This window comes from Quercus robur, chromosome 8, assembly GCF_932294415.1.
Source record: "Quercus robur chromosome 8, dhQueRobu3.1, whole genome shotgun sequence".
Lineage (NCBI taxonomy): Eukaryota > Viridiplantae > Streptophyta > Magnoliopsida > Fagales > Fagaceae > Quercus > Quercus robur.
Window position 1 is genome coordinate 3,790,395 of NC_065541.1, and position 72,089 is coordinate 3,862,483.

The 72,089-nt window shown below is 34.2% G+C and overlaps 2 protein-coding genes and 4 long non-coding RNA genes across 7 annotated transcripts; 3 read left to right on the top strand and 3 right to left on the bottom strand.

The window, feature by feature from the left end:
* The first annotated feature begins 16,008 nt into the window (after window positions 1-16,008).
* Window positions 16,009-16,500, top strand: LOC126695703 (uncharacterized mitochondrial protein AtMg00310-like). The gene has a single exon (XM_050392535.1). It carries the CDS (start codon window positions 16,009-16,011, stop codon window positions 16,498-16,500), a length of 492 nt encoding a protein of 163 aa, XP_050248492.1.
* Window positions 16,501-35,401: 18,901 nt separating this feature from the next.
* LOC126694242 (uncharacterized) lies at window positions 35,402-38,414 on the bottom strand. Its single transcript, XR_007645689.1, has 5 exons — window positions 38,274-38,414; window positions 38,039-38,128; window positions 37,730-37,820; window positions 37,514-37,669; window positions 35,402-36,146 (listed from the first exon to the last, which is right to left on the bottom strand). It is a non-coding gene; the product is annotated as an uncharacterized LOC126694242 (long non-coding RNA).
* Window positions 38,415-39,767: 1,353 nt separating this feature from the next.
* LOC126694243 (uncharacterized) lies at window positions 39,768-44,169 on the top strand. 2 transcript variants are annotated; one of them, XR_007645690.1, is made up of 4 exons: window positions 39,768-40,325; window positions 42,615-42,701; window positions 43,676-43,805; window positions 43,891-44,169. It is a non-coding gene; the product is annotated as an uncharacterized LOC126694243 (long non-coding RNA). The 2 variants fall into 2 exon arrangements; XR_007645691.1 differs by lacking the exon at window positions 42,615-42,701 and having other exon boundaries at window positions 39,777-40,325.
* A 556-nt stretch (window positions 44,170-44,725) lies between these two features.
* On the bottom strand, window positions 44,726-45,455 carry LOC126697936 (uncharacterized). The gene is made up of 3 exons (XR_007646312.1): window positions 45,369-45,455; window positions 44,850-44,897; window positions 44,726-44,744 (listed from the first exon to the last, which is right to left on the bottom strand). It is a non-coding gene; the product is annotated as an uncharacterized LOC126697936 (long non-coding RNA).
* Window positions 45,456-59,032: 13,577 nt separating this feature from the next.
* On the bottom strand, window positions 59,033-61,740 carry LOC126697938 (uncharacterized). Its single transcript, XR_007646313.1, has 3 exons — window positions 60,097-61,740; window positions 59,194-59,239; window positions 59,033-59,089 (listed from the first exon to the last, which is right to left on the bottom strand). It is a non-coding gene; the product is annotated as an uncharacterized LOC126697938 (long non-coding RNA).
* Window positions 61,741-66,964: 5,224 nt separating this feature from the next.
* Window positions 66,965-68,158, top strand: LOC126695704 (uncharacterized). The gene has a single exon (XM_050392536.1). The coding sequence runs from the start codon at window positions 66,965-66,967 to the stop codon at window positions 68,156-68,158; it is 1,194 nt and encodes a 397-aa protein (XP_050248493.1).
* The last annotated feature ends 3,931 nt before the right edge of the window (window positions 68,159-72,089 follow it).

Below are 72,089 nucleotides of genomic sequence, written 5' to 3' on the forward strand. Positions count from 1 at the left end.
AAGAAGTGAATGGAGTGTACCATGTGGTCTGTTGCACCACTATCCAGAATCCAATCATATGAACTAATATGAGAGGTATTTGTACTGGAAGAAAAGACTGAATGCTCAAGGGAAGGGGAAAAACAAATACCTGAGAAGGCTTGGGCTTGAACATCCATTGAAGGCTGAGTAATGATGGTGGCAACTTGATGAGCATCTGCCAAACATGCCTCTGGTGGTGCTTGAGTGCCAAAGTGGCATTGAGAGTTCAATAGACCAATCAATTGCTGATATTGAGCCTTGGTCAGAGCCACGGGTTCACTGATATGATCTTCAGCAGCAACAACATTGTTTGCAAAAGGTTGACCACCTTTGTTTTTGAACTTATATCCAGGAGGATATCCATGTAACTTGTAGCACTTGTCAACAACATGCCCCATGGCTCCACAATGAGTGCATTGTGGCCTGCCACTCTTGAACTTAACAAATGTCTTGGTATTGCCAGGTTTAGACCCAAAAGCTGCTAAAGCTGCTGAAGTATCAACCAAAGCCTTCTTCCCAGCACTTACTTTTCTCTGCTTTTCATCTTGCATTAGAAGAGAGAACACTCTGCTCAAGGTAGGCACAGGCTCCATAAGCAGAATTTGACTTCTGACAGCTGCATATGTCTCATTCAACCCCATCAAGAATGACATGGTACATTCCTCAACTTGATGACCACATGTACATGTCCTATAATTAGAGAATTCATCCCAAAGACCTTTAAACTTGGCATAATACGCATTGATTGTTAAATCCTCTTGAGTCAATGAACTAATTTCTTTTCTCAAATCAAAGATTGTAGGTCCATTTCCTTGCCCAAACCTGTTTTGCAGATCAACCCATACATCTCTGGCAGTCTTGAAATAAACTATACTTGACTGCAACTCCTTGGAAACAGAATTAAACAGCCAAGCTAGGACTGTACTATTGCATTTGTTCCATGCTGTGTAATTTGGATGATCAACAGATTGAGGCTTAGGGATAGAACCATCAATAAAGCCCAATTTAGTTTTAGCATCCAAAGAGATAAGAATCGCCCTACTCCAGATGTTATAGTTTTCTTCAGTGAGGTGTTGAACCACCAAAGAAACTCCTGGATTATCCCCACTGGATAGAAAATAGGGGCTAGACGTGTTTTCCCAAGGTTGGACAGTAGGAACAGTAGCACTAGAAGTACTCTCAGTCATACTTAACCAGAAGAAAAGACGAAAATTCAAGGTCTCAAACAACTAAAACCAAGAAATGAAAAGAAAAATCAAGAATTGATTTTTCTTTGAGAATTCTTCAGGAATCAAGATCAGGAATCAAGAATTTGGATTCTATGTGACAATCAAGATGTAATTCACAATCTAGATGAAATCACAAGAAAACAGTGAATAGAAAAAGAAACAACCCTAGGATCGGGAGAAAAAATTGAATTGAAAACCCCAAGATTGAAGATTTCAATTTCAATTATCAATGGAAGAACAAAGCAAGATTTCAACACATTAAAGAAATTGAAACCTCAGAGATGATGAACTTAATGCAAGAATCAACAGAAATACAACAAGTAAATTTCTAGTTGATCTGAAAGAAGCACTAAGAAATTGAAGAAGAACATAATTGAACTAGGAAATTCAGAATACCATACTTGAATGATCTCTGACCTAGTTCATGCTCTGATACCATGTTGAATTCCATACAAGCTTTGAATATACATCAATGGCGGAATGAAACTCAGAGAGAGAGAGAAGAATGAAGTCAAACTTGTATATATTGAATTGAATATAAATTTACAATGCTCTGCTCTATATATAGTGGAAACAGAGCGGGTAAGCTGAGTAACAAACTAACCGCCTAACCAACCAATCCAAACTGTACACGTGGAATAAGATCTAACAAACTTCTTAACCTGTATACAAAACTACAGCCGTTTATACTTGTATGCAAAACTAATCTGGTCTAAACTACTGTAGCTTAGCTCTATATTTACAAAAGCTTTACAACAGAAAATACTGATCCTATAGCAAAACTCAATATTGTGGACTGGGAAGTGTCGAATAAGGAGAGAGCAAGGCAGCAGTTGGGAAAATTTTTTGCTTCTGAAGATGGGTTGAAGATCAAAATGGGTTGTGTTATTTGAGAAAAAATTGAGAGAATTTTTTCAGAGAGAAAAGGCAAGAAAGGAAGGTGAGAGAGAATGAAAAATTGAAAACACTAGACCAAAATGATTAGACTTACTAGCCGTTATGCCAAATAAACCCAAAATAATTTTTAAAAAATAAATACTAAAAAAAATAATGATTTTCAAATATTTTTTTGATGAATAAAAAATCAGTTTTTTTTTTTTTTTTTCACCCCCTTGTTCTTTTTGCTTTCAAAATACCAATGGATGGAAGAACCATTTAAAATTTCTTTTGGAATGTAATGAATTCATTAAAGAATCTTTGTTCTTATGTTTTTAAAAAATTAAAAGGGTTGTTTTATTTGCTTGTGTGGTTTTCCTCTCAATGATATTATCATTTACCCAAAAGAAAAAAAAAATTGGGTCTCTATATCTCATATTTTGTATTGGTATTTTAAATTTTAATAATACATTTTCTTTTCTTTAAATTGAATAAATATTTCAAATTTACAATATTCAATCTGAATCATGAAATTAACTTATTTCAAATAAAGAATATTCATGATGAACAAACTCACTTAATGCTAAATTTAAGATTTGATTCATTTATAAGTTGTAAATAACATACGTACGTTCAATTAAAAATTTCACATGGCAAGTAATTCTTGTAAGTGAAATTGTTATTGCGTAGAACACTAGAACTCATGTGCATGTTAGCTAGTGATTAGGACCAAAAAAAAAAAAAAAAAAAACACAAAGCAAAATTTGAATTTAAAATAAAGTTGAGCCAAAGAAAATTGCTTTATATTTTTGTCTCAATATCTCATATTTTGTATTGGTATTTTAAATTTTTATACTATTTTGTATTTTTACGTTTTCCTCTATTTTAAGTTGTACAAGAATAACTAATAGGAAAGCCATTTTCGTGGGTTTCAGTTAGTTCATTTGGTAAAGTTTTTTATGGTTGAGTAAGAGATTTGGGGTTTAATCTCTGCATACACAAAAAACCGATTAGCATCTTGATCTGATGATAATGACAAAAAGCTATCATTAAGAGCGGACACCTTAGGTTGAAATTATCTCAAAAAAAAAATTACAAACATAAAATCATTTAATTATAATGCTATAGTTACAAATATTATGCTGAGGAAACTTTAAAAAGTTTCAGTCTAGTAAAACCATTGATATCTTTTTTTGAGAATCTAGAAATAACTAATGAAAATAATGAATTATTATATTATTTATATATTGTCTTCTAAATTTAGTTTTTTGTCACTCGTTTTTGTACTTTTTTAAAGATTTTAATTAAAAATATTTAGTGAAGTATTGACTTTTCTTTTTTCTTTTTTTATTCCTCAGAGCATTCACAACGAAAGAGTTAAAAATTTTAGCTTTTAGTACCCTATTGTACAATACACCCAAAATCAAAGATTCTATTTTAGAATACAATAGATTAAAATAATATAAAAAAAATACAATAAAATAATCTCTTCACTGCACTAACAATAAAAAATTAGGGACCATTAAAAAGTCCATGATCACGAATTTGAACTCCCTTCACCAACCTGAGGACATAAGTTAAAGGTCAAATTTATGTAGCATATGCACAACCCTAAAAGACATGACCCGTAGACTCACACCCACTCTCACATGGCACTCTCAACAATACCCCGACGTTGGAGGTTAGCTAGTGTAGGGAGAGAATTCTTGTAGGCTCTCCAAGCAAAATTTTCCACCTTGCTAGGAATATTTAATCCCCAAAGTCTTTTCCAAAACTTATTAGTATCACTATCATTAGAGCAGCTGCCACTGTCACTTTGATCTCGAAACTTTATAGCGATCTTGTAAGCACTTCTAATCGGGAACTTCCCAATTGGAGTTGTTGTCAATATCATAGCATCATTCGGAAGAGCAGTACTGATTGGTAGTCCCAAAATAATGTCTACTTTATGAGGGAAAAAAACTTGCCTCACCAATTTTGTCTTCCAACTCTTAGCCTCAGTGTCACTCAATTCATTTTCCAGCGCTTGACGCTGCAAGATATTCAGTGCCAATGGTGACATAACTTTGAAAGTTGATGTTGTGGGGAGCTATTTATCATTCCATATCCTACTTTTCTGTCCATTTCCAACTCTCCCATCATATAAATTCACAAGTAATTGGGTTTAATCCTTTAAGTGATTGATGAACGATAATGACATTCTTTGGAGTGTTTTAAATCTATGGTTCGAATTTGACATTTTCTTTGTTCACTATCTACTTGTCTCCTAAGAAAAAGAAAACCACTTTTCATGATGGGATTGAGTTCAAACTAATTAGCTTTCTTTAAGAAAGGGTAGGTTGTTTATAAATCATAATAAAATAGCATCCTAGAAGCATTTTACAAAATGGTCCTGGCAAGAGAAAAAGTAAAAGCTAAAGCAACAAAATTTTTAATAATAATAATAATAATAAAAGACAATTCAGGAGTATACTTTGTATATACTATATAGTTCAAAGTTGGCTACAAAACCACTTGGTACTACTTGGATTCAAATACAGTTTGTCAACAAAGAAATAAACCTCCACAGACAATATTTTGGATGTCCAAGGGTATATTGGTAATTTTGGGAGTGTAGGGGCTATTTGGGTCATTTTGAGTATTTAAGGGTATTTTGGTAATTTTGGAAGTCAATGGGGCATTCAACTAGTTTTAAAGTATTTGGGTCATACTAGATTAAATGGGTGGGTTACTAATTAAATGGGTTGGGCGGGTAATGGATAATTAATTTATATATAAACGGGTCATAAATGGATAAATGGGTAATTACACACCCAACCCGCCCATTTGCCATCCGTATTTGACATATATTTTTGTGTCATCATGTTTCTAAATAAGTAGGTTGTTGGCTTGAGGCAACAATTCTTTCGTTCTACTACATTGCTAAGTTTGTAGGAGATTTTTCTATTAGTGCACAATAAATTTGTAAAAGTTTTCAAGGAGAGCTGGGATATTGAGGTAAATTTTGAAACAGAGGCAAGTTTTTTGTTTTACATCTAAATGTGATTTTATTTCTGTGACATCTAGCATTGAATTGGTTCGTTTGTAGGCAATCGTGGCCAATGATCAAACAAGGGAGGAGAAATTGCAGAAAGTGCAGTCAGCCTAGCTATAGAGTATTTGGTCCTGTTTGATAGGCCAAAAACGTATTGACCCCTTGTGATTAATGAATTGATTAATTAGCCAAGTTTATTAATTAATCAAATTAACATGCAAAGCACGTGGTAGCACAAACAAATCACCAATTAAACTAAGTGCAGCGGAAATTAAATTGACATGGTGATTTGCTTTCGAATGGGGAAAACCAACACGGCAAAAACCCCACTGGATGATTTTAAGGTCACCACTCCCGAGAATCCACTATTATCAAAACAAGCGGTTACAAGTAAAGGACTCCCAATACCTTATACCAACCTATAGTTGAACCCTTATCCCAATACCCAATTGGACTTGTTCTGTAGTGACAATCTCTCTTTATAATGCACGGCTCCCAGTACGTGACTAACCAATTGTACGGATCCCAGTACGCTACTTCAATCACCAACTAGAGAAGGTTGTTAGCTGCAAAGTTCTTTAGTTCATCTAGACGATGAAGATCAAGAAGATGATTGGTCACAAAACCCTACAAACACAACAATTTCTTTACAAGAGAGATGAACTAGGGAAAATTCTGTCTCCGGTCACAATTTGCATGAACAAACTTTGCTCAACACATGTGCAACTTGACAGACATAAATCCACCTCAAAAATTCCCCAGCAACTGTATTTTTACGATAATGAATCGTTTTGAATTACAAGAAACCTTAAATAGGGTATATATAGAGAGGCTAGGTTAATCTTGAGTTTCTTGAAGTAATACATTTCAAGATTCGTTTTATGATCATGCCTTTTCCTTGTTGTGTTAATATGATATTGAGTTGATCATATTTAGTTTTTAGGGTTTCTTGTGTTTTTCTTCAGTTTTTTTTTTTAGTTAACTCAATCTAACTTGTAAAATTTAAGTTCTTGTGTTAGGACTTAGGATTCATACATGAAATTGAGAGTCTGTGTGCAAGATTTCAATCCTGCATATGCATAGTGTTGAGTACAATGTTATTAAACTCGGCCCGGCTAGTCAAACTAATAACCGGATGACTCGGCACATAAAATGGTCTGGGTTTACCTTGTTGAAATAAGAAAAAGGGGTTAGATAATTTTTTGAAAAAGGTTCTAAACTCTAGTACACAAATGTTGACTCTATGACTATGAGATTGAATAGAAATGTTACTATTTTTTTGCTTTAGGTAAAGAAAAGGTTTTCATAGGCTAGGTTACATGAGCTTTCTCCCACCTTACGTCCATTATCTCTCTTTGAATAGTTTATAGAGTAAAAAGGAAGGTATTAGAGAACAAATTCCTGAATTAAGGATTGATTAGGATGGGAAAATTACGATAGAGGACAATGATTGACAAAGCTTTGTTTTCATTAGAGCCCTGTTTTTATTTAACAACGAAATTATTGAAGAAAAGGGGAAAAGGGTTTGTCTTTTTCATTTAGAATAACAAAGCCAAACACAAATGGGGCATTATGAAGGTAAAAAAAGAAGAAGAGCAATAGGCGATCAAAAGAAAACAAACGGTGGAAACAATGATAAAAAAAAAAACTGGTGGAAACAAAGAATATATGGTCTATTATAAGCCTAAGACCAAATCTTTTGTACAAGCCTAAGACCAAATCTTTTGTACACAAAAGATTAGGTGGTGGATTCAAATAAAAATAGTGATGTTTGGATGTTTCCTTTTGTGGTATTGCTTGTATAATTCATTCAAAATGAAGCAAAGAGTGGCCTAATCTTAACCCATATATGAGTCTATTAACAACGCACTTAGAGAATAGAGGCTGGTTCCCAATAATAAGTGGTTAAGGTGATGCTTTCATACTTCTTTTGATCACTTTTATATGAATCTAGCTACAAATTGTCATTCAATTATATGCGCTAATTGATTATTAGAGGTTGAGGGAATCTTGGGAAAAAGGTTTTGTTTCCAACAAAGTGTACCTTTTCACCAATATTACACTGAAGCTAACAACATTTTTTTGAAAAAGATTATTTTTAATGGATCTATTCATAATAGAGTGACTAAATTTTAACTGTTTGTCAACTTATCGTAATCTTCCCCCTTTTCCAAGCTTGGGACTGACTAGTTTGATTGTGAACAAAATATATGACGCTAAGCACAAACACGTGGAGTTTGACACACATAGAATTGAGGATTTATAGTTGACCCTAAGAACTTGGGACTAAAAAATATAGCTTTTAGCAACTTGAAAAACAACTTTATCTATTTTAACAACTCGCTTTACAATACACCCAACATCAAAGACAATATTTTTCTAGCAACTCATTTAAAATAATATAAACAACTCAATAAGATAATAATAAACATCCACCACAAAAACCAACACAATTGCAACAACCACCTCCACCGTCACCCCACTAGCCACAACCACAAACCATAGCAGAGAAAAAAAAAAAAATCCAGCCACCAACAACGTTTCTTTTCCACTTCTCAACCCATGACCACCAACCACCAAAAAAAAAAATAAAAACCTATAATCCAACCACCACCAACCTTCCTCTTCCACTTCTCAACCACAACCAGAAACACAACACAACTTAATAGAAATCAAACAAATCGAGCCATCGATGCACATTCATCGTGACCCACGACCCAACCAGCCAAATCGACCCACGAACCAATTAAACCCATCGAGCACAATCACCCACAACCCACGAACCAATTGAACTACAAGATATTGAAGAGACCCATGGCCACACCATTGAGCACGGCCAACCTAAACCCATGAATCCGAACATGGCGACACCTCACAAATCACAAAATAGGCAACCTAAATCTATGGATCTGATCTCCACCCCGATGTCCACAATCTGATTTCATATGGGCTGGAGTCGGAACCAAGAGGAGAGAGTAGAGGAGAAGTGAGAAAGGAGAAAGAAAAGAAAAGAGAGAAAAGAAAAAATATGCGTGTGGAGTGAGAAGTGAGCGTGTGGTGAATAAAAAAAAAATTTTTGTAAATACCTTCCAGGTACAATGAGTTGCTAGAGATAGCAGCTTACTGTAGCAATCACTCAAAATTTTGTAGCTTTACCTTCTTTGCTGTAGTGTGTGTCTTTGGTGTGCTGATTGCTAAAATGACTAAATATTCATTTTAGCAACCTTATTGTGAATGCTCGAAAGGAACAATCACAAAAAGGTCTTGGTGATTTGTACTTCTAAAGACCATTGATAGGCTCCTCATCTCTTTCTCTTGCTAAGTTTTCAAGTTGAGCCTCTAAACTTGTGGAGTACCTGATAGGAAAATTCTTAATTTAAATTATACTAGCAATGTAAGGTTTAGATTATGGATTTGTACACATTTGTTTAGTTTGCAATGTAAATCTTACAATGCTAGTACAATATAAACCTATAGATTTTGATAAAGAAACTTAAATTCAGCCCATGATATTTCCCTCATTCCAAAAACTAGCCAAAATTTTGATGATGAGACTTAAATTTAAGATCTTATAGATCACAATATCATTCTAGCCTCATTACATGCACAAAGACTTTTTTTTAGTGTCATAATTTTTCATTCATCCCAATTAAAGATTTACAAGTTTTTCCACTAATATTATGCATTTAGAACTACTAATACAGCTAGAGTGTTATGAGGCTAACTCCAAAAAATGAATACCAAAAATTGAAATCATATGTTTGTGTGTGGATTTGTTCATTTTTTTAAGCTAGCCTCATGACATTCCTAGTTGTATTAGTGGTTTTAAATGAGTAATGTTAGTGGGAAAACGTGTAAAACTTAAATTGGTATGAATGAAAAACTATGACACTAACCCCCCCCCCCCAAAAAAAAAGAGTCTCATTGCACGTGCGAGCATGTGTGATGATGCTAGTATTCCATAATCGTCATCCATTTATTTGTTGCTTGTAATTTGATTATTAATTGTTTTATTTTGGAAAAATTAGTACAATTAGAAATATATATTTTAAAACATTTATTAAATTAAATGTTTTTTTAAAGGTTAGAAATTATTTTATTTTATTTCCATTGTAAGTTGTGTGATTGCTTCCTCCTTCTCAAAACTTAAATTTGATTTTTCCTTCAATTTCTCAAAACTTAAGATACTGATCCAATGGTGATCATTGGCAATCTAGTCGTCAGAGTCACCACTTTGACTTTCGTTTCCTGTGGTCTGGTCACCAGACGTCCAGAACTAGTAGCTTCAATGTTGAGCCATCGATTTTGGTGGTTTACTTGAAAATTTTTATTTGTCATCCCAAAAACCTGAAAATATTTTACATATAAAAAATATATATATATTTTTTAGACTAAACAGCAAATACATATAAAATATTTTACTTTAAAACAAACGGAGCGAAAATATATACTATATTTAAGGGAACAAAGTTTAGCTACAAAACCAGTTGTAGCCTAAGGCTACAAATTGCTCTAATAAACTGACATGTGTAAAAAATGGCATGTGCATTGCACATGAGTACTTAAGTAAACTAAACTCAACTAACCCTAGTTAATTACACCATCTATTAAAAAAATAAAAAATAATACTAAAAAAACTAAAGCCGTTATACATTAGTGCTAACTTATAAGTATAAAAAATAAACTCCTAATTACTGCATTCTCTTGGTACAATGGTCATTCTATAAGTATAAGTGTTTGTGAGGTGTGGGGGGACAAAAGCCAAGGTTCGAGTCTCTAGGACGGAGCTTCACACACATATACACTTAGATTAGGCGAGAGTAAAATTTCTATATTGTATAAAAATTTTTAAAAAAAAAAAAATCCTAAATTTTAGGTAATTTTGTTTTAAAAAAAAATTCTCCTTCACGTTTCTCATTCAAATTCAAATTTAAAATAAAATTTTCTTTTAAAAAAAATTACCAAAATATGTTTTTCTTTTATAAAGAAGGTAGTTATGGTTTTAAAAAAAAAAAAAAGTTACATACAGTTTTTTTCCCTCTTTGTGCTCTTGAACATATCTACTCCCACTTTTCCACTAACTTTATAATTAGGGGTGTCAATTCGGGTTAGCATGTCAGGTTCGTGTCATGTCGAGGTAGTGGTATTCGACTAAATGACTCAACCCTAACCCGACCCATTTAATAATCGTGTCATGATCCTTCAACACTAACCTGACCTATTAATAAGACGGGTTGACCTGACCCAACCCATTTGACACACTTAATAAACGAGTCGTGTTGGGTTGACACGAATGTAACACAACCCATTTCAACCTGCATAATATTAAATATAACATCTATTTAGAAATAATTTTTTTACATCCTAAAAAGCAATGCATACACTTCAAGTCTTCAACCCACATTCAAAATAATATAGTTCAACAAAAATATAACATTCATCTAGAAATAAGTTCTTTACACTTCAAAAGAAGTGCATACACTTCAATCCAAATTCAGAATAACAAAGTTTAACAAAAATAAAATAACATAGTTTAACAAAAATATAATATCTTTGAAACTCGTCAAATGCTAAGTTTCAATTTCCAATTATATTCCTTGTAAATTTTTATAATTACTCACTTTTCTTTCTAAATTTAAAATATATGTTGGATATAAAAGGTATTTGACAAATCTAAAATAAAATAAATATTTATTTGTTATACAAGTTAAACGGTTTGTGTTAAGTGGGTCATTTCGGGTTGACACAAATAAATTGGCATGTTAAACGTGTCTATTGCGGGTTACGCGGGTTGACCCGCTTATGACACGTTTCTTATCGTGTCGCTTTCGGGTCGACCTGTTTATGACCCAAACCCATTAAGGCCCTACCCTAACCCGAAAAAACCCGTGTTAGGTTCGTGTCGTGTTCGCGGGTTGGGTCGAATATTGACACCCCTATTTATAATCTCAATAACAAATAGTTACTTCATTCTACTGTTTCTACATGTCTCTCCACTTTTATCTTCTTTTCTCAATTACTATAATTTCTCATTCATATCCCTTAAATTTAGGCACTATCCAAAAAATTACCTCCCTCTCTTTCTCTCTCATGCATAAGCACAAGTATTTTTTTTAGTGTTCGTTCTTTTTTGTCATCTCATATTAACATCAATTTTGCTTATAATTCTCAACTTTTAGTTTAGGTACTTATTTTTACGTTTGTTTACTGTTCAATTTCTTCATTTAATTAACTATAAATTGTTTGTTTTTTCTTTCAATTTTAAGTTTGTTGGTTTGCAATTTATTCATATTTCTTTTTCTTTTTATAAATTTATAAATTTTTTTGTTTGCAATTCAATTATGTTTTTGTCAATCTCATGCAATCATTAACTTCTGCAATGATTTTCTCATGTTAAGCTTCATATATATCTCTCATTATCCTTAAATCTATATTTATAAAACGATATTTTACAATCTCGGATTATGTGATAGAATTGCCAAAGAGCTTTGAAATTTCATTTTTTTATTGGGGGGTTATTTGTGTTTTATGCTTTGGCGTTGTGATTTAATTTTTGGACTTGTTTTGTTATTGAAAATGTACTAGACCGTTTAATTTTTAACTTTTGTTATTGAGGAAGCAACCACACAACTTACAATAATAAAAAAAATTTCAAACCTTCAAAATAATTTTTTTTTTTTTTTTTTTTTAGAATCAACCTTCAAAATAAATTTAATTTGACTAATGTTCTAAAAATTAAATATATTTCTAATTGTACTAATTTTTCCAAAATGAAACAATTAACAATCAAGTTACAAGTAATAGATATAATGAATGATGATAATGGAATACTAGCCTCATCACATGTGCTTAATGCATTCAATGAGACTTTTTTATTATTTATTTTTTATTTAGTGTCATAATTTTTCATTCATCCAAATTTAAGGTTTACACATTTTCCCACTAATTTTACCTATTTAATTAGAACCAATAATACAACTAGGAATGTCATGAGACTAACTTAAAAAAAATGATCAAATCCACACACGAACACATTGTTAGGAACCCATGGGTAGAACTCACTCTCGAAAACCAGTTTGCAAGGAGAGGGTGCCCAAGAACTTATAAACACATGGTTAAGTTTATACTTAATCCATGTGGGACACAAGGACTATAACACATATGATTTCAATTTTCGGTGTTCATTTTTTGGAGTTAACCTTATAACACTCCTAGTTGTATTAGCAGTTCTAAATGCATAATATTAGTGGGAAAACGTGTCAATCTTAAATTTGGATGAATAAAAAATTATGACACTAAAATGAAAAAAAAAAAAAAAGAAAAAAAAAGCTTATTATGGCTTGAATTGAAATCATTTTTTTTTGAGCAATGTGCGCTAAACCAAATATATATATATATATATATTACAGCAGGACACGTTCACATGATTAGCACCTTGAAAGGAGAGCATGCAACATCCCCACTTGCTAATGGATTAAGATAAGGTGGAATATCTAGGGTATTGCACCTGATGCAATAGTAATACACAGTTGAGATTGAACATTTATAAAAAAAAAACTTTCAATTTCAATCATTGAATAAAAAAAGTTAAAAAGAAGTTGAAAAAGTTAAAAAGTTAAAATTAAAAAAATAAAAGTGGTAAAAATTAATGAGAGGTGATGTGGTGCAGTTACACCCGGTTGCATCGGATCCAAATCTCTTGCGAACTTGCAAGAGTGGGTACATGTTATACATTGTTCTGACAAACGCAATGTGTCTTAATAGTTATTTAATAGGAATTATATTTTTAGGTTATCATTTTGATTAATGTGTATTAATTAGAATTTTATTGCCTTTCCTCAAAAAAAAATTATTTTATTACATAAAAAAGTTAGTATTTTATTGTATCTCTTTACGCGTGACGAAGAACAACAAGCACTTGAGGTAGTGCTTCTAAAATACGGTACAAGACAAAAGATAGTTCTTTCCTATTGGGAGAGGCAGCCTAGGATTAGGATTGAGGATTCTCAAAGGAAAATTTTAAATTCATCATTTTGATAGATTGGCGCACGTTGCACAAGCATCTATGTAGTAGTGTATCAAATAGTTGTATTTTCAAGATCACTACAAAGTCTAAGAATTAGCTCAAGAAAAGGGAAGTCACTATCTTGTCGATACATAGCTTAACTCACCTTCGATTGATCGAGTTGCCTCTTGACACATTTTCAATAGAGTCTTGATTCATTAAGTTTCACTAGTCTAAATCTTTAATCAAGCCCGTTAAGTTGACTCAAAACTTGAAGTTCAAACCCTACTTGCAAAAGTATATAAGGGATCATTATAATTTATTGAAAACAAAAATCTCCCTTATACATCTAAGGTTTCTTCACCTACTTTCTCAATTCACCGGCATCTTGAAAACAAGGGTCTGTGTAGTTGGGGAGATTTTAGGGGTGATGAAAAATGGGAGAGAGAAAAGTGAAGAGAAAATCGTTTTTGTAGGTATTTGATTAGTGAGAAGAGGTAAGTGTAAATTTGTGGAGCCTGAGTGTTTTCTCCTTGACCCACCAAAATGCTATCTCCCCAACTTGGGGAGAAAATAGGGGAGTGGGAGGAGAAATGTAATTGTAGTAAAATGACAAAACTACCACTCCTTCTCATGTGCCAATTGTTTCTTTGTTGTTTTTCTTTCTCCTGGGCGTGATATAACTTTGAACTCTCTCACTTTCACTTTTTCTTTTTCTTTTTCTTTTTTTATTTTTTTATTTTTGGTATTTTTGGTTTGGTCAATACAGCATGATTTTTCTTTTTTAATAAACTTGAGTGATTGTTTTTTTTTTCCTAGTTTTTTTTTTTTTTTTTTTTTTGAGAAAAAAACTGATGGATTTTATTAATAAAATTCAACTACATCCAATTGTAAAATCGAATCAATATGAGATGGGACATCTTCCATCCATATTTGAAAATCTAATATGCATGATGCATTTTTAACCAGACTATGAGCAACTCCATTGTCGTTTCTCTTAATGTGAGAATACAACAATCCTTCTCTACGAACATGTGAAAACCTAATACAATAAAATAAACTTGCATAACATTTAACATCACGACTAAGTAAACCAAAGGATTCCAAAGACTGCGAATTTGCATTCAAAGCATTCATTGCAATCTTTGAAACTCCCTCTGGGGTGACATCTTCCAAACGCAGATCAGCATCAAACTGTAAAGCCTTCGATATAGCCAAAGTTTCAAGCTCTATGACAGTTAGGGGGAAAGGGATGATTCCGACCATGTGTGCCAAGCCTTTTCCTTGGCATTCTCAGATGATCACTCCAATCCCTGCCCTATCTTCTTCTTGAAACATTGTATCGATATAATTTGTGCCCGAACCCTCCACAATTACATCAATAATCGATATCCAAAACAACAATAATCCACCTCCCATATCCAAAACAACATCCACAGAATTTTGTTCCCAGAAAATCGCATCATCAGAGTTCACCTTCAGGATTGGCCATGGAGGAGGTTTCCAAATGGCACGGTGTAGAGGCTGATTGGACTGATCTAGTTCATTACCCTTCATTGTTGTTGTTGCGCTTTTTTCTTGTTGTGGAATATTGGCCATATTAAACACTTGTCGTTGGGATTTCTGGGAATTAAAGTTAATAGGAGCAATAATTGGTGAGCTGTCATCATTTCCTGCATTTAACTCCGTATCAATGCCCTTAGGACAACTTAAAATCCCATTAATTGTGGGAGATAATGGCAGTGAAAATTCCGGGCTACCATGATTAGTGAGATTCGTATCACTCCAACCGTTACTCATTGAATGCTTGTCCCCTCCCTACCTATAACGTTCAGCTCCGATTGGCTCACTGGTTGGCTCATGCACCGGCTTGGAAAGCTTCTCGGTTTGGTTCTACTAAGTCGGTGGCTCCTCTTCCCTTGACTGAGAAGCTTGTCCGGCTTTGTTGTTCATCTTTCTCATAGAAAAGAATCCTGGCACCGTAATAGATTTCTTCTTGGAAACCACAAATGGAGGCGCACGTAAATTGGGACCAAACTCCATAGAGATTGCCTGAGAGTCCAAAACAGTACCTTGAAATATATTTCCCAAACCCCCTGAAGAAAAACCCACAAGCCTAGTAATACACTTGGTATTCCTAGGGACCTAACACCACCTTCAGATGAAGGGACCAACCAATTCTATAGTGCAAGAGAGTTCAGAGGTACACACTGAACTCTCAGGCAGCAGAGAAACTACACTTGCCCGTTTATTTCTTTGGTCTTGAAACAGAGGAGATTCAATGGTTTGGAAAAAATTACATGTGTCCAAAATAAGAGTTTTAAAACCTTTTTTTTTTCCTAGTTGGTTGCTCACTTTTTTTAATTGGATATCATTTTTTAATAAGGGAATATGAGTAAATTTATAGAAAATAATTTTTCTTGGTTGAGGTGAGTTTTAAGTTCCAACCAATTCTTGGTTCTTAGGGGTCTCTGTGCACAAAGCCACAGTTGAGGCTAACAAAAGTAACGCTTTTAAAGAACGTAACTCCCTCTCTATTTCTCTATTCTGTTAATTCTTTATGGGCTTATTATGTTAATTCCATGAAGGATTTTTTATTTTTAATATAAATATTTTCTTCTCTCTGTCTCTGTGTGTGCTAGGTTCTTGCCTTTTTGTTGGTGGCTCACTTAAGGCTCAAGAGTCGAAAGTAATAAATATTTCAGTGATAGTTAAGTGTCTATGGACTGTTAAAAGTCCCATAAGTGTGCACTTGGGTTGGAGAGCCATCCGAAAATTAAGGGATTTGGCTATAAGCTTCATTAAATTTAAAGTAAGGGATGAGAAGACCATATTCTTATGTCATGACAATTGGCATCCCATTTGAAGTAGAAAAGCTCTTATCCAACGCAGGCAGAGAAATCCTTATAAAAGCTGTGGCACAAGCTACCCCCACATACACGATGAGCGTGTTCAAGCTCTCGGACTTCTTGTGCAAGGAGTTGAACTCAATGATGGGTAATTTCTGGTGGGGTCTAAAAGGAAGGGAAAGGAGAATGGCGTGGGTTTCTTGGGAGAAATTATGCAAGCCAAAGTCCGAGGGAGGTATGGGGTTTAGGGATCTCAAAGCTTTCAACTTAGCTCTCTTAGCAAAGCAAGGATGGAGATTGTTGGAGAACCCAAACTCTCTGGCTCATAGAGTATACAAAGCTAAGTACTTTGCAAATGAGTCATTCTTAAATGCTCAAGTGGGTAGGAGACCCTCCTACGCGTGGCGAAGTATTATGGCAGCTAAAGACATAATTATGAAGGGTGCTAGATGGTGTATTGGCAATGGTCTTAATGTACGCATCTAGGACGATAGGTGGATTCCGAGTCCTGACTCCTTTAAAATAATCAGCCCACGGCGAACCCAGGACGACAGGGTGATGGTTTCGGACCTCATTGATGCTGATAGGAGGTGCTGGGATACAGCAAAGGTCAGGAGCATTTTTCTTCCACATGAACCAGAGCTGGTGTTGGGCATCCCAATCAGCTATAGACTGCCTGATGATTCAGTCATATGGGCCTGGACCTCAAATGGAAAATTTTCAGTGAAGAGTGCATACTGGGTAGCAAAGAGTTGCCTAAAAGAGGGACCAACAAGACCTGATCCAGGCAACTGCTCGGATAATGCAAAGATGAAAGCAATTTGGAAAATGGTTTGGAGGTTGGATTTTCCAAACAAAATAAAACATTTCATGTGGAGGGCTTGCAAGAATATTCTTCCCACTAGGAATAGGCTAAAGGGGAAGGGAGTTAGTTGTGAGGACTGCTGTGCTTTGTGTGGGTGTAGTGAGACATCGGGGCATATCCTATGGGATTGCAAATTTGCCAAGGAAGTTTGGTGTGGAACAAAAATCAAACTCCCTGCTCTGCCTGAACCGGTGCCTGAGTTTTTGAATCTTGTGTGGGAGGTTATGGATTCTCGTCCAAATTTTAATTGGGTGCTTTTTGCTGTGACTGCGTGGAGCTTGTGGAATAATAGAAATACGGTGATTCATGGTGGACTAAGCAAAGGGCAGGGGGGGCTAATCAAGTCTGTGGCTGCGTATATTGAAGAGACTAAAGGAGAGAAGACATCACAGAGGAGAGCTCATCAAAGTGCTGCACAACTGTGGACTCCACTGAAGCAAGGTTGGTATAAAGTCAACACGGATGGGGCAGTATTCAGGGAGACAGGAAGCTGCGGCATTGGTGTGGTGGTCAGGAATGAAAAGGGCCAAATCATAGGAGCTCTGTGCAGAAGACTGGAGATGCCTTTGGGAGCGCTGGAGGTAGAGGCAAAAGCTGTGGAAGAAGGGGTCCAACTTGCTAGGGACCTTAGTCTGGGTCGGATAGTTATTGAATGTGATTCTTAGGTTGTGGTTAACTCATTTTGCAAGCAAGGCCCGATGCAAAGTAGCATCCAAAAAGTGATTGAAGGCACAAGACTGGGACTGCGTTGTTTTGATGCGTGGGAGGTGGCTCACACACGTAGAGACTGCAACTCAGCAGCGCATATTATGGGCCAAGTTTGTAAACGAATGTGATATATGGGTGGAAGATACCCCACTCATGATTGTTAATCAAGTGCTAAATGATGTAAGCCGTATGGCTCCCATTTCGGTTTAATGAAATTATAAGTTGAAGATCAAAAAAAACAAAAAAAAAAGAAAGAATTTGGATATAGGGTGATTCATGATGCAGCCAGCAAGCCTGAAGCAAAAGTAGAGTTTGTGTGGGAGGACAAAGTTTGGATTTGAAAGCCTGCCAGGTCAGATGACTAGGTTACCCTTTTGACGACAAGCTCTGGCTGCTACTCTTGTGCTGCCACCTATAGTGAAATTAGAGTAGAAAGAGTTGGAGTTGGATTGGTGGAAGACTCTTTGGTCTCTGCTAGCTATTCCTAGACATAGTTTCATAGGATGGTTGGCAATTAACAACTAGAGACAGGCTAGCTAAATGGGGATATACTAGTGATACTTTGTGCGTATTCCCTGGGGGCTGTATTGAGAGCAAAGACCACCTATTCTTTGTCTGCCCTTTTGCTAGAAGAATCTGGATATCCTGTTGAACTAGCGAAAGCTCTGATACCAGATTGTTGATCAAAACAGAGGACAACACGTGCTACAGATATTAAAAGAAAACTTTTAATTCAAAATGTTGACAAGTTGACAATACACTTTGCAAGACACTAGTCTATTTTGGGAACCGGCTGATTTTGATAAAATTGAAATTTTTTTATTGAAAATATGTAGAATAAAAAAATAAAATAAAAAAGTTAAAAGCTGACTTTTAGAGCAATGAACCACTTAACAGTGCAATAAGACCCACTTTACTTTTTACAAGACACACATCAACTCACATAATATCCTGGCACACACCTCACTTCTTAAGACACCAACTGACACTAGAAGGCTTTTCCTTCAAACTTTTCTTCCCACCACTCTACTCACTCTTGGTGCTTATGACACACACTCAAGTGGAACCCCTTTGTTCCTATTTATAGTTGTTGTAAGTCGGTTAAGCAACTGACATTAAATCTTCTAGGCCATTATTTTATTGACAGTAATTTCACTAAGCTTCTCTATTACAAATGGGGAATAAATACTGCAGCAATCCTCAATTAAGCCTAGACTAAGCTCTGTGCAATGTCAAAATTTTGTTGTTCAAAACTTGTAATATGCTTGACATGTGTCTTGGTTTTAACTGTTCTGCTGTCTCTATGCTGGTCATGTAATTAGCTCCCTGGTCCATCGCTATGTATAGCTAGAGTTAGTTGTATAGTTTTGTTTTGGTGTGTAAGATATTGGTCCCTTTTGTGCTGTTGGGACCATTTCCCTGTGTCTTTTTTTTTTTTGTCCAAACTTCTGTTGTTTGTGTATCGTTTGGTTTTTCTCAATGAATGTATATCGATTCACCAAAAAATAAAATAAAGATGAACCGCACTTGTTAATCCTATGGAGAAGGAGAAGGACAATGAAACTAGTCAAAAATACATAATTACTTTATTGATTTGTTCTTGTTATGTCCATCCCTTGCTTCCCAATTTGTATATGATAAGTCCAGTGACACAATATTTTTCACAACTTTATTCATAATTGCTAATATAGTTTGTTGTGAGTTGTGACTAGTGCATAACAAAAGTAGTGTCAGTGGTAGACGTAGGTGAAAGTGATGTTGCTCCAATCACAAAGCAGTTGTGAAAAACATTGTGTCCTTAGCATCATTCATTTGCGATATTTTTATATTTTATGAGATTCCTGTTAATATTGAGAAATTGTGATATTTTCCCGTGGTTCACTTACGGAAATCCATTGTTTTTTGTAATTATCTATTAATTGATTTTTTTTTTTGGTTTTGTTGAGATTAGAAAATTTGATTAGTGCTTGTGTAGGAGGTCAAGATTAAGAGCTTGATATTGAGCTCAAGTTTGAGCTAGATATTAAGCTCAAACTCGACTTTACTAATGAATCAAGTCGAGCTCAAGCTTTTAGAATTTTCAACAAGCTCAAGTTTGAAATTGTTTGTAGGCTATACGTTTTTAGACCTCTTAAAACACAAGTTGTTAAACCTAGTTATTTAGCCAAGTGATTACTTAGGTAAATTATTCAGATCTAGGTTAACACAAGTAAATCATATCATTGAAACAGTACGGAAAGATAAAGAACACAACAATATGATAACCCAGGAAAACCAAACCGGTAAAAACCTTGGGGAGGATTTAACCCAGCTATTCTCAAGGTAAAACAGATCTACTATGAAAGAATTGAAGTTTTACAATAGCGACTTAGACCACTAACATCCTATTGCTACCTCGAGTAGAAAACTTACTACCACGACCACGTGACAGCTACGAGTCCACAGACTACTTCTTTCTTGGATTCACAACGACTACAAGTACTCCCACTTGTGTTTTTCTTTAAGCTCTTTATGCAGCAACTGAAGCGATCACCAAGCTCTCAACATCAATCTTAATCTTGGTAACCCTAAGTATGTATGAAGGCAAACACCTCTAGATCTAACAAGAGATTCATACATATAGCATAAACAACAACAATAAAACATGGCTAGAGTTTTTCCTTTTATACTTAAGGCAAAACATAAAACCCTATATGTCATATGGGCTTGGGCTGAGTTGGAAAAATCTGTAGAAAAAAAATTTGCACGAGCTTCGATCAATCGAGTCTAATTTTCGATCGATCGAGCCTTGCAGATTTACACCAATAAATCCTGCAGTACACTCGATTCCAACTTTACAAATAAATACACTTTGAGCAGCCTAATTCTAGACTCTAAGTTTTGATCATAGTTTGCCAACATTACACATTAAAGTTCTAATACATTTAGATCCTAAATCCTTAGAACCTAACCTAGGCTTTGATTGAGCTGCAGTGGGGTTTGAACATGTTATTGTTATTGTCAAGCTAGGTTTAAAAATTCACTACTCAACTTGATTTGATTACAACCTTTGGACTAGTTGAAGTTCTACATATATTTCTATCTTTTTTCCTAGTGTTTTCTCAGCAAACAAATGTAGCATGACAAGGACATTATAAATTTGATGTTTTGTTCTTTGTACTAGAATATTTTCATCTTTTTTTATTGTTTATGTTTTGTTGTTTGCTTGGTAATGTATCAAGATGTTTTGTAATAAAAACGTAAAGATGTATGACTCTGAATTTGTTGTTGTTGTTGTTGTTTTTTTTTTTTTTTTTTTTTTATTGAATGGGTTATTGATGGTGAGCTTATGTATTGGGTTAATTGTGTGATTGGTTTTATTTTTGGATCTTAGAATTATGTGAATTCAGTATCTAGTCTTTCCCATTACACATGATGCTATCATAAGATGATTAAATAAGCCAAAAGATGTAAAAGAAGGAAATTCCATTGTCATGGTGTTTTTGATAATTTTTAAATAAGATTATCATAAGAAATTCTGCAATTCCAACTTAAGTTCTTTACTAACAATTCAAGAAAATTAGTAACAAAATGGGCTCGATTCCCATGCTAAAGAACAGATAAAACAAAATAAACTCTTTTCAGGTAGATCTAATAAAAGGCATTAGAAACATATGAGTACCTGATCTTTAAATTGCACCTCTTTTTCATCTTAAATAGACAAAGCAGCAACTTCAACCTGAACATAAACGTATGATAGTTATTCCCCACATAAAATAGAAGTACATGTCTAAGCTAATCTTGCAAAAGAGGATGACATCTTACATTACAATATTCACTTAATGAAGTTTTTTGTATGCTTAACGCTTAGACGGAGAGTCCCATAGATATATTTTGCTTTACTAGAAATCATTTCTTTTGGCTAAAGATGATGAAAGGAGAAAAAGAAAAAAAAAGAGACATATTGTGCCATTGCTTTGGGGAACAAGAATAGCAATCTGTAATTTCTCCGTAGATTGCTCTATTGAATTCTCTGGCTTAGTGGGAGACAAAAAATATCAAACTTGAGGAATCAATTTACAAATTTCTTAATAACTAGTTGAAGGCCGTGCGTTGCATGGTTTTGGTGATGAATTTATATAATATATATTCATTGATAAATAATAATTACTCAATTTCAAAATTAAATTCACTTAATGGAGTTTTCTTGAATGATCAGGACTTAAAAACAGAGAGCCATAGATGTATTTTGCTTTACAGGAGATCACGTCTATGAAGGGAGAAAAAGAAAAAAGGTTGAGATCCAGATTGCGCCATTGCTTTGGGGAAAAGGATTAGTGATCTGTAATTTCTGAGTCAATTGCTCTGACAATCGCAATCTGTTAACTATGATCTAAAGTATTCCATCTAACTTTAGTGGGTTAAACAGAAATGGCCTAGACCTACTTCTCTTTTCTACTTTTTAAATTTACCCACTAATTAGAGGCACCATTCATTTTCTTTTCTCCTCTGCCTTTCAATTGTTTATTCTTGAGAAACTGTGTGTAATCTTTCATCTTTCAATAATACTAGAATATTCAACAATGGACTCTTAAAAAAAAAAAAAATATATATATATATATATATATATATATTAGACAATGTGCCAATGTTAGTGACAACGCAAAACACACCCTCTAAGGCTGATCCAAGGCCCAAAGAGTCAGCCCAAAGCTTCAGTAAAGAGCCATTCCACACTGCCCATTAAGTAAGCTCATCTATTTTTCTCAAAAAAAAAAAATTAAATAAAAAAATAGTAAGGCTCATCCATGAGAAAAGCCAATTTAACCTTGAACAATTTCCTTGCCTTGGACTTCAGAAGGTGTCTCCAATAGGCAAGGCCCATCCTATCAAAAAATATATTACCAAGACCAAAATGTTATTCTTACAAAATTTGACTTACCTCCAGTACTTTTTTAACTGAAATCTTATTTTATTTTAATAAAAAACTACGACATCACTCACTAACTAAATAAAAAGTGGAGATTAAAACCCACTACCACATCATTCTATCTCAAGAAGAAACTAAATAGATATCTAGTTAAAAAAAACAGTGGAAGTAAGCCAAACCTATTTTTGCATTTAGGTAGTTTCCAGCACCCACTACTTGGCAAGGGAGGCAAGGTTTCTGGGTTTTCTAAATAAAGACCAATGCCCACCTTATTTTCTTTGGCCCAATAACTTTATCTCATCCAAATAAGTTTATTAGCTTGAAATGGATATATTTCATTATTTATATTAAATTTTATAAATTTAAAAGTGTAAGTATTTTAGTGTCATATAATTAAAATTTTCGCTAAATTGCAAACTATACCTCTAAAGTTTCGAGGTATTTGGATTTTACATTTTGAAGTTTCAGAATTTGAATTTTACTCCCTAAAATTCTATATTGCGTGGATTGTTATCCCAACACCCCCCCCCCCCCCACCCCCAAACACACACACACATCCATTTTTGTTAATGTGTCCATTGAATGCCACGTCACCTTGTTACATGTGTTTTGTTGATCCAATCACATTGTGACATGTGGATTTAAATATTACATATATTTCAATAAACTTTTAATATCTTTAAAAGACTTGAAATAAATTTTTAAAACTAAAAATTATATAAAGTAGAAACAAAAAAATCGTGTCTTAGACCATTAGGATACCCAATTTAAAGATTTTTCATAATGTCTTTATTGTCTCTTAATTCTACTTATAAAAGAAAAAATTAACTTGATCTACCCTGATAAATTTATGCTCTAATGCATACATCCACAACCCACGAGATGGTTATGTTAACTGCAAATAGCGTTGCCACACCACTAGCGGTATATATGATGACTACCTTCGTGTTAAGTGTAATTGATGCAAATTTATTGGTAGAATTCATTCTAGAAAACCAGTTTGTAGGGGAGGGTGCTCAAGAACTTATATACACATGATTATACTTGCATTTAAGCCATGTGGGATACTTCGATTGCAACAATAATCTAGTTGTAGAGTACAAATGTATTCTTTGGTTGCAGGTCCAACCCATAGATAAGCATCCAAGTTCTCATTTGGACCAAATTAAGTTGAATCCCAACTATAAGAGGTGATTTACTTGATTATCACTTTTTAGAAGTTCATAAAGGAATGAAATGGAACTATAAAATCATAAAAGAATTGAATGAATGGAATGAAATATATTTAATGGAATGAAATGGAAAAGAAATGAATGTGATGGAATCAATTGATCTTGTTTGAATGTTTTATTTAAAATAAAGGAATTGAGAGGAATGAAAAGTAAATAATTTTATATAAAGGGAAAATAATTGAATAATTTTATGACAATATTATTATTAGACCTTTATTTTAAAATAAATTGCTAAATATATAGGGATATTTTGATAATTTTAGTGAAAATTTTATTAAACTTAATTCTATTCCCTCCAATTCCTCCCAACTTTAAGGGAATAAAAATTAGAGCTTTTGAGAGAATAGAGATTAACGACGGTTTCCTCTTTCTCATTTCATTTCCTTCCACTTAAATATCCAAAACATCCAAACAAGTGAATGGAACCTGGCCAGCTTGAAAACCATTTTAATTTTAATTTTTCATAATGTCATTGGTGGTAATATTTTAATTTATCTCAGGATTGCCGCAAGCACCAATTGAATGTAAGGGCACTATAACTAGAGAACCGATCATCAGTTCGGTGCATAGAGACACAGGAAGCTCTAGTAAAACGAAAACCAAGGTTGCGACAAACAGAGAAACAAGAAAAGCAATAGACCATGAGAGGGAGTTCATTTTGGTAGTGAAAATGTGTTGAGAAGTGCGTTATTGATTAGGAACCTGAGTTTGGCACATTGGTTGTTTACGGGGAATATACATTTTTTTTTTTTTTTTAATATTTATCCATTAAAATTTTAAAACAACAGCAAACTGGGAGAAAGTTAGAATTAGTCTATTAGAGTTATTTGAGGAAATTTGTTTTAAAATACAATTCAAAATGAGGAATTTTGCTTAAAAATAAGGGTGACTCCTCTTGATGAAAAGATGGTGAATTGTCACAATTATTTCACATCTTAAATGGTTAATTAGAAAACAGTGAATTTTTTTTTTTTTTTTTTTTTTTTTGAGATGAGTGAATTTAATCATTTAGTGTGTATTTGAATACCCCTTATTTTGTTGAAAACTGAAAACAATAAAAAAATATTTTTCGAATTACTGTTCACAAGGAAAACACTGTTCACTTGCCTTCTTGCACTGTTCATGTCCCATGAGCAGTGCAAGAGGCATTGGGTTAGTAAAAAAAAGGGGGGGGGGGGGGGGGGGGGGGGCTGAAACGCAAAACACATCTGACGCAAATGCAAACCAAACAAACACTTAATGTAACATAAACATTTTAAGTTTGATTTGTTACCTTTTTCAGTCAAAAAAAAGTTTGATTTGTTAAGTAGCAAGTGGTTTGATTTGAAGTGGGAAATGACCTCAAACTCCCTTAAGCCCAGTGCAAGCACTATAAGCTTTATTATCCATTAAAATATCAGTAAACTGGGAGAAGGTTAGAGTTGGAATAATCCGAATTCAATATCTAACCTTGCCTATTACATTGATGCTATCCTAAGGTGCCTACTACATTGAGTAAGGAAGAATTTTGAATGTAACAATTAACGATACAATTAACCAAAAGATGCAAGAGAAGAAAAATTCATCATCATGACTTTTTTTTATCATTTTTAAATCAAATTATTATAAGAAATTACGCAATTCCATCTCGTGTTTTTTTGACAAGCAATTCTAAAAGAATTAGCAACAAAAAATAGGTTTGTTTCACATGCTAAGAACAAATCAAACAGAATAAATTGTTTAGCTATGAGCCCTATAGCTCAACTAATTGACACTTCCTGGTATATCTATGACATCTAGGGTTCAAATCTTCCCTCTCTTATTAAAGCCATCAAATTATCAAATAGAAGAATAATCATTTAAGGGTAATCCTGATAAAAACATAACATTACCTGGTCTTAATTTAAATTACCCTTCTGCACTTTAAATTGTGCTTGTTTTATTTCTGAAGTAGACAAAGCAGCAACTTCAATCTAACCATAAATGTTTGAAAATTATTCTCCACATAAAAAAGTATACGTATAAGCTAAGCTTGCAAAAAAGAGCATGAGAACTTACACTTTTAATGGAGTTTTTTTGTATGCCTAGAGCTTAGTAACAGAGTCCCATAGATGTATTTTGCCTTACAAGTAATCGCATCAATGGCTAAAGATGATGAAAGGAGATTATGCAGTTATTTTGGGGAAAAGGAATAGCAATCTGTAATTTCATTGTCAATTGCTCCATCAATAGCAATATATAAACAATGATCTAAACTATTCCCTCAGGGTCCTTTGTCTTATTCACTGTAGTGGGAGACAAAAAAAATGGACCTACTACATTTTTATACTCTCTAAGCATTCTCATTGGTTAATGTAAAATTCATCAAAATGAAAAATTTATGATAATATTCGTAAAAAAATGCAATAAAACACCCCAAATTTGGTGAGGCATTTTGCATATTTACAACTTGCTAATTTAAAATGAGCATTGTGTAAGTTTTTTAATCTTTTTTTTATTTTTCTCTCTCCCCTCCTATATGAATATGAGTATATGACACTCTCTCTTCTGAAAAAAAAAAAACTAATAAAGCAATTTTTTGTCAAAGAACGGATTTAGGATTAATCTTATTTGTTCTGTTAAAAGATGAATTTACCGTGAAGAGAGGTGTGTGAATTTTATTTTATTTATTTACTTTTTTTTTTTTTTTTTTTTTTTTGCTCAATAGAAATGTTGTATTTCAACTTTATGTGTAAATGAAAAGTAAAAATCATACCAACATGGTGATAATTTTAAAAATTCATGTAAACAAGCAAATATAACCTTTTCTTTTTCTGTTCTTATTCTATTTTTTTTCCCATCTCTCGAAGTGCTCCTCATACTTTACCTCGATCTAGCTTCCAAGTTTTGAAGATACTGTTTTGGGGAGAAGTTCCCCCATCCGTGCCAAAAGCTAAGAGGGTGCTTGGCAAACCACAAAGCTGGTCAGCTAAGAACAAAATAATTGGTTTTAATTATGTTTAATTTGGAAACTATAATTATTTAGTTAAAAAAAAAGTTCAAAAGAAGACTAGATATATTCACATATCAAAATTGTTGTAATTTTAATTTTTTTCAAAGATAAGCTCATATTTTCATTTTAACTTCTTTATCCTTCTTATAAATATATATATATATATATATATAAAATAAAAAATAAAAAACCTAATTGACAACTTAGGAGAAGTTACTTGTGGTTAGTGGGCTATTAGTAGAGTAATCCTCTACTAAACAAATTGTAAAAAATAAAAAATAAATAAATAAATTCTTGACCAAATAAAATTGAAGTTTAGATTGAATTTGACAACCAAAGGCAAAGTGGTTCTAACAATATTGAATGTTGTACATGAGAGTTAGAGATATATTTATATTGGGTTGTTCCAAAATCAAAATTTTAAATTTTAGTAGTTTGGCATAGGCAGTTCCACCAAACACCAAACCTTGTTTTAGATTTGGCGTTTTCCTGAAATGTATGTTAATTAGAACCGGTTCTTACTTGATTCTTGACAAAATAGATAAAATGAAATCAGTTCAATTGGTTTAGCTTATGTTAGAATTGAACCAGTTCTATTATTCTATATTTTGCCAAACATGATCTGCTTGACAAAGCATTGAGTGAGACGAGTATGAAAGGGAATTTTTTAAGTGTTTGGGTTTGTTGGGAGTAGGGATGGCCATACCCATTGGGTAATGGATATCCAACCCTACCTAATCCAAATGTTTCGCGTAATACCCGGTTCTTAATGGGTAGAGCTTAACTGGGTAGGGTTTGGATATTACCTAAATTGTTCGGATAGGGTATGGATATTATCCATACCCGACCCATAAAAAAAAAAGAAAAAAACTAAAAACTAAACCTCTCTCACCGTCACTCTCTCTCACACTCTCTCTGCCTCTCCTCAATCCTCACCGTCACTCTCTCTCTCAGAGCTCTCCAGTCTTCGCCTCTCCTCACCGTCACTCTCTCCAGTCTTCGCCTCTCCTCGCCGTCATTTCCGCCCCTACCTTCCTCCAAATCGCCGATCGCGTTTGCAACCTCCTCCACGGTATCTATCTCTCTCTCTTATAGTCTTTGTTTGGTTGCTCAGAAAATTTTGAATTCTAATTTTACTTTTTGGATGTCATATGATTGATTGAGGTGGAGCTAACATTTTGTTTGGTTGGTCATAAATGTGAGGAAACATTTTCATACCCATTGGCTTTCCCTCTTTTGCTAGTTTGGATTCAAAAGAAAATTCTTTTCTGTGGGTATTTGGGTTTGACGTTTTGGGAGGATTCTGTTGATAATTAGCTTTTGTTTCCTTTTCTAGACTGAATTTGTCAACTAGTGAGTTTTTTGTTCTTTGCATGTTGTTTACTTGTGTTGTCTTGTTGAATTTATCGTCTGGGTGTGTGTTAGATTTTGATTTTAAAGTTTGAATTCAGCTAGGTATGTGTCAAATTTGGTTTTTGATTGAATTTTATCAACTAGGTATGTGTTAGATTTGGTTTTTGATTGCATTAAGGTGTTTGATTCTATATGGGGATATGTCTATTTATAGAGAGGAGTGAATCTGTCCAAGTTTTTTCATAGATGGAGCATGTAAGACTTGGTTTTTGATTGCATTAAGGTGTTCTCAATTTCTTGTTCAATGGCTGAACCTTTCTTTAAACACTAATAGTCTATACTCTGTACACATTTGAAAAGAAATCAAACTGGACCACTTTAATGCTATTATGCAGTTTTTTTGTTGCTTTTGATAAACCACAAATTAACCTTACATTCATAGTATATTTAACAATGAAATGATTGAAGGACCCATGTATATTTAACTAATCTTTCTCTCTCTCTTTGCAGTTGCCTACATGTCTACCACATCCTTTGCCTTAGCCCCAGGCCCAAGGCCTCCAACTAGCATGACATCAGAATCACAATTGTTATTTGGAGAGGAAGTTGAGTCCATTCCGGTTGAGAATCCACAACAACAAGGCACTAAAAGAAGAAAAACTTTAGACATATGGAATCATTTTAAGAAGAAGAATATTGATGAGAAAGTTAAGGCCCAATGCAACTACTATGGAAGACTTATGGCTGGAGCTAGTACATCAGGGACAACTCATTTAAAACTGCACATAGCAAAAAGTTGTCCAAGGGCTCCAAAGGAAGCAAGTCCTCCGAGGGAAGGAACAGATATTAGGAAGCAAGTTCTTGTCAAACAACACAATAAGACAAGAAGTAAAGGGATCTCAAGCCCTAGTGTTTTTAATGAAGAGGATCAAAAGGCTTCGAGGAGGGACCTTGCGCAAATGGTCATTTTGCATGAGCACCCTCTTGTAATTGTTGATCATGTTGGGTTTCGGGATTTTGTTGGTGGTCTTCGGTCAAATTTTAAGCTAGTAGGAAGAAACACATTGAAGCGTGATATCAAAAAAATTTATAATGAAAAGAAGCAGAAGACTATGGTAGAAATTGAAAAGAACGCAAGTTGCAATCACAACGGACTTGTGGACTGCAAATAACAGTAAGAGGTCATTCATGGTAATCACAGCGCATTATATAAGTGACTCTTGGACTTTGGAAAGCCAAGTTATAAGGTTTTTTTTTTCTTTGAGTCATTTTGTTGTACCAGTTTTTAGATTCTTAGGCAAGCTTATTAACTTTCTGCTTTCTTTAGTTAATCATATTTATGTTTATTTTTTTTTAGGTTTATTCGTATGCCATCTCCACATGATAAGTATTCTCTTTCTAAAATCCTTTTGGAGTGTCTTTTTGATTGGAACATTGATTTGAAGTTATCTGCCATAACTGTAGATAATGCTAGCAACAATGATGGCATGATGAAACTTGTTTCAGATAAGCTTCAAGCTAGTTCACTTATTTTAGGTGGAAAATTGTTGCATGTGCGTTGTGTAGCACATATTCTGAATTTGGTTGTTCAAGAGGGTTTGAATGTAATTGGTGATGGTATTGAGAAGGTTCGAAGTAGTTTATATTTTTGGACACAATCACCAAAAAGAACATAAATTTTTGAAAAAATATCTTGCCAATCACATATTGCAAGTACTAAGGAATTAGTACTTGATTGTAGGACTTGTTGGAACTCTACATATTTGATGCTTTCAACTGCCTTGATTTATAAAGATGTTTTTCCACGTTTACTGTGTTGTGAGCCTCAATATTAGTCTGCTCCAACTAATAGGGATTGGGAGGTAGCACAAATTGTTTGTGAGAAGTTGGGTTACTTTCATAATGTTACTGAGTTGCTTTCTGGTACTGCCTACCCTACAGCTAATCATTATTTTCCTTTAGTCTTTCGGTTGAAGTTGGAATTAAATCAGTGGCTTTCAAGTGAAGATGATTTGGTTAAGAAAATGGCAACAAAGATGTTAGCTAAGTTTGATAAATATTGGAGTGACGTTCATGATATCATGAGTTTGGCTATTGTTTTAGATCCAAGATATAAATTGATGTTATTGACCTTTAATAAAATGTATGGTAGTAAGCCTAATGAAGAAATTGACAAGGTTAAGAACCCTCTTTTTGAGTTGTTTGCGGAATATGACTTAGAAAACATTGATAGAGGAGTCATTTATTCTCAACCTTCATCTTCTACATCTACATAAAGTGCTGCACATGAACATGATGATACAATGAGGGACTATGATTTGTTTGTTAGTAATGCGACTACTAACATAGGCCAAAGGAGTAGGGATATTATATCGGAGTTTGAACTTTATACTAGTGAGAAAGTGGCACCTAGAACTGAACAATTTGATGTTTTGGGTTGGTGGAAGCGTAATGCTAGTAAGTATCCTACCTTGCAACGCATTACAAGGGATATTTTGGCTATTCCTATGACAACAGTTGCCTTAGAGTCGGCTTTTAGCACTAGTGGGAGATTGTTGAGTCCACATCGTAGCCGTCTTCATCATGATACCTTAGAAGCATTAATGTGTGGGCAGAATTGGTTATGGAGCGAACTTAAAAGTGTATTAAAAGATGCTACCATTCAAAACGTTCTTGATGATTATGAAGAAGATGAACTGGAGGAAAGTCATGCCATGGAGCTTTCAAACTAATGGATAGGTATTATTATCCTTGATTTTGGTCTATGTTTGGAAACTGGTACTTTAGTTTAGGTAGAGTTAGAATGATATGCTAAGTAGAGAGAGGCGTAATTGTAAGATTTTCATGAAATGATTTGTGTTTGTGTATGTGAATATCAAACAATATTTAGGTATTGTGAATATTCTGTTTATGTGTTTATTGTGTTGTATCAGTGTGTGTGTTTGTGTATTCTCTGCTGCTTTTTTTTAAGAGCTCTTTCTAGTAATGAAAGTCTAAGTGGAATGCCATAATGGTAAACTTTTTGGGGTTGAATGGTATAGAAGCATCCTGAGTGGACCCATAGAAGCATCCTTCACTAGGTTTTTCATAGAAGCATCCTTCACTATGCCTTGTCTAAGAGCCTCTCTAAGTGGACCCATAGAAGCAATAAGAATTTTCTCTCTTACTCAAAAAATTCTCTCTATTTCTCTCTATTTCTTGTAGTTTCTTTGATGTTTTTTGCTTGATTTGAATACTCTGTTTAGCTTTTGATCTTTACTGAGATGGTTATGGAAGTGACATTTCTTGAAAATAGTCGAATAATTCCTTCTGTTAATCTCAATATTTATGGGAATTGCAATAGATACAAAGTATCATATTTGGCTAGATTCTACTTTCTATTTGAATTCTTAAGAAGTTCTAGAAAGATAAGAACAAAGAAGGAAAAAAAAAGAGACTCTATATTGTTAGTTAGTATTAGTTGAACTCCCCAATCCCTTACATTTCTTGATTTAGAATGTTTTGTTACTTTATTATGCCTTATAATCTATTAATAACTGCAACAACTTTACTTGCTTATCTTCCTAGCACTTGTTATACGCTTACTTTTTTCTAACCAGGGTATTTCTTTTCTTGCATGTTGAATAATATGGCATCAGCTAGGGAATTTCATTAACATAGAGCACTTGGAATAGTATAACAACAAGATTTTCTCTTGCTGAGTAGTAAAAATGACTTTGGCTTCTTCTGTAAAAGTGGTTCTAGGCTCAATTGCTTTTGCAATCTTCTGGGTATTGGCAGTTTTCCCAACTGTTCCTTTTCTACCGGTTGGGAGGACTGCAGGGTCCCTCCTGGGGGGCATGCTAATGGTCATATTTCAAGTCATAACTGTAGATCAAGCATATGATGCAATTGATCTTCAAATCCTTGGTCTTCTCTTTGGGACGATGGTTGTCACTGTATATCTTGAAAAGCCTGAAAGTGACTTTTATTACTGTTACATTGACCTTGATTTTGTAAAATTTATTTTAGGAGTTGCCGTTTGCTTGACAAACAATTGAAGAGGTAGAGGAAAATGTTGCTTCTTTATTTTTTTTTTTTTTAATCTAATAAAATTTCTATCTCTATCTCCAAAAAAAAAAAAAAAAAAAAAGGAAGAAGAAGAAGAAAGAAGCAAATACAAACTAATCAATAAATTTTTTTTATTGATTAGTTTTTTCTTTTTTAAGATTGGTTAGTTTTTATGTTATAATTTTTTGAATTTAAAAAAAATAAATAAATGGGTTTCGAGTAGGGCATGGATATCCATGGATAATATATTTAGGTAAGATTTGGGTATGGATATTAACGGGTATTGATAATCGGATATCCATGGGTAAAATTTTCGGGTTGGGTATGGGTATACCTGATCTATACCCTACCCATGGTCATCCCTAGTTGGGAGGTCATTATCTTAGATAAATTGGTTACAATATTCCTTCATGCAAGTTGCTTAAGCTTCTCTACCTGCCCCGATGCTGACTACAATAAGAGGAAAAGGGACAAATAAGAAAAAAACAAAAAGGTCGCTACAATATTGTAGAAATTGATATACTATTAAAAGGATTAGAAATTAATAATGTTATCATGATTCATGATTAGATTAGTTTAAACATTAATAATAGAAATAAGATAGGGTCCAATTAGAATAAATTGATCTTTGGGCCAAATAGAATCAATTAATGTGAACCTTATTAAATTCTCATGCTAACAAATGAATAGCTATACAAATCTCCTAACTCCTAATACTCTAGTTAATTGTTTTTAGTTCTTGTTAATGGGTGCTCTTATAACATTTGTTAATGACCATTTTAGAAAAGTTTTAATACCACTTTTATGGTAAATATAAAAAAACTGTAAAAAAAAAAAAAAAAAAATCAATTACTTTTTTTCTGTTTCCATTAAAAGTTTTTAAAAATATTTCATAAACCAATACTCTTAGAGTATTTGTTAATTTTTTCCATTATTTTTTTTTATTGGAATTGCACAAACATTGGGGACTTGCATCCCTTTCGGGATGGGATATGTCTCGCTAGAATACTATTGTGGGAGACAAGTTGTCATAAGAAAAATACAATACTTGAAGTATAACTAATTTTCTATATTGCTTTTCTCAAAAATAAAAATAAATAAAAAGTTCTATATAGAGGCACTATCAGCGACAAGGTTCAATATAAATCCTAATAGGCTGATCCAAAGCCCAAAGAGTTAACCCAAAAGTTCACGAATGAGTCATTCCTCATTGCCCATTTAATATCCCTTATTAAAAAGGGCCCATTATTGTTTAAGGCCCATCTAGAAGTTCAACCCATTAACTTTAAACACTCCCTGCCTTAGACTTCTTGAACGTATTTTTATCTTTAATAACAAAGGCCCAAAGAACATATTTGCATTTTTGTAGTCCCTAACACAACTTGGCCATGAAAGCAACGTTTCTGGGTTTAGCTAAATAAAGACCAATGCTAGGCTTATTTTCTCAGGTCTGTTAACTTTATCCCACCAACTAAGTCCATTAATTTAAAATAGATCCATTCTATTGTTCAAATTAAATATTATAAATATAAAAATATATCTGAGTGTCATGTTATCATAAATTTTAAATTTCATGTTACTCTGTAAATAGAGATAAAGAGGATATTGTTCTGTGAATTTTATTTTATTTTTTTATTATTATTATTTTTCATTGTGTACCATTGCCATTACATTTACATGTGTCCATGAATTGAAACACTTGACGTGGCTGGAATTTCTCTGTGCTTACAAATAGTATTTGAATAAAACATCTGGGGAGAATTCAAACAAGCAGTAATATGCATTACCAAAATTATTAAAAAAAAAAAAATTCTCACCTATCACAATAAATGAAACGAGAAGAGTAATAGCTTTCCAACTGTCTGGCTAATACTAATTTAACCAATGTCAAATTACATTATTTAGTCAGCTATCATGAACTGTCTGGCAATCTATCAAGCTTGGTATGTTCAAACAGTTAATCCAGTCATCATCAGCCCGTTTCAGAGATAAAAGAAGCTTATTTGCCAGCAGTGGTTTCAAAATGGCTGAACCTGAAGCTAAGTACCTAGGATTCCCTATATTCTTTAGTATAAATAAAATGCAGTTCTCTTTAAATTATTTTTTATTATTAATGTGGTAAAAAGGATTTAAGCAAGAACTTGGGTCGGGGATGCTAAGGTATTAACACAGGCCAGAAGAATTAATCTACTGGGATTAATTCTTTCATACATGCCAATGTACCCTATGACACCCTTTTCTTTTCCCAGATGACAACTATAGCTCTTCCTAAATCTATTTGCAAAGCCATTGATGCTTGTCTTAGAAATTTCATAGTGGAAAGGGGGTGTCTTTGGTTAAAGCTAAATATCTAAAGGAAGTTTGTTTTTCAAAAGCCTTTAAACCAAAATCGTGCTTTTGGCTGTGAAAAGGTATATGTAGGGGACCTCATGCAACCTGACAGGCAGTAATGGGATTTTAAAAACACACCAATCTCTTAGGAGAATTCACCTCTCCCCCTTCATTACTCAGGATAAATTGTTATGAGCCTCTCACAACTGTGGAAGTTAATCAATTAAATCTAAGCCTCCGCTAGCAGACACAGGCCCTAAACAAGCTTGAATGGAAACACTAGTGGAAGCAAAAAAAACTCATGAAAGGCTCAAATTATTGTTCTAGGGAAAAGCATGGGACATCCAACCTACCAATTTTTTTTCAGCATCAAATGGGGTTTAAAAGACACTCAAATGTCTTTTCTGTCTTCTTCTTTTCCTTTTTTTTCCTTGTCAGTGCTCCTTCACTATTATAACATGATCTTATACCATAAGGTCTTTGAATTTTGCATCCGTTAGTTCTCAGCCTATTTATAAGTAGATAAAAAATACTTTTCCTATTAGGCATTTTCAAATCAATCCAGAAGAAGAGAAATTTATGCTTTGTAGGAATCTCTTTTGATAGAATGTGGTGAATCAGAAACCAAAATCTTGTTTGAAAATGTAAACCCTGACCCTAGAGAAGCTGCCCAGCTTATAAACAAAAGCTTCAGTTAGCATATGAAAAATTAAGATGCTCACATCAGATAAAATTAACTGCTGTATTCCACCTTAATCAGTTTGGGCCAAAGTGAATTTTGATGCTGCAACCCATCATGATCTAGTTTCTGCAGTAGTGTGTTGTTGAGATTATAATGGAGATTTTATTTGAGCAGAGTTCCAAGTTTCTTGTAATAACTCTATATATTGAAGCTCAGGAAACTCTTTACAAAAACCAAGATATGTTATTTTTGAAGGCAACACTAGCAATGCAATCAACACCTCAAACTAATAACAATTTAACTAGAGCATCACCCTTTTGCATATCGTTCTCAAGAGTTTCATATGCTTCATACAGTAAAACAAAAACATTATTATAGCAATACAGTAATGAAGGCAGGTATGCAGGGGACAATCAAGTATTGATTGTGTCATACACATAATTAACTATGTGTCAACACAACATAGTTCCGACCTGCACTGTGGAGGTCCCTATTTAAATCAGTGACTCACTCCAAGCTCAGTAGCCCTCTATTTAACATGGGGATTAAAACAGTGGCATAGCGGTTTTATATTCATGTTCTCCTATTTTTTACTACTAGTCGCAAACCCGTGCGATGTACGGGAAAACTACTAAAACTCAAATCTAAAGATATATTGTGTTTCCTTTTTTTGTTTTCTTGAAGAATGTTAAATAATATAGGAGTATTTATATAAGTTCAAATCCCTATAAAAAGTTCAAATCTCTTAAATCATTACACCAATATGAGAAATTAGGGTGCTTTGTTCAACCCTAGTACAAAGTTAAAATCAACCTCTAACTTCATACCTTTAGGGCCTTGAACTTTGTGCACTAAGGTTATATTGTTATATATATATATATATAAATTGTAAGCTAAAGCTGGCTTGATATGATATTCCTTTTTGTTACAAAAAGAATCAATGGAATAAATATGACAAATTAAGAGATTCCATGCCACTGGTGAGTAGTATAATTCCTCCAGTTCGTGGCCAATCGAAAACCATCTTTCTCCTATAAATTCATAAGCTACAATAAATGAGTTGTTATACATTCTCTAAACCTTGCATATTATACTCTATTGTAAATTGGAAAGAGATATATCATTCTAGAGATTCAAGATATGATGAAATGGCAAACTACTATCAAATTAAAAGAAAAAGAATATCATATCGTCCTTCAAGCGAGAGCTTGAGTTCAATATGCTATTCAACAACTTCATATGTTTAATTATTGTCTATGATTATGTAATTTATTTTTCTGTTTTTTATTCGAATTTCATAAAATAGAGTAGTCATTGGGAGAAACCATAGTCTTGTAGAGATAGTGCAAAAAAAGAAAAAAAAATATTAAAAAAGGGAGTATTATACCTTTTTTATGCAAGGCATAGGCAAGTTTGAGTAAACATTGAGTGTATATGTCCACTTATTAAACTTGAAAAAAGGACATTGTACAAAATCAAATTGTGGAAAGAACAATACACTTACATATTTTATCAAACAATTTGTGTGGTGCATGTAACAAAAATATTTGTTAGTTACATCCACAACAAAATAATATAGCAAAAAAAATTGAGAAGGTGATTTTGGCATAATATAGGGAAAAAAAATTCAACCAAAAAGATTATTTTATTTTGATTTACATATAGGGCATCAATCAACAACAAATACAAACAAATTCAAACCAAAGACCCTTGTAGATGATGGAAATAAAGTTGAGAATAATAACTAAACTATATATATATATATATATATGTAACTAAGCTATCAAAATTTGAATTTACCACAGCAATTCAACTACAACCTAAAAACATAAAAGAAAAAGAGTAAAAAAGTTACCCACATAGACCAACACCAAGAGAGGGTACTTACACACATTTTATCAAACACTTGGTGCATATTTTTTGGAATCCCAAATGATAATATAATAGCAATGGAAAGAGAGTGCTTTTGAAGAGAGTCCAATCCCAATTTGCAAAAGCATTCGGTTAAAATGCAGCAATTGTGACACATTATTTCTTGCAAATAGTGAATGAGCTGTTATTGCTTCCTGACACTAATGTGAATGTGCTAACATGAGACCATAAAACAGCCTTTGACACAGCTGATGGAATGCCCCTCTCAGAAGAATCCTCAGAAATAAAGGACTGCTTGGTGTTGTTAGAGCAAAAGCCTAATCTAGATAAGCCCTGTAAGTAGGTTTGCTTTTACCTTATAGGATCTAATAAGTCCTAACCAATTCTTTGATGATGAAACCACCACAACAAATAGAATGCAACTAAAAATACAAATCTTATGAAATTTGCAGGTTTAGCTATGAATGATTTAGGTTAAAAAAAAAAAACAGAGAATCTCTCTCTAATAAGAGAATAAAAATCTCACCTTGCATTATATACCCTGCCTTTGGTTTTTCAGAAAGGACAGCAACTGAAAGGATCTAAACATCGATGATAGCAGAAGACACAAAAAAAAAAAAAAAAAAAAAAAAAACTTGTGATGAAAAATAAAACTTTCCTAAGAAAGTTTTAAGACAAAGGCCTACACAGAACAAAACCCACAATTAAAAAATCGAAGGTTTAGGAAAATTGTGCTACTTACGTAGATAATAAGAGTGTTCACGCCACTGTTGTGTTTAGGTGTGAAAGCAGGGTCAGAGAGATTGAAGGTTTAGGTCCTTTGGTCGTTGTTGCTGTTAGGAAAATCAAATCAACAAAGAATTCGAAATAAATAAATAAATAATAAAAAAGAGGTGGAAATTTTTTATGGGGCTTACCACCAGAACAAATAGAATGCAACTAAAAAAAAAAATCTTATGAAATTCGCAGGTTTAGCTATGAACGATTTAGGTTTTTAAAAAAAAAAAAAAAAACAGAGAATCTCTCTCTAATAAGAGAATAAAAATCTCACCTTGCGTTAAATACCCTGCCTTTGGTTTTTCAGAAACGACAGCAACTGAAAGGATCTAAACATCGATGATAGCAGAAGACACAAAAAAACCTGTGATGAAAAATAAAACTAAAACTGAATAAAACTTTCCTAAGAAACAAACAAAGGCCTACACAGAACAAAACCCACAATTAAAAAACACAGAACAAAACCCACAATTAAAAAATCGAAGGTTTGGGAAAACTGTGCTACTTACGTAGATAATAAGAGTGTTCACGCCATTGTTGTGTTTGGGTGTGAAAGCAGGGTCAGAGAGATCGAAGGTTTAGGTCCTTTGGTTGAAGAGAGTTATCGGCGTTGAAAGATCATAGAGAGAGTCTGCGTGCTGAGTTATAGGGTTTTGTTTTGGAGAGAAAAATAAAATATTGTTTTTAATTTTATTTTTTAATATTGTTTTTGGAGAGAAAAATAAAATATTGTTTTTAATTCTATTTTTTAATATTGTTTTTAATATTGTGTTGTGCTGACGTGGAAAATTGTGGTATCAGCAGAGGCTTCGGTTTTATATATATATATATAGATGAGTAGGTGCTCACCTACAAATTTCTTGTAAGAAAATCCAATTGTGCCTTATTATAATGTTATCTATACATACATACATACATACATACAAACATATATATATATATATATATATATGTGTGTGTGTGTGTGTATTCTTTGTCACACTTCCATTCATTAGCATTTACACTTTCATGGCCAAGAAGAACAAAGGAAAACATCCAAAATTTAATCATTTGGTAAATACCTCATGAAAGGAAACAACATGGATTAGAAATTTGCAAAGATACTGTTAGCTGTCAAGATGTTGACTGCATTAAGTAAATTTCAGCACAACAACATTAAATTTCACTTTTTTGGTAAGGATAAAAATAAATTCCAAGTAGGACCCTGCAGTGGCAATGACAAGCTAATTTATGAACTCATCCATTGACAAGTTTTGAGAAGAAACAAGGAAGATATAGTTTATCAGACTCCAGGATTTGGAATGTAAGATTTGGATTTCGTTGCCAAAAATCAGGTTGTAAGATAATAAGGCCTTTTGGGAGACACATTATATCTGAATCCATAGTGTTTGATACTAATTGAACTTGTGTTGAATTTATTGATTAGATGTGGACTAAAGTTTTTATCACTATGAACAGTGCATATGGCAAAATTTTATAGTTTGTTTTTTATTTAGATGAGTGATTTAAATTTTTTGAAACAAGAATCACAATTCAAGAGGTTCAAAATAAGAAGCAAAAACAGAATCAACACAGCAAACATTTACCAAATATCAAAAACAGAACCTGCAATGAACTAGGCAGCAATACAACAACAGTGAAAACAACACAAAACAGAAATGGCAGCACCACACCAAATACAACATATTAGCCTTTAGAGGTAGTAGAGGACACTCCCCAATCTGCACATATAAACCTTTTTGTTCGTAGCAGTTTTCTATTTTGTTTTTTCTTTGCATGAATAAAGAAAATGCATACATATGTTTTTTGATAGTTCATATGTCATACACTTTTACATATAGTTTACACTTTCACAAAGCATAGCAAATGTCATCTATATATATATATAAAACCGAAGCTTTTGAAACTTCCACAATTTTCCACGTCAGCTCAACATTAAAAAAAAAAAAATCATAAACCAAAAAAATAAAACACTTTTCTAAAACGCAAAAAAATACTTAAACGCAAGTTTCTCAAAAAAAAAAAAAAAAAAAAAAACTTAAACGCAAAATCACAGAGGAACCCTAAGCCTTTAACACGTTCTACCTTCCCAAGCTCTGCCGTTTCTCCACACGCAAATCGCAGCTCAACGGCTCCACCTTCTCCGGCGCCACCCTTCTCCAGTTCTATATTTGTCGGTCCCACCGTTTGATTATCTCTTCAGCCCTCAAGTATACTCATCCAAAACCTTCTTCTCTCTCCTCAGAAACCCTCTTTCTCTCCAAAAATCAAATCCTTCTCCTTCCCCCAAAATCAAAATCCAAAACTTAGGATGAGAAAGAAGGAAGAGCAATCAGATACGTCGGGAAACGATTGACCCATCGTCTTTACCTCTCAGAGCTCGCCTTACTCTCCATCTGACAAACCAAGGAAAGGAACCTGGTAACCCATCGTCTTTACCTCTCAGAGCTCGCCTTACTCTCCATCTGACAAACCAAGGAGAGGAACCTGGTACAATGATGAAGAAGCCAGAATTCTTGACGACCTGCAAGGCTGACCAGCAGTCGCACTTCAAATCCAAGGTTTTCTTTCTTCAATTATATTGGAGTGGGAAATTCTAGCTCTTTATATTATAGATTTATGTTGCTGTTGGCTAATTGTTTTATTAAATGCTTGCCCCTTTTTCCATTGTTTTTTGAAGATGTTTAATTGAATGGTACAATGAATTTTCCTCACAACCCAAGTAGAAAAGGATTATATATAGTATGGATTTGGTGTCATCGAATAGTTGTTTTAATTTCCTAATAATTAAGATCATAGGCATAGAAATAGAAATTCACACTAATTTAATAGAAATTTTGTTTTTCCATTGTATGTTTCGATTTAGACAACTTTAGTCAATTTTCCAAATTACACCATGTTTGCTTTGGTGATATAAAAACAAAGCTAAGTCTTAATTTTGGAACCTAAGAACCTATTGTTGATGACAAAAATAAATTAAAGAATTTGATGCTTGTGTTTGTGCTTTCCCTTATAAGGTTCTCAAGAGTTTGTTTGTCTAATTTACTTTGCTCAAATACAATGCGTATTTTGTAAGTTTCATTCAAGCCATAAGTGGAAATTGGTTTTAAAATTTGCAAAATTTGTATTGAATTTCTTTGTATCACCAAACTTAAAATTCATTTAAATATCTGTAATATGCCCGTTGTTTTCATAATGATGGAGGTTTTGGTTAAAGCTTGCTAAAGAGTTCTGAATTGTCTATATAAAATACTTTTGTAAAGTATGTTACCCTCTAATTATATATAGAACATTACACGAAGTTGATATGAAGGCCAAATAGATTTTGGCTAATTAGTAATAGTGTTATTTTCTACATTTTCAAGTTGAAGCTTATCATGTAAAATTATTCATGACTGTCCCTTCTTAGGCTCATACCATTATATTTTCATTAAGAAGAGAGCTGCGCTTTAATTTTTCCTAAGGTTGTTATGATTTTCATTTTCTTTTTGCTCTTGGAGAATATATTTCTGTACCTCTCTTTCTTTGTAATTATTACTATCGCATTCATCTAATTGAAAAAACATAGTTTAGCTTAAGATTGTCTAATATTCATTCTTTTGATATTTGGGTGTTAAGCATTCTTGGCCAGCTTCTTTTATATTCAATTGCCTTTGCAAACAGCTCAATATGTGTTTGTGTACTTTTATAATTCCTGGACTGCACAAGATTTACTGTAGTCAGTGAGATCATATTAACTTTAATTTCATTCTCTAATTCATTATAAACTGTGTATGTGAATGTGTCGTCATAACTTGGAAATTTTTATTGATTGTTTGACCATTGGTTGTGAGATTGATATTGAACTTGGACTTGGTTTTATCCATATGGTATATAATTTTAGAAGATAATTTCAGTTGGTTTAGAATTTTTTTTGTATTGCATAAGGAATAGGGCCTAGAAAATCTACGGCTATAGCATGAATCCTAATCTTCTTGGTGAGTGATTCTACTCTTTGTTTAACCACTTAATACTTGTGTTACTGTCCTTTGATTCATTGCTTGTGGGAATTTACTTTTTGACCTTAGTAGTTTAGTTCATCATAGTTTGCTAGAAATCCATTGATTATGTATGACCTATTACCTATTCCTTTAAAAGAAAAGGTTTGTGAAAGGGGTTTTTTTTGGCCCCTGTTTGACACTTTCTCAGTGGGTATCATGTCAAAGGTATTACAATCTGCTGGTCTTACTACCTGTGTACATTGCTATTTTGTGCTGATATCCTAAGTGCTGGTGTTGTTTGTGCGTTGTTGTTGTTATTGTACATGCTTATATGCATTATGCTTCTGGTGTACTTAGTGTTAGCTGTATTGTGATACTTGGTAGCTGTTAGCACCGTAATAGGAATTGATATAAAGTCCTAGGATGTTTTGGTAGTTATTGGCAGGTCACATTCTGTTATAGATGACCTGACTAATTAGGCATGTGCTCAATGTATTATAAAGCATGTGATAGATTAGGAGTTAGTTAATCAGTTTCAGTTGCAACTTAGTTTAAAAGGCTGCAATGATTGTAAGAAAGAATATCAGGAGAATAGTAATCTAAGTTTACTTTCTTTTGTTCTCTAATATTTCCCCCCAATTCTTAGGAGGCCAAGCAAACTTGAATCAGCCATTACAATTCACAATTCACACACTTCATCACTCCAATTGGTCAAGAACTACAGGTTCTTAACAAAATTATGGACTTAGTGAAAAATGTTAATATGGGTTGTGGTTGCTTGCTTGATGCTAATAAAGAGTTCCAGATCTATCAATATGTTAATGATGTGTCAATGAACATTTTTTACTAAATAAATTGATTTGCATACAGGTTTAGAGGAAAAGATGAGACTCAAATAGGAAGAACAGATCATCCTACACCATAAAAAAAAATGAGAAGGCAGTAAAAGGAAAAGAGGTAATAAATCATTCAATAAAGCGACCACTGACTTTTACCCATAATGCTCAAGCTTAGTTTCAAGATAGGAAATAATGCTTTAGATTTTGATTATCATTTATTTCATGGTGTGATTATGAATTTTTGTGTGATTTAAAGGTGACTTGGTGTTTTTCAATGTATTATTGGAAATGAATAGTTATTCTACAATTGTAAAGTCTCATTACATTAGATTTTTGCTGATTTGATAGGGCATTTTATGGTGGGGTTGATATTGAACATAGACTTAGTCTTAGCAATTTAATTTCACCTTTTTGTGAATGGCAGGGGTTTAAGAAGAACATTGAATTTTGATTCTTCTTTTGAGTTTTAATTTCATGTTCTCTTTAAGTATATTTAGTTCAGTTGGATTTAATGTGTCATAGGAAGGATTCTATCTAGGTTTCTAGAAAAAATAATTTCATGACAGTGGAAATAAACCGTTTTGGGAAGAACAGTGGGCCCTTTTTTATGTAAATTTTACTAAATTTTCTTGAATTTTTTGAATGATTACCTCTCTTCCACATTTAAATTAAAAAAAAAAAAAAAAAAAAAAAAAAAAAAAAAAAAACCTTAAGTTGCAAACTTGGAATTGACCATGGAAGGAGACTCATTTCTAACTCTCTTTTGATTCCTTAATATTCAGAATGTAGACTCAGTATTTCATTTGGCCTTTCTTTCCTTCTATTATTCTTCTTCTTCTTCTTTACTCCTTCATCCCTTTTATTTATGACTTAAGTTTGTCAAAAAAAAAAAAAAATTCTGTGTGAAACAATTAAATAGATCATTTACTGCACTATAATTGTCTATGTTCTTTTTTAATCACAATGATCCTCCAATCATAAGATAACTAATGTCTGTCTTATTTTATCTAAAGTCTGTAACTTCACTTTTTTATTCCATTGTACCGTTTCCTTTGTCTTGGTATTTTAAAAGTTTGTATGTTTTCATTATAGGTAAAAGTCTATGTTACAAAAAATATATAACGAAAGCAGTTGATAATGAAGAAATTAGCTTGATGAAACAAAACAACTTTACATCAGTGGGATTTGGGTCTGAATTTGATGTGGTAGCTGTTCCTAATTGGTAGATTCTCATTTTCTCATTTTTCTTTTTCTTTAATCTCCAAAATGTGCATATTTTGAAAAGTGGTACATCTTTTTTGTTCCAGGTTGATTACTTATCAGAAGGAAAAATGTTCAGGCAAAATCTTCTTAAGAGATGCAACGCAACAACCACCTCTCTCTCTCTCCCTCTCTCTATAGTGGAAAGTGATGATTTCAATAATTGTGTAAATTGGCATTGTGTTGCCTTTTCAATCCCATTGAGATGTAGCATTTTTATTTACTGGCAATGTTAGAATTTAGATACATCTTGGACATCAAGAATGATTAATGTAATGTATGAACTATATTTGAATGATTAATGTAATGTATGAATTATATTTGAATGAGTATGGAATGATGGGGTTGAGGGAGGGAGAGAGGGAGGGAGATGAAATTGGAGTGATTATATTTGGAATTTAATTTATGTGTAATTAATTGTATTGGAGTATTCTTATATTTTCTAAATTATGATCTCAAGCATTTGGTCACCATGATATCTCATCGCATGTGATAGATTTTATTGCTCTGGTATATAATTTATACCTTGATTTTTTTTTTTTTTTTTTTTTTTTTTTTTTTTTTTTTTTTTTTAATGTTAGGGAAGTTGTGTCAATTGATTGACATGTCATTATCAACAGCTTTCCCGTGCATCGCACGGGTTAGCGACTAGTTATATAGATTTTTAAGCCACATTAAAGCCATTACATGTGAGCATACGAAGCAAACACTTGGCGTACTTAAACCACTCTAATGACAACAAATACAATTCAACTAAAACATCATTCTTTAAGTAGCATGAGTTCAAGAGGTTCAAATGCTTTTATACCAAAAAGATAACAGAATTACAACAATACAATAACAAAGGCAGCAATGCAGGGTAGAAACAACTACTGATGTTCAAATCATAGGCATTTGAAGCCTGACAGTAAGAACAATAGCAATATAAATAATAAATAAAATTTAATATAAAAATGTAAAAAGGAAAATGGTATATAATATGTGAAAGGGGGAAATGCAAGCTTACCAACTGTAATTTGCAGGCAAGTAAAACTTGATAGCTCAAATGTCTTTCCTATCACAACAAAAACTTGGTAATGTGAATTATAACATTAGTAAAAGAATTTTCTACAAATTTAGAAATTTGAGTAATGTTTGTTGTCCAATTATTACTTCATTCTACTCACAATGATATTTGTAAAATTATTTATTAGTTTCAAGCTAATTGGTGCAATAGAAACAGTTTAGTTAGAAATAGTAGTAGTATAAGAAAGAGGAAAAAACAGGGAAGATTGAAAGATTACAGTAACTATTTGAGCTGTTTTCTTTAATCTAAAATTTTCGTTGTGATACCAAACAGAAACGATGTTTTTGTTCTTTCTTTGTAACGTAATATTTTATGGTTATCTTATCTCTATCAGAGCTAAAAGATACTGGGTTGAAGCTGTTTGGTAACACAAAATGGTGGCTGTAATTGTATGTGTGAGAGACTTTGGTAATTTACCATATATGTAATAGTCTAACGGAAAATTGGGTGGGGACGTACCTGTAATTTTCTGAAAGTGGTGTGGGCACTTTGGTCCTCCACGAATCACCTTTGTAGACGCTTCAACAATTCTGAATCGCCAAGCACTTCGTAGTTTTCTCCACGAGTCCTATACCAGAAAGTGACAGAGGGAATATGCTTGACTTTTCCAAAATCAGGGCCTTCATCTGGTTGCAGACTAAGAACGAATTCGGTCGGCATTTCACCAAATTGCAGATTTTTGAGGCTTTTCAGATTTGAAGATTTGAAGATTTTCAAGAAGGGGTAGGGCACCCTCATCTATTGTCAACCTATTCAATCCTCCCAAATTATAAAGCCCTAGAAGCTTCAGTTTCTGGAAGCCTTCTCCCTCAATATGTAATTGCTCACCCCCGTATCCATCGTGAAGATGAAGATGCATCAAATTAGGCAGAGCTTGAAGGACCTTTAATGGATCTTCCATTAATTTTGACCAGTTTAAATCAATTCTAACTGTGGAGTTTCAGAATCCATTCCGGAAACTTTTCTAGCCGCCCAGATAAAACTGGATGGGCGTGGTATTTGCCCCCCGCTTAGTAGTTGGAGACATGCAACTAGGTAAACCACAAGCAAATGTTGCAAGGTTTGACTGAGCAACATCGTTAAAATCCAAGCCGATTTTCCTTTCCTTAGCTAGCTTCATGATGAGTTCTTTAAGAACAAAGCATTTTTGGATTGGATGGCTTATGATGCAATGATACTTACAATAGTTCGAATTATCAACTTTTCCCATCTCTTCCGGTCGTTTACATTCTGGCAATTCAATTAATTTCAACTTGAGCAGTTGTTCTAGCATTTCAGGCATATCGACATCTAGGAAAGGGTACACCTTTTGTTCCCATTCCTTAAGTGATGAGCGAGTCTCATGCTGTTGGCCTCCCTCGGGCCTCTTCTCATTAGCCCTCTCATTTCTTGTTAAAATTTTAACTGGAGCAGGGTAGATATTCATTGAGTTTTTGATATTAATTTTTGCATTCCTATCATTTTTCCTTATTTCCCGTCTTTCTTTCCTTTCCTCAAGTACAGGAGGTTTCATATTTCCATGGCTAGAGATACTCAATTCCATGTCATGCACACGAGTTGCCAACTCTTCAAATGTTCGGGACTTTATCCCTTGAAAGATGTAAAGAAGTCTCCAATACATGCCTTGGATGCACATTTCTATAGCAGATATTTCAAAAAGTCTATCCTTGCAATCTAGACTCAAAGAACGACACCGATTGATATAATCAACGACGGGCTCATCTTTCCACTGTTTGGTATTGGTAAGCTCCATCATGCTTACCATGCGCCGTGTGCTGTAGAATCGGTTGAGAAAGTCTCTTTCAAGTTGTTCCCAACTATCAATTGACTCGGGTTCTAAGTCTGTATACCAATCAAAGGCATTCCCTTTTAGTGAACGGACAAACTGCTTTACAAAGAGGCCTCATTGAGTCCTTGCATTCTCACAGGTTTTTACAAAGTGAGCAACATGTTGCTTAGGGTTTCCTTTGCCATTAAATTGCAAGAACTTGGGAGGTTGATATCCATTTGGCATCCTTATATTATCGATGTGCTTTGTATAGGGCTTCGAATATATGAGAGAACTCGTAGAAGAACCTGCATATTGTGCTCGAATGGTGTTCGTTATCATGTCCTACAATTGTTGAACAAATATCGAGGCCATTAAGGTGGAATGTCTGTGTTGAGAAGTGCCTTCGCCTTCTTTTCCCTTATCAACCCTAGCGTTTTCTCCTTTCAAGGTAAAGTTAGGTGGGTGCTCAAGGCCAAGACTTGATTCATCTGAATCTTGTACCTCCAGCTTGTTCATTAGGGTTGCGATTTTGACGTCCTTTTCTTCAAGTGCTTTGGTGAGAAGGATGACCATTTGTTCCATTTCAGCCATCTTTTCTTCCATGGTAGAGGTGTTAGTCATCATCACTGGCATGATCTCTAGATATGATAGAGAAAATGATGAAACAGGATGAGTCAAAGGTACTTCATTCCTTAAGTTTCTCATCACGGGTGAAGAGTTGATAGAAAAGGTTTTTGTTGGGGATGATTCATTATTGATCTCCAAATCTTTCGAGATAGATGAATCCTTAGTGGTAGCTTTCCTATTTGTAAGAAAGTCTAGAGAGATGGTAGTATGAAGCTCGCCCTCTTTGGTTGGTTGGGGTCGAAGTCGATCAAGAGCTTTGGATCGACTGCAAGTGATTCGGCCGATATGATCATTAGCACTGGAAGCATCAACTACTGATTTTCGGAAATTCTTGCTAGAGGCCATTGAAGCTGGTAGCAAAATGATGTTGAATTTCTTTTCTTTTGAAGGAGAAAGAAATGATAGGCAGAGAGGTCCCACTGGGCGTGCTTGAATTTGTAGACGACTAAATTTCTTAGTTTGAAATAAATCAAACAAGTAAAATAGTTTCACAAATGTGAATTTGTATTGAATATGTGGTACAATTCTCTGTGATTACAAAAGAGTGATCCTCTAATTCGATCTTCTTGAAAGACTTGTTGATTGGAATTGTAATAATGTAATTTTGACTCGAACACAAAATATTCTTCAATTTGGCTGAAGGATGGATTGAAGACCCTTGAAACGGAATCACAATGAATCTCTGGCTATGAGCTTGTTAGAAATTCTTTGTTCTTTGTGTTCTTCGTACATTCTTCATGTTCTTGGTGTGTTCTTCGTCTTCGAAGGTTTGTGGTGGAAGTTCTTTGGTGTTTTAGAGGCTTGAATCCGCAGAGCTTTGTTGATTTATGGTTTGCTGAGGTTTCTGGAGGCTTTTGAGCTTGATTTCGGTGAACTTTGAGATCTAGGCAGATAGTTTGGATGATTCTGCTTCGAATGTTCTTCGATTTTGAGTTTCAAGTTCTTGAAGGCTTTGAGGTTTGATTCTTGCAAAACTTCTGTACTTCTGAGTGCTTCTGAATCTTCTCTGATGCTGCTTGTGCTTCAGATGGCTTGGTCCCCTCCTAAATGTCTTAGGAAGGCTTCTATTTATAGGAATTTGGGGGTGGATGAGTGACACGTGGTGGAGTCTGATTGGTTACACATGTCACTGCCTGATTGGTCCGCCTATGTCATCGCTTACACGTGCTGGATTGATTATGTCATCACTTACACGTGCGAGGCTGCTTATGTCATCACTTACACGTGCTGATGTGTGATTGGTCTTTGCATGACACTAGACAAATTTCTATTGGTTTCTGAGTAGTGATAGTAAAACCTAGCAACAATATGTGGAGCTTTGTAATTGGTTGTATTTTGTGGACTTCATAGTATGATGTGTCAGCTTGTGATAGATCAGGAATTTTCCTTCTCTACACCATGTTATCGCAACATTGTTCATGTCTCCCATCTTGGCCCTTGCATCTGCATCCTTAAGGAAGGAATGAATGCTCTGAAGCTCGTCTTTGATGTTAGCAACTTTCTTATGGATACCCTCCAACAGTGACGCTTCTTGGGATAACAACCGGACCAAATGTTGTATAACTAGCTTGACTGCACTTTCTGCCATTTCTCTACCCTTAATAGATTTGGCTACAGATGATTGAGTGGTTTTATTCTTTGAATTGTCTAAAGGAATATTGATCTACGAACAAGGGAGGAATAGAGACGGGTTTGAATAGCATGAGTGGCTGAGTCCTTGAGAGAGTATGGATGTTAAAAACATGCAGAAGGAGAAGAAGAAATGGAAAAGTGATGGTGCTATTTCTTGGAAACGTGGATTTTGAGGTCGTTGATGATGTTGATATTGGTTTTGGAAAAAAAAAAAAGAGATTGTGGGTCTTGACTTTCACGAATTGAGGGTAGAAATGCTGATGATGATTTGGAGGGACAGATTAAAGAATGTGAACTGCACTGGCTTGAAGAAGTGGGTCTGGCAATGGAGGTAAAAGATGAGTAAAGAAGAAAGAGCTAGAAAGTGGAATAGCAATCTGCAATTTCGGTATCAATGAAATGGTACAAAAGAGTCAAGAATACAGCCAATAATTAAAAAAAAAAAAAACTGCTCTTATCTTCTTTTTTTTCTTAAAAAAGGAAAAAAAAAAAAAAAGATGAAGAAGAAGAAGAAAAAGAAAGCTGAGAGACTTATTAAACTATACAAAAGAAAGCCAAGATAAAATACAAAGATAAAACTTCCAGTTGTCACGATAGTGATGAAAATCAAACAACAAATTAAGATCTGTTTTTCATTGTAGTCTTTCCAAAAAAGAAATTCCGACTAACACTTTTCATCATCAATAGTAGCAGGAACTGTTTGATTATATTGATCATTAGCAATATGATATAAACCACATGCAGTACATTATTCTTTAATAATAATAAATTAAAAAAAAAAAAGAGCAGGAAATCCTTTTTTTTTTTTTTTTGAAAGTTTATTATTCTTGTAGTTTTATAAATAGTTCAAACTTAATAGCATAATAACTTAATCAATCTATTTTCTTTGATATAAATTAATCAAACAATGCTTCTCAAGATTAGTTTACGTGGTCTAAATCAAGTATGGGTAGCCAAAATAATTCAGAACTTAATTTTTTTTTAATTCCAATTAACTCATAATCATGTGCTGGGTTTATAATTGGCCTAGATTAATTATGGAGTGACCAAATACTTTAACAATCTTATCTCTTCAACTAACATCTTGGTTAAGGTATCTTAATTATTTTATTGAATCTTCGCTGTGAACAACCATCAATTGATCTTCAAATCAATTTTTCTCCTATTAAAAAAAAAAACTTTTAAATCAAATGGCAATAGTTCAAATTCCTTTTCCAACTAATGATTGTTAAGAGAGAGAGAATAATCTGTATATTAATGTATATTTTATATGTCTAACACTGTATAATAAGAGAAATTAGAAGGTTCTCATGATGGACAAGTGATGTGGTCTACCATTCCAGTAAAAAATTTCCACTTGTTTAAAATTGTAGAATTTTAAATAAAAACTGAATGCTGACTCAACAATTTTAAATAAGTGGAAGTCTTTTACTGGAATGGTGAACCACATCACTTGTCCACCATGAGGACTATATAATTTCTCGTATAATAGACGATCTTATATAAGCATAGTATGTATGAAATACAAGTAATATGAGTATACTACAAATAAGTATACTGAGCCAAGTCCACTGGGCTAGACTTACTGACATATATAATAACATGATATTGGAAAGCCTGTTTGATTAGGCATTTGAGCTAGGCAAACACATGTTTTAATGCCAAAATGTGAAAAAAAGAGAAAAGAAAAAAAAAAAGTGTATAGCTAGGCTTTTGTTAAGAAATTATGTTTTTAAAAAATGCTCAAAACTTGGGTTTAAAAACTAAAGGAAGAAGTTGCTTTTCTTGAAATGTCAACTTTATACACAACTAATGCTTTCGCAACACATTTTACTAAAAACACACATCTGCGCAATAATCTATCCAGACAAACTTAGTATGTACGTTAATTTCCATTATGCTTCTTTTCTATTTATTTTGGTTCCCTATCTTTTACTATTTATTTATTATTGTTTTTTTTTTTTTTTTTTTTTTTTTTTTTTTTTTTTTTTTTTTTTTTTTGTGTACGCAAACTGCCAAAGTATTGCAACTAGTTGCAAAACTTCCAAGTATTGACAAACGTTTTTTTATTTTATTTTTTTATTTTTTTCTTCTCCCTTGTTTTTCCATAACTCTGTCAAAGTATGCTACAAAGAACGGTATTTTAAAAAGTACGCTAAGAACCTTGTAATTCAACTAGCGACTTTTGGTATTTCAAACAAAAATCACCACTATTCAAATCCCTCATCTTCAATTGTAACTATTGAATTTATAATAGTAATAAAATTATTTTAAAAAATTACAAAATAAAAATAGTTTCAAATAATTTGATCCTTACCAAAAGTCTGATAGCTCAATGATATATATATCATGTTCCCCTATATTAGGGGAACTACAATTCAAATCCCACACACTATTGTACTATCAGATTTTATTATATAAATATTGCTCATTGGCAATGTTATTCCAATCGAATGTATTCATGTGAGCTAGAAGTATGACCTTGATTCTGCCTTTAAATAATTTTCTTTATCCAAATTGCCTTAGTCTTTAATTTCATAGAGACGTCTATACATGGAATTTGTGCAAAATAAATTTTTTTTTTGGGAGAAGTCCATATAATCTATGACCAAACAGTTTAAGATTATTACTAACACAATTTATGGACTGTATATTAACAGTCATTGGTATGATATCTTCTTGATAAACTTTTACCCATAAATAAACCCTAAACTCCAAGACAATTTTTTTTTTTTTTTGAATCAACCCAAAGACAAACTTAAAGTTCAGAAACAAAATAGAGCCTAAAAATAGAAATCGACCCAAACAAGGTCAGTTACTCTTCATTTACGAAATCCATAAAGTTTAATAGTAATTTAAAACATGTAGAGATTATTTTTTTCAGAGGTGGACTAACTTTTTTTTTATCGCTATAAACATTGCATATGACAGATTTTTTTTTTTTTTTTTTTTTTTTTTTTTTTTTTTTTTTTTTTTTTTTTGTATCTTGTATTTTTTTTCCCCTCATGAAAAAAGAACAGATAGAAATATAGTTTCGTCTTTCACAATTTATAGAAAAGTATATCTTTCTAAAAATAATTTTTGTTTTTGGGGAAGAATTGCATAGGGGGAAAAATTAGGCACTTGCATGCCCATTCTCGATGCTATTATTATTATTATGAACACAAAAAATTTACGAAACCGTAACGAAAAAGACAATTGTAGCTAGGTGTACAACGAATTTGCCATGCCCATGCACAGCAGCAATAAGAAGATTCACTGTAGATCCTAATAGGCTAATCCAAGGCTCAAAGAGTCAGCCCAAAAGTTCACCAAAATGCTATTCCTCACTGCCCATTTAATTTCCGTTATTTAATAGGGGCTGTCATCGTTTAAGGGCTCGTCCATGAGTGCGACCCATTACCCTTGAACAATTTCTTTGCCTTGGACATTATAAGGTATTTTGATTTTTGACTCTAATAACCACGGCCCAAAGATAATTTTTGCTTTTATGCAATGTCTAGCACTACTTGGCCCTGGAAGCAAGGCTTCTGGGTTTAGCTAAATAAAGACCAATGCCCAGGCCCAATTACTTTATCTCACCCAATTAAGTTTATTAATATGAAATGGATTTATTTCATGTTCACGTTAAATATTATATATTTTAAAGTGTATTCAGCGCTATATCGTCAAAATTTTAAATAACAAACAATCAATACATTGTCAAATTCTAAAAACAAAATTGAATTTTCTGTATTTCAAGTGAAATCTGCAAGATCTTGTTAGGTGAAATTTTTTTTTCAAAGTTTGTGCCTCATTTAAACTGTTTATTAATCACATCCAACTGGTTACATGCTCTACTAGCTAGGTAATACAAAAGCTCATCCAAGCAAGCATGGTAGTTGAGTTTTCCGTTTTGTAATTGATGCACCTGTATGGATTATACATGTTATGAGAGGGTGGTCTCATAAGATACCATCTCATTGAAAACGTGATAATCACATGCACATGCAATCTTCTTTTCATTTGAACTACCCAATCAGTTACCGAATTAAAGAAGACATGTTTATTAGTTTCTTCTACAAGTCAAATTATTAACATTATCTTAGTTTGCTAGTTTGTTTGTTCTTCGGAAGAATAAAGAAAACATTCACATATAGTTTACTCTTTCATCATTTTTAGGCAAATGTCAAAGAGTAGAATTTTTAGCTAAATCAAAGCTATTACATGCGAATATATCAGAAAAATACATGACATATTTAAACCACTCTAAAGAACAAATACAATTTAACTATTTAAGTAAAACATCACCCTTTTGGGTATCTGTTGAAGCATTCAGTGAAGATGAAGCTGAAATCTCAAGTAACAAAAGCAGGGGCTGTCAAGAATTAAAGGCAGATGAAAATGGCAGTGTTTTAATTAAAAAGAAGAAGAGCAGATTGAAGAAGCGGTGTCATTAGACTAAATGTACAGCTGTCAATCATTTGTTTGTGTTGATGTAAATAGCTTACACGTGTAGGACTTTGATTAACTAGTTTGTTTTGATGGTTAGTTAGTTATTTTATTTGCTCTGCTACGTGTATATAAAGAAGGGAACAGCTTGTATTTGCTGTGAGCTTCTAGATATTTCTCAGATCAATAAATTCCCATTTCTATTTAGAAAAGCTCTCTCCTTTTTACATGGTATTAGAGCTTCCAAAGCTCATCAATGGCGTCCAACATTGCTGTAGATTTTGAAACACCACCAACAGATCCTTTGCTTTCAACGAATCCTTCAATTGCTACAGATCACATATCAAATTCGACTCCTTCAATGGATGATCAAAATACCAATCCTTCAAGCCCTTACTACCTTCCACCTTCTGACAATTCTGTGGTTCTTGTTTCACAACCACTCATTGGTCCTGAGAATTATCTGAGTTGGTCGAGAGCTGTGTTTCTCTCTTTGAGTGGTAGGAACAAATTTGGCTTTCTCGATGGCCAAGTCTCCATGCCTGATCCATCTTCATCTCTATACAATACTTGGTACATATCAAACACCACGATTCTCTCTTGGCTAGTGAATTCCTTGAGCAAAGAGCTTCAATCTAGTGTGATGTACATTCACACTACGAGGGATTTATGGATCGACATGCATGACAAGTTCTCTCAGCCAAATGCTTCAAGATTCTTTGATGTTCAGAAAGAAATTTCGAAGCTTTCACAAGGTTAGACCTCGGTGAGTTCTTATTTTACAAGATTCAAAATTTTGTGGGATGAACTTGTGAATTATCAAGCATTTCCTACTTGCACTTGCACTTGCACTTGTGGTTCTAAAAAATCTCAGTTAGATGCACAGAAAAAGGATCAAGTTTTTCGTTTTCTCATGGGGCTTAATGATAGCTATGCTAATGTTAGAAGTTGAATTCTGATAACTGAGCCTTTCCCTGGCATCAACAAAGTTTACTCCTTGATTTTGCAAGAAGAGAAACGTAGGCAGATTGGACAAGCAGATATGGTTCTTGAACCAACTGCTTTGTATGCTAATAATAGCTCAAATGCCAAGGGTTATCAAGGACAAACCTATCATGGTGGGAATCAGCAAGGGCATCAAGGTAGTAATCATGGAGGATATGGTGGAAAAGGAGGGAATTCAAAGAAAGAAAGACCTATCTGTGCTTATTGTGGAGTTGTTGGCCATATTGCAGATAAATGTTACAAGCTGCATGGTTATCCCCCAGGTTATAAGCCTAAAGGGAAATCCTCTGCCAATCAGGCTTCTAGTGCAGGAAATTTTGGAAATTTCTCTCCCAATCTTGGTAGTTTTGGGAATTTTGCTTCTCAGCCATTATCTGGTTTTCCTAATCAAGTTGAGATGATGAATTGTTCACCACAGATGATGGGTTACTCACCACAGCATTCTGGTACATAGCCACAATCTCAATTCAATGTGCCTCAATGTCCAATCACTCAATCTCAGTGTGAGCAATTGCTGTCCTTCCTTGCTTCTCAGTCTCTCAAGGAAGCTTCTAATCATCAAGTTGCTCCTGCTCATCAAGCAACTTCAGTCCTATCACCACTTGCAAATGTTGCTGCCAGTTCTAATGCTTCTTTGCCACCTCATTTCATTAATAACTTCTCAGGTAATCCCTTTTGGTTACCACCAAATCTATCTCATTCTATATTTTCAGCCCAGTATGTAGATAGACAAGCATATAAACCCCCAGACTGGATCATAGACACTGGTGCCACTGATCATATGGTGCATTCAGTCTCTTGTTTAACCACCATTACATCCACTATAAACACCTATGTCTATCTACCTAATGGAGAAAGGGCTTTAGTAACACACATTGGCACAATTCACATTTCAGAAACTTTGGTGCTTTATGGAGTTTTATGTGTCCCTTCTTTTACTTTTAACCTCATTTCAGTTAGTCAGCTTACTAAAACTTTGTTTTGTTGTCTTGTTTTTCTTGGTTCTTTTTGCTTTATCCAGGACCTAGTTCATTGGAACATGATTGGACTGGGTACAGCAACAAGAGGTCTATATATGTTGCAACACAATTCTTTTCCATCATCATTTGTGCTTGCTGTTAGCTCACCTGCTCCTTCTCAAACTTCTGCTGCAGATTTTACTACTGTAACTTCTGACTTGTGGCATTTTCGTTTAGGACATCCTTCTCATGCCAAGATGTCTTTGTTAAATAAAACTGTATCTGGTTTGACAGTAAATAAGTCACATTGTTGTGACATTTGTCATCTTGCTAAACAAAAGAGATTGTCTTTTCCTTCTAGTACTCATGTTTCAAATGCTATCTTTGATTTGATTCATTGTGATCTCTGGGGTCCCTTTTCTATTCCTACTATTGATGGATATAAATTTTTCCTTACCATTGTGGATGATTACTCTAGGTGTACTTGAGTTTATTTACTTAAATCCAAGGCAGAAACACAAGCCTTAATTCAGCAGTTTTCAATCATGGTTGAAACTCAATTTGGTGCAAAAATCAAATGTCTTAGAAGTGACAATGGCACAGAATTTTTTATGAAAGATTTTTTCAAAACTAAAGGCATACTGCATCAATTAAGTTGTGTTGATACTCATCAACAAAATGCCATTGTTGAAAGGAAGCATCAACACATTTTAAATGTTGCTAGAGCCTTAAGATTTCAATCTTCTGTTCCTTTAGAGCTGTGGGGTGACTGTGTTCTTACAGCAACCTATCTCATTAACAGATTACCTTCAAAACATTTAGGGAACAAAACTCCTTATGAGATGCTCTTCAAGCAACCTCCTTCATATAATCATCTTAAAACTTTTGGTTGCTTGTACTATATTTCTACACTTGCTCATAATAGACATAAGTTTGCACCAAGGGCTAAAAAGTGTGTCTTTCTAGGTTATCCCACTGGTGTTAAGGGTTACAAGGTTTTAGACTTGGACACTAAAACCATTTATGTTTCCAGAGACATCATCTTTTATGAATCAAATTTTCCCTTTGCTACTCTACCACATTCTACTACTCTTTCCTTAGATGCTTTTCTTGATAGTTTTGTTGTCCCTCATTGTGTACTTGATAGTTTCCCAAGTTTTATTCCCTCACATTCTGTTCCTTTGCAAAATGCCATTGACACTTCAATTGTTTCTGGGGATGTTTGTGATTCTGCAGCTGCTAATAATTCTGCAGATATTACAAACACTGCAGATTTTCATTCTGCAGAACAATTCTCTGTTCCAGATTCTCCTCTTGCACATGATACTTCTATATTGCCTTCTATTTCTGAAATTGATACTACTCCTTTAGTTGTTGCTAGGTCTTCTTCACCTTTAGGCATCAGGAAATCCACTAGACCACATAAACCACCTTCTTATCTTCAAGATTATTCTTGTAAGGCAGTAGGTTCTAAGCCATTACCTGGTCAACCTTATGACATTTTTGCTTGCCTCACTTCCTCTAACCTAAGCAAATCCTATAAGCAATTTGTCATGGCCATAGATTCCACTTCCCCAGACCCTACCTCTTTTCTTGAAGCAGTTCAATCTCCTGAATGAAGAGCTGTTATGGATAAAGAAATTGAGGCACTTGAGCTTACCAATACTTGGACTTTGACTACTCTACCACCTGGCAAAATTCCAATTGGGTGTAAGTAGGTTTATAGAACAAAGTATAAGTCAGATGGCACAATTGGCATAAAGCCAGGTTGGTAGCTAAGGGGTACACCCAGAGGGAAGGGCTTGATTATACTGATACCTTTTCCCCTGTAGCAAAATCAGTTTCTGTGAGAATGGTGTTGTCTTTGGCTGTTGTGAAAGGGTGGTTCCTCCATTAAATGGATGTGAACAATGCGTTTTTGAATGGTGATTTGGATGAAGAAGTATATATGAGTCTCCCCCCAGTTTTCACAGCAAAGGGGAGTGCGCTTTTGGTTCTAGAGGTTCTGGAACACTGGTTTGCAAGCTTAACAAAAGTCTTTATGGACTTAAGCAAGCACCACGACAGTGGTTTGCTAAGTTCTCTTATACCATCCTGAATTTTGGCTTTATCCAATCAAAGGCAGATTACTCTCTCTTTACTCATACTAAAGGCTCATCATTTACTGTTTTGCTGGTGTATGTAGATGATATTTTGCTTACAGGGAATGATCCTAAGTGCATTCATGAATTAAAAGCTTTGCTTGATGCTAAGTTTGGACTAAAAGACTTAGGTTCTCTAAAGTATTTCTTAGGACTTGAAGTTGCAAGGAGTGAAAAGGGAATCAGTCTAAACCAAAGAAAGTATGCTTTGGAGATTCTACATGATACAGGCCATTTGGGGTCTAAACCAGTTAAAACACCTATGGAGCAAAACCTACATCTGTCAAAAGATTAAGGAAAGCTACTGCCAGATGCAAATCAGTATAGAAGGTTAATAGGGAGATTATTATATCTCACCTTAACCAGACTCGACGTAACATACATTGTACACAGATTGAGTCAATTTCTAGCTGAACCAAGAGAACCTCACATGCTTGCAATCAACAGAATTCTTCAATACATAAAAGGGACACCTGGTAGAGGTTTGTTCTTTGCTAGCAATTCAGATTTACAAGTAAAAGCATTCTGCGATGCAGATTGGGCAGGCTGCCCTGATACAAGGAAGTCTTTGACAGGCAATAGTGTTTTTCTAGGTGATTCTCTAATTTCTTGGAGGTCTAAGAAACAAAGTACTGTCTCTAGATCTTCAGCTGAGGCAGAGTATAGAGCAATGGCTACCACGACATGTGAGATTGTTTAGGTTCTTCAGTTGCTAAGGGATTTGAGAGTTGATCATCCTAAGAGTGCTCAATTGTTTTGTGATAATCAAGCTGCATTGCATATTGCAACCAATCCTGTTTTCCATGAGAGAACCAAACATATTGAGGTAGATTGTCATCTTGTCAGAGACAAAATAACAGAGGGTGTGATCAAAACTTTCCATGTGTTGAGCCAATTTCAAATTGCAGACATTTTCACAAAGGCATTGGGGCTTCCAGCCTTTTCAAAGTTGGTGAATTGCTTGGGGTTGATTGACATTTATTCATCAAGTCTCAAGCCTACTGAAAGTCAAGTCTGTGAACTTACAGTTCAAGACTTGAAGGGGAGTGTTGAAGCATTCAGTGAAGATGAAGCTGAAATCTCAAGTAACAAAAGCAGGGGCTGTCAAGAATTAAAGGCAGATGAAAACGGCAGTGTTTTGATTAAAAAGAAGAAGAGCAGATTGAAGAAACGGTGTCATTAGACTAAATGTACAGCTGTCAATCATTTGCTTGTGTTGATGTAAATAGCTTACACGTGTAGGACTCTAATTAACTAGTTTGTTTTGATGGTTAGTTAGTTATTTTATTTGCTCTGCTACGTGTATATAAAGAAGGGAACAGTTTGTGTTTGTTGTGAGCTTCTAGATATTTCTCAGATCAATAAATTCCCATTTCTATTTAGAAAAGCTCTCTCCTTTTTACAGTATCATATTCTTAAGAGGTTCATATGCTTAATATAGTGAAATTAAAACATTATCGCAATGATACAATAACAAAGGCTGCTATACAGGGGATAATCAACCACTGCTGCTATGGCTGATCAACTAAAAACAAGTATATATATATATATATATATATATTCTTGATTTGGCACTTGAAAATCCCTTAAGACATCGACTTTGATGGTTGTCACCTAAAAAGTATAAAAATAGAAATATAAACAAAGTGATTTGGTATGAACTCTACCAAAAAAAAAATCATATTTATAATATGTGTAAGGGGAAAGTGGAGACTTACAAACTAACTTTGAAAGCAACTAAGCTTCATGGCTCAGATGTCCTACCTATCATAATGAACAAACTTAGTAATGTGAACCATAATGTTAATAAAAGAATTGTCAAAAAACTTATAGATTTTAAGAGTGGTTATACTTTATAGGATCACAAACTATTTCACAACTTTTTGTCATAATTCTGACATGACAGACTGTAAGTAGTTGTCTATCACTTATACATGGACCCATAATTTTTTTTCTTCACCATTCACATTGTGACATCACAATTGTGGCAAAAAAATTGTGTAATAGTTTTTGGTACTTTATTTTTTTCAAATTTTAAACTTCTCTTACAACAATGAAATTCTAAGAATTAAGTTTTATCTCACAAAAATGTTACAATAGCAATCTTAAGACAAAACGCACATTGATTCACCAGAAATAACTCACTGTTGGCAAGTATTACTTCCTTATTGATTAGTTCAAGCTAGTTATTACATCAAAAACCTTTTAGTTAGAGGCCACAGAATGAGAAAGAGAGAGGAAAAAAATTGATTGAAAATTTGAAACTTTTTTAAGTAACAATTTGGAACATTTCCTTTCATTAGAAAAGACTTTTGAATTTGGGATATCCGTGGTTTAAACCCCCCCCCCCCCCTTTACTATTTCTCAATTGAGAGAGAGAGAGAGAGAGAGAGGCATACGTAGGAAGGCATTAAGATTCATAATATGTATAAAGGCATAAAGAACAAGTCATGCACACCACAATTATCTCCCTTCTCACTCTCACCACTTGAATCGTTCATTTTGTAGTAGCAGAAGGATAAAATAAAAGAGAATTTTTTTTAAATTTATTTTTTTTATAGCAAATCTGAACCCTTGGTAACACCATAAATATAATAGTATAATGGCTTAGAGAATTATACCTATAATTTCACATAAGTGGTGGGGGCACTTTGGTTCTTCACCTCTTGAATTACCTTCGAAAACGGTCTAACAACTCTGGATCTCCGAGCTTGTAGCTTTTGTGTCGTAACCCTTGAATCTTATACCAAAAAAGAACAGAGGGAACATGTGTGACTTTCCAAAAATCAGGGCCTTCATTTGGTTGTAGATTAAGAACAAATTCAGTCAGCATGTCATAAAATATCAGATATTTGAGGCATTTTAGATGGTGGATGCTACAGGGCACCTCCTTCAGCTGTGGGCAAGGTCCAATTAAATTTGTTTCAAGAAGAGGCAAGGCACCTTCATCTATCATCAACCTATTAAATCCTTCCAAATTTTGAAGGCCTAGCCACTCGAGTTTCTGAAAGCCTTCTCCCTCTATATGTAATTGCTCACCTATGTATCCATCGTAAATTCGAAGAATCATCAAATTGGGCAAGGCTTTCAAGACCAGTAATGGATCATCCATTAATTTTGACCAGAATAAACAAATTCGAACTATAGTCTTGTGTTTGGGAATCCATTCCGGCAGCTTTTCTAGTCGCCCATATAGGCCAAGACTTTGTAGGAAGGGCAAAGGAGAAGACATCATTTGCAATTCAAGCACTTCTTCCTGACTTGTTCCATTAATAGTCAATGCCTGAAGATGGCTCATTTTTTCCAATGCGGGACACAAATCCATTCCATTTTCTCTCTTCAAATTAGTGATTTCAAACTTTCTCAATTGTCTCAAACTCCCTAATTTCTGTTATAAGGGCCGCATTGTTGGCTTCAATCTTAACAAGTTTCTGTAAGGATTGTAAACACCCAATGCCACTATGTATTTTTACTCCTCGTCGAGAATCAATACTAAATTCAGTATCAAAATTTTCAATATATGCACCAAGGTATTGTAACTTATGGAGCCCACTAATTTCTGCTGGTAGTTCAGACACAAGAGAACGTTTCAAATCCAAAGTCTCTAAGTTGTGCAATTCACCTATGGACTTTGGAAGGATTTGTACTTTTGTATCTCTCAGGCTTAAATATCTTAAATGGAATAGGTTACCCACTTCTTTAGGAATGTAATCGATGGAAGCACCTTCAAAATCCATTGTTTTCTTAAGCTTAAAATTTGAAAAACAAATTTCAAGAAAAGATTTAGGCACTTCCATCTACCCCAAAAACGAGAATAGAACGAGTTTGAGAATTAGTAATACTCTGTAAAGGAGCATTTGCATTGTTCTGAATTGAGAGACGTTGAGCAATTTTGTCAAAACTTGAGTAGTTTTGTATTGAGGCCAAACAAAAATTCAACTCCTCCGGCCTCGAAAGAATGACCTCTCGCAACATATCATGAACTCGACAACTTCTAATTTTGCCTCTAGAATCAACCATCTCCACCTGAACCAAGCTTCTATGAATAAGCTCTTTTAAGTAGTCTTGTGCAACCTCTGCCAATGTTAACCCTTGTTTTTCTTTTACAAAGCCCTTGGCTATCCATAGTTGAATTAGTCTTGCACAGTTAATAAAGTAATCCTCTGGAAACATTCCAAAATACAAGAAGCAAGCTTTGAGCTTGTAAGGTAGATTATGGTAACTAAGGGATAGAATTTTGGTGATATTTATAAGATGAGGATTACTTTCTATCCCTGAACTAAGACTATTACGAAATTTGTGCCACTCATGCAAAACCTTGTCTTTCGTTGACAAAAGACCACCTATAGCCACAATTGCTAATGGCAACCCTTTGCACCTCCCAACAATGGCACGTGGGAACTCAATAAAATCAGGAGGACAGTGCCCCTCTTCACGTTGGAATGCCTTCCTGTAGGCTTTTTCTAAAGGTAGAGGTGGCAGTTTGTACACATGATAATATATAGATTCTTTGTCAGAAGGAGCAACATCCTCACTTCGAGTTGTGATTATTATTCTATTACCTTTGTCTTTCTCAGGGAAACCACATTTTATATGTCTCCAAAATTTTGTATGCCATAAATCGTCAAAAATTACTACATACCTTAGTTCATGTAAATATTGCTTCAATACTTCAATCAGTGATGTCTCTTTCATTATGTCAATTTCTCTAGGAGCAAACTCCTTCCTTGATTTGTAAAATTGGTTTATCATATCCCTTAACAACTCCTCCATCTTGTATGATTGAGACACAGTTATCCAAGCGTGGCAATCAAAGTGCATGGCACTACAACAAAATGTAGTTTCAGTGACGAATTTTAGTGAGGAAAATTTTTTCGTCGCAAAAAAGTACTATATAGCGACGAAATTTAAATTTCGTCGCTATTTATAAAAAAATTAGTAATATTTAGCTACGAAATTTAGATTTCGTCGCTAAATGTTGTGTTGAACTCAGGCGCCAAGCAAAAAATGATGGCGCCAAGCTAAATTTAGCTATAGTGAAGAAAATTTTCGTCGCTGTAGGATTAAGTTTTTTGCGACGAAATATTTCGTCGCTAAATGTGTTAGTGAGAACACTATTAGGGACGAAAAATATTTCGTCGCTGTATATAACATTTAGTGACGAATATAAGTCGTCGCTAAAAATAAAAACCTATATATCAATATATTATCAGCGACGAATCCCAGTTCGTCGCTAAAGGTATCCAACAGCGACGAATTTGAGTTCCTCACTAAAAGTTTTATACTAATATCACTCAGGCGCCAAGTGAAAAATTTTTGGTGCCAAACTAAATTCAGCTACAGCGACGAACCGTTTCGTCGCTAAAAGTTTAATTTTTTGCAACGAAAATGTTCATCGCTGAAAATAACATATAGCGACGAATCCGAGTTCGTCACTAAACGTTTTACATAATATCACTCAGGCGCCAAGTGAAAAATTTTTGGTACCAAAACAAATTCAGCTACAGCGACGAATATTTTCGTCGCTAGAAGTTTCAGTTTTTTGCGACGAAAATTTTCGTCGCTAAAGGTGTTAGTGAGAACACTATTAGTGACGAAAATAATTTCGTTGCTGAACATAACATATAGCGACGAAATTAAGTCGTCGCTAAAAATAAATTGATAAGTATAGGTTCGTTATCAGTGACGAATCCCAGTTCGCCGCTAAAGGTATCCAATAGCGACGAATTGAGTTCGTCACTAAAAGTTTTATACATATAATCTTCAGCCCTTTTTTTTTTTTGTTTCACTTTTCCCTTTTTCTGATTTTGTTCTCTCTTTCCCTCACTCTCTCTTTCCCTCATAGCCCATCCGCATATCGCCGATTCGGCCGTCAATTAGGCTCGCCGTCGCCGCCAAATCAGCTCGCCGTCGCCGCCAAATCGTTGCCTTTGCTTTTGCTCGCCATCACCTTTGCTTTTGCTCGCCGTCGCCTTTGCTTTTGCTCGCCGTCGCTTATGCTTGCCGTCGCTGCCGAATCGGTTCGCTGTCTTATTTGCTTGCTCGTCGTCGCTTTTGTTTGCCATCGTCACTTTTGCTTGCGTCGTTTTTGCTCGCCGTCGCCGCTTTTGCTTGCCGTCGTCGCTTTTGCTGCTTGCCGTCGTTGCTTTTGCTGCTTGCTTGCGTCGCTTTTGTCGTCGTCACTTTCGCCGTCGTCGCTTTTGCTTGATTGTCGTCGCCGATCAAACCCCAGCGACGTTTCAGCTCCCAGCCACATCGACGCTTCGCCTTCCCTTTGCCGATTCAGCTCCCAGCGACCCTTCGGCTTCCACTTCCAACCAGTGACCCTTCACCTTCCCTTCACTGATTCAATTTTTTTTTTTTTTAACTACTTCAAGTAAGAGACTCCTGAAATTATATTTATTTATTGCTTTTCTTTTTTGGTTTCTGAGCATTGGTACATAAGGAACGTTTCATTTGATATACAAGTTTTACTATAGTTTCACTTCAAATACATGTTGCACTGGGGTTGCTTTCATATGCACTTTTGGCAAGTGTTGAGGGGAGTCATGTTTAGACACTCCTTTAGGAAATTTGGGCTCTGGGGCTTGTTTAATGTCAATATTATTCCCAAGAATTAGGCTAGAAATTTAAGTATATTTACAAATGAATATGGGAATAAGAGAAGCAGTGCATTTTAGAAAAGGAAACAGATATGCTTTTATTCTAACAAATTTGGAACCATCAGTGATTTGTGTGTGTGGAGGGGTAGGTAACCGTCAAAATTTTAATTGGCTCTTAACTACAACATTCAAGATAGTTATGAAAGATTGGATTTTATGAGATTAATTCTTTTGTTGCTCTAATCATAAAGAAATTGGAATATAATGGTTAATATCTTAGAATTATGATATGTTAATATACACATTTATTTGTTGCAGGGAACATCTTTGCTTTTGGGCTGTTTGTATCACCTATGTAAGTTTCATACCTGAATAGTCTTCCTATTTTATAAGACTTTTAACAGAAGAAAGAGGAGCATATAGATTATATTATATTTCATCCCTTAACTAGTTTTTTTGGTTTCTGAGCATTGCTTTTCATCAAAATTCCATGTTTTGCAGGAAATTTGGGGTTCCTTTTTTGGTTCAAGATGTTAGGATGTTTGGGGAATCCTCATTTTGTACAGAGAAAAGTCAAGGCTTGTTGATAGGTAAAAGTTACCCTTTAATTGTGAGAAGTTTCTGGCACTATTTTCTATTTATTGCTATTAGTACTTGGAAAATGTAAATTTCAAAATTTTACATAGCCCTCTATTTGCTATGATATGTTGTAGTTGAGCTGTATGTCTTGTAATTTAGGAAACTAAATGAACAATGGACAATTGTTTGGTATATTATCTAGTAAAAGGCTTTCATCTCAACCAAATAGAGGGCTAGGCAGTAGATTTGCTTGTGTGTGCCTCTTTGGTTAGGTTCTTTTTTATTATGTGGATGCTTGTGATTTGTTAGGTTCTTTTCACAGGTATAATTTTTTCTTTCTTATTGTTTCTAGTAGTTGTATCATTTTCAAGATTGAAGGACTTATAAATTTAAGTTTTCTTTTGCAGGCTAAATACACATTATTTGCAATAACTTTGGATTTCTTTTTCTGAAAGTTGTAAGCTTAGCTTGAGCAAAGTAAGTAAATTCTAGTTAAAAACTTATAAAATTTTATATTTGTGATGTTGGAAATTGGATTTGTGATGGTATGTTGTGTTGGAGCAAGCGGGTGGCTTGCATGGTGTTATAAGGTGGTTTAAATACATATTGGGAGTGTTTTACATTCTTTTGAATTATGATTGGGTATTATTGATTAGATGTAATGAATAGTAGAATTTAATACTTGTAAGCATTATAGTTGTGATGTTTGTATTTGGTTTTCTTGTGGATTATTGGTTTGAATGAGTATTGTTGATTAGATGTGATGAATAGTATTTTATTTGATTTAAATACCTATAAAATTTTATATTTGTGATGTTGGAAATTGGATTTGTGGTGGTATGTTGTGTTGGAGCAAGCGGGTGGCTTGCATGGTGTTATAAGGTGGTTTAAATACATATTGGGAGTGTTTTACATTCTTTTGAATTATGATTGGGTATTGTTGATTAGATGTAATGAATAGTAGAATTTAATACTTGTAAGCATTATAGTTGTGATGTTTGTATTTGGTTTTCTTGTGGATTATTGGTTTGAATGAGTATTGTTGATTAGATGTGATGAATAGTATTTTATTTGATTTAAATACCTATAAAATTTTATATTTGTAATGTTAGAAATTGGATTTGTGATGGTATGTTGTGTTGGAGCAAGCGGGTGGCTTGCATGGTGTTATAAGGTGGTTTAAATACATATTGGGAGTGTTTTACATTCTTTTGAATTATGATTGGGTATTGTTGATTAGATGTAATGAATAGTAGAATTTAATACTTGTAAGCATTATAGTTGTGATGTTTGTATTTGGTTTTCTTGTGGATTATTGGTTTGAATGAGTATTGTTGATTAAATGTGATGAATAGTATTTTATTTGATTTAAATACCTATAAAATTTTATATTTGTAATGTTAGAAATTGGATTTGTGGTGGTACGTTGTGTTGGAGCAAGCGGGTGGCTTGCATGGTATTATAAGGTGGTTTAAATACATATTAGGAGTGTTTTACATTCTTTTGAATTATGATTGGGTATTGTTGATTAGATGTGATGAATAGTAAATTTCGATACTTGTAAGCATTATAGTTGTGATGTTTGTGTTTGGTTTTCTTGTGGATTGTTGGTTTGAATGAATATTGTTGATTAGATGTGATGAATAGTATTTTATTTGATTTAAATATTTGTAAAACTCTATATTTGTGATGTTGGAAATTGGATTTGTGGTGGTATGTTGTGTTGGAGCAAGCGGGTGGCTTGCATGGTGTTATAAGGTGGTTTAAATATATATTGGGAGTGTTTTACATTCTTTTGAATTATGATTGGGTATTGTTGATTAGATGTAATGAATAGTAGATTTCAATACTTATAAGCATTATAGTTGTGATGTTTGTGTTTGGTTTTCTTGTGGATTGTTGGTTTGAATGAGTATTGTTGATTAGATGTGATGAATAGTATTTTATTTGATTTAAATACCTATAAAATTTTATATTTGTGATGTTGGAAATTGGATTTGTGGTGGTATGTTGTGTTGGAGCAAGCGGGTGGCTTGCATGGTGTTATAAGGTGGTTTAAATACATATTGGAAGTGTTTTACATTCTTTTGAATTATGATTGGGTATTGTTGATTAGATGTAATGAATAGTAGATTTCAATACTTATAAGCATTATAGTTGTGATGTTTGTGTTTGGTTTTCTTGTGAATTGTTGGTTTGTTATTCTTATTTTACCTAAGTAGCTTATAGACTTAGATGTTAGAATACATTATGCATGAGTTGTCCTTATTTTGCTAAAATAGCATTCATCTTGCAATTGTAGTCAAACATGGATAAAAGTTGGATGACAATGGGTAAGACACCTGATGGCAGATTAAGTCGTCCATATATTGAAGGGGTCAATGCATTTATTAATTTTGCAAAGGCAGTTGTGGACTTGAGTGGTAATATTCCGTGTCCGTGTATTCACTGTGTGAATTGCTATCGACAATCTCTTCATACTGTGCGTATCCATTTGCTTCATCGTGGGATTATGCAATCTTACATTAATTGGCATAATCATGGAGAATCTCGTGTATTGAACGAGAACATTCATGATAATGAAATGTCGGATGGTGATCATATGGATGGTATCGATGCCTTGGTAGGTGATCGAATTAGAGGGGAACCGAGGAATGTAATCGAAGATGAGGAGGTGCATCATTTTGACAAACTTGAGGAAGATGCAAAGCGTAAGTTGTATCCGGGTTGCACTGATTATAGTATCTTGAAGTTTGTTATTGAGATGTTGAATGTAAAGGTAATGACCAACTTGAGTAATAAGGGACTTGATATGATGCTAGAATTGTTGACAAAGGTTTTACCGAAAGGTAACTTGATTCCAAGGTCAACTTATGAAGCAAAGAAGATATTACGTGACTTGGGCATGTCATACGAGCATATAGATGCATGCAAAAATGATTGTGCACTATTTTGGAAGGAAAATGAAAACCTTGATAAATGCCCGGTGTGTGAGGCGCCTAGGTACAAGGATACACGTGCCCAAGGTAAGAAGATTTCTCATAAGGTATTGCGTTACTTCCCGTTGACACCGAGACTGAGGAGATTGTACATGTCAAGCCAAAGAGCTAAGGACATGAGATGGTATATAGACAAACGTGTGGATGATGGGATAATGAGGCATCCAGCTGATAATGAGGAGTGGAAGGAGTTTGATTTGCAATATCCTGATTTTGCCCTCGAACCTCGCAATGTAAGGTTGGGGTTGGCTACAGATGGATTTAACCCTTTTGGGAATATAAACAACAACTATAGTATGTGGCCTGTCATACTTATCCCCTATAACCTACCGCCTTGGCTGGTTATGAAAGAGCCATATTTTATGTTGTCTTTGCTTATTCTTGGTCCTCATCAACCGGGAAATGAAATTGATATTTACTTGAAACCATTGGTTGATGAGTTGAAGGAGTTGTGGGAAGAAGGTGTAGAAACGTATGATGCTTATAGTAAAGAGCATTTCTAGATGCGTGCAACTTTGTTGTGGACAATACATGATTATCCTGGATTTGGTAACGTGTCCGTGTGGAGGACAAAGGGTTATCATTCTTGTTACACTTGCAATGATGAACCATATTCAGAAGGTTTGGAAAGTAAAATTGGATTCATTAACCATCGAGCTTATTTGCCTATGGAACATCGTTAGAGACATAGTCGGTTGCATAATGGTTTACCAAAGAAACAGAAGAGATCTTTAGAGTTACAAGTGGGAAAGATACAAGAGCAGCTAGATAGAATGCCAAATATAATTTTAGGAAAGCATCCAAGTAACAAGAAGAGACAACTCATTGGGGAGCCAAATTGGTCAAAGGTAAGTATTTTGTATAAGCTTCCATATTGGAAAAATAAGAAGCTTAAGCACAACATTGATGTTATGCATGTGGAGAAGAACATTAGTGAGAATACTTATGGTACTTTGTTGGGCATTGAGGGGAAAAACAAGGACACTGACAAGGCACGGATAGACTTGCAAAATATGAACTTCAGGCACACGTTGCATTTGAAACAAGGTCCTGATGGATCATATGACAAGCCTCAGGCTTTCTTTTCATTAAGCCCCAATGAAAGGGATGGTTTTTATGACTTTTTGAAATCAGTCAAGTATCTAGATGGCTATGCAGCCAACATATCAAGGTCAGTGAATGCAAAAAATGGTAGATTATCTGGTTTGAAAAGCCACGACTGTCATGTGCTACTACAACGAATTCTTCCAATTGGGTTGCGAGGGTTTGCAGATAAGGACATTAGTATTGTATTGTTTGAGTTGGGAAACTTCTTCCAAGACTTATGCTCAAGGACCCTAAAACGGAGTGAATTAGAGAAACTAGAAGAACGTATAGTTCTTATACTATGCAAGCTTGAAAGGTTCTTTCCTCCAGCATTCTTTGATGTTATGGTCCACCTTGCTATTTATTTGCCTCGAGAAGCAATTCTAGGAGGCCCGGTACAATATCGGTGGATGTATCCAATTGAAAGGTAATTAGATCATTTGATGCATTCAACAATTGTATCTTTCCCACGTGGTATAAAATCACATATTGTGCGTATTTTTTCCTCGTAGGTACCTTGGAAAATTGAAAAGATACGTTTCCAACCGAGCTCGACCAGAAGGTTCGATTGCAGAGGCTTACATTCTTAAAGAATGTATTAACAACTGGTCTTTGTATATTGATGGGATCGAAACTGTACATAACCGAAGAGAAAGAAATGAAGATTTTGGTGAATCTAGCGAAGGATTGGTAGTTTTTTCACAGACTGCCCGACCTACAGGTGGTAGGCGGAATGATGGCGACTTGTCTCGTGCATTGCTTGTCACTGCTCATTGGTACTTGTTGTACAATAGTCCTGAACTAGAGCCTTATTTAAAGTATGTGATTTCATATGCATATATTGTTTGATCAAGTTTTGAATATTATCTACAATGCTTAACTGAAAGTAAATCACCTTATTTTTAACAGCGAACATAAAAGTACATTGCATAATCCTACTGGAGAAGCCATAACTCAAATCCAACGACAAGAGTTTCCCAAGCGGTTCAGAGAACGTGTAAGATATTTGAAATTTAATCACACTAATAAATTTATGAGATTAAATTTATTCGTCATTGCTTATTACTAATTAATATCACTTGTGTGTCATTATAGATGAATAGATTGAAAGTTAACGAGTCATCAGAAGCTATTAAACAGTTATGGTCATTAGCAAATAGTCCTAAACCGCATGTGAAGGAGTACACAGTTTGTATGGTCAATGGTATAAAGTTCCATACAAAGGACCTAGACAATCGTCGTGTAACCCAAAACAGTGGTGTATGTACCGAAGGGGACCATGAGGGAGAAACGCACAACTTCTATGGTCATGTGTGCAAAATTTGGGAATTAGAGTATATGTTTCGCCATAAAGTTGTTTTGTTCCAGTATGAATGGTACAATACTGGTACCAATGGTCGAAGGAGAACGATAAGAACCGATGCACACTGCACGAGTATTGATGTTACAAGTCGGTGGTATCAAAATGACCCCTTTATACTTCCTAGTCAAGCGAAACAAGTTTTCTACCTTCAAGATACCAAATTGCGTGACCCTTGGAAAATTGTGCAATGCATCCAACATAGGGGAGTGTTTGATGTCCCGGAAGTTGGGGGTGGAGAATCCAATGATAATACAGAAGATAGTGACGCATTCCAACAAGAAGCAATTGTTGATGTTGTCACTATCAATGTTGATGACAATATTATTGAGTATTGTATGGGTGATGTTGAAACTGAGGTTGTTCCTGAAGGTGGAACTTCAAGAGACGCTAATCAAAATGAAGAGCATGACATACCTGATGTTGATCTTGATATAGATTATGATATGTAAAGTTCATAACAATTGTCTTAAATGTTGTTTGCTTGTCTTAAAGTTTTATGCTTATCTAAGTAGTAATTGTTATTGAGATGTTTTGTACTTATCTTGAACTTGATATGAATATTGATGTGGTTATTTGTTGTGTTGAGTTAGTAGCAATTGTGTTCAAATTTAGCACTTGTGAATTGCTTGATATGGAGAATGGTGTGAACTATGATATGTAAAGTTAGTAGTAATTGTTATTGAGATATTTTGTACTTATCTTGAACTTGATATGGATATTGATGTGGTCATTTGTTGTGTTGAGTTAGTAGCAATTGTGTTCAAATTTTGCATTTTTGAATTGCTTGGTATGGATTATGACGTTAAGTTAGTAGCAATTGTACTTATCTTTCATGTCAATACATAGTTTCAAAAAATGCCCAAAAAGGCCAAATACACTCATAATATACCGAGTTATGAGATGACAAAATTGGATAGAATGAGGCAAAACCAAGAGAGAATTGATGCTTTGGGATTGAAGCACATCTCAACTTCTCTAAAGGATTCTGCTCAGTCCAATTGTGCAAAAAGGAAAAGAAGTAGAGCTAGTGTTGTGGTAGATGATGATTATGTACCACCTATTGGTGACGATGAGAATGATGATGAGTCATCTAATTCTTTAATAAAATAGATGTTTCATAGGGTACAATAGATAATAACTTTGTTGTTCCATTATTTGTAATGACTTGGTTGTTAAATTATATATATGTTTGTTAGTTACAAATGGCACCAGGACGACTAACACGCTCACGAGGTGAGGCATCTATCCCGGTGGTCCAATCTACGGTTCAATCTACGGAAACATCTCCTGAAGTAAATCCTCTCGTCCAAAGTTCTTCTAGTGCGGAGGCTACCGACGCATTAACTAACACGACTGGTAATTACATAAAACATACTTAATTACAACTACACCCTATCTTTACTATTGATATTATACTTAATGTACATGGAATGTATAATTTTTTAACATTGATAATGTTTAAATATGATCTACTAGCAGAAATACTCGTGGAACAACACGTGGTATAGCAGTACGGGCACTTGTTGAAAAAAGTGGTAAGTTGCCAGTACGTATAGCTGCAGAGTATGATGCTCCTGTTGGGACTAATGCGTGCAAACTTGTCAATCAAATTGGTGTACAAGTGCGAAGTAATTTGTCCAGTTATAATGTGAAAAATTGGAAAAGTGTTGATGCTGCTACTAGAGATGTGGTGCTTCAAAGTATAGCGGTAAATTTACATTGATAGCGTCTAACTTGTCTTTGTTGTCATTAAGCATATTAAGTACATATAATAATATTTTTATAATACATATACACTTCATTTTACAGGATCAGTTTGAGCTAGAAGGAGATTCTAACTTGGTGAACAAAACAATAAATACAAAATGTGGAAGATTATTGAGTTGCAGCTCTAACAAGTTGTATCAGACTTATAAAAAACTCGTACAATCTCATGGTGCTGACTATGCAAAAAGCCACCCGCCAAAGAATGCCACACTTAAGCA

Excerpts from the sequence above, each read along its gene's own strand:
- LOC126695704 (XM_050392536.1), top strand. The coding sequence starts at position 66,965 with ATGGATAAAAGTTGGATGACAATGGGTAAGACACCTGATGGCAGATTA.
- LOC126695703 (XM_050392535.1), top strand. The coding sequence starts at position 16,009 with ATGACAATTGGCATCCCATTTGAAGTAGAAAAGCTCTTATCCAACGCA.